Source organism: Vipera berus, assembly GCF_964194415.1.
Source record: "Vipera berus genome assembly, chromosome: 3".
Classification (NCBI taxonomy): Eukaryota; Metazoa; Chordata; class Lepidosauria; order Squamata; family Viperidae; genus Vipera; species Vipera berus.
Window position 1 is genome coordinate 49,524,832 of NC_138204.1, and position 72,089 is coordinate 49,596,920.

At 38.7% G+C, this 72,089-nt stretch overlaps 1 protein-coding gene across 3 annotated transcripts; it reads left to right on the forward strand.

Annotated features, from left to right (window-relative positions):
- The first annotated feature begins 203 nt into the window (after positions 1 to 203).
- On the forward strand, positions 204 to 53,543 carry ILRUN (inflammation and lipid regulator with UBA-like and NBR1-like domains). Of its 3 annotated transcripts, none has more exons than XM_081324520.1 (5): positions 204 to 838; positions 24,123 to 24,277; positions 30,061 to 30,258; positions 37,341 to 37,669; positions 49,252 to 53,543. In XM_081324520.1, exons 1-5 carry the CDS (start codon positions 681 to 683, stop codon positions 49,285 to 49,287), a joined length of 876 nt encoding a protein of 291 aa, XP_081180646.1. In that variant the 5' UTR covers positions 204 to 680; the 3' UTR covers positions 49,288 to 53,543. The 3 variants fall into 3 exon arrangements, with proteins under 3 accessions (XP_081180646.1, XP_081180647.1, XP_081180645.1); XM_081324521.1 differs by lacking the exon at positions 49,252 to 53,543 and adding an exon at positions 40,183 to 42,019; XM_081324519.1 differs by lacking the exon at positions 49,252 to 53,543 and having other exon boundaries at positions 37,341 to 37,835.
- The last annotated feature ends 18,546 nt before the right edge of the window (positions 53,544 to 72,089 follow it).

A 72,089-nucleotide genomic window follows, 5' to 3' on the forward strand; every position in this document is an offset into this window, starting at 1 on the left:
GGAACTCAAATGTTTTGTAAATAAAGTGTTTTTTGAGCAGAACTCGGCTTCTTTGCGAACTTGATTCTCTGGTCTTCTGAGGCAGTGAAAGGGAGTTTACCGTTGTCCCTTTCCTCGAGGAATCGTTTGAACTTTTTCCGTCGAGTCTCCGGCCCTGCCTAAAACCCAGCTTTCGAGCCCATTCAGCTTCAGCCAGGGATTGTCACCAGCTGAGACCCGGCGTGAAGAAGAAAAAAAATCGCTCTAAAATCAGCTCGTTTAGCGTTTTACAACAGGGGTCTTCAAACTTGGCCCTTTTATGACTTGTGGACTTCAACTCCCAGAATTCCTCAGCCAGCGAAGCTGGCTGAGGAATTCTGGGAGTTGAAGTCCACAAGTCATAAAAGGGCCAAGTTTGAAGACCCCTGGTTTACAAACTTTACAATGTTTACGTTCAGAGGTTTGCGTTTTGAGCCTCCCAAGTGTGACGTCATCACGTTTGTGAAATCAGGGTACGTGCGGACGTTACGCCACGGCCGCGGCGTGCTTTGCGTGCTGTTCGCTCACTCGCTCGCCCGCTCGTTCTCCCTCCCCCCCCCCTCCCCCATGCAGCTTTGAGCAAGCGGCAGTGGCGGCTCAGGGGCAGCCCGGGGCCTAGTGGAAGGGGCCGGGCTGGCGCGGGAAGAAGGGGTCGCGCCGCCATGGAGGGGATGGACGTGGATCTGGACGCCGAGTTGATGCAGAAGTTCAGCTGTCTGGGAACCACCGACAAGGACGTACTGATTGGCGAATTTCAGCGGCTCCTTGGCTTTCAGCTCAGCCCGGCTGGCTGCGCCTTCTTCCTGGAAATGACGAACTGGTACAACCGCCGGGAGGAATGGGACGGGATGGGACCAGCGACGGGTCGTTGGAGAAGTGGGGAGGGCGATTGCCCCGTTGTGCTTTTCTCGGGAGGGCTGAGCGGGAGAGGTGGGGAACTCACTTTGCCAGGCCCAGCTTGTTCTTCGGAACCCCCTCAGTCCGACTTAGGGAAGTTATCCCGCTTAGTGGAGCGCGGTCGAGAATTTGTCCACGGACTGACTTACCCCCTGTGGGCGAGGAGTACTGTCAGGTGGATCAGCTCCGTCAGATGTAAACAACCCTGATGTGACGCTTCTTCACTTGCAGGACAAGTCGTACAGGTGCAGTCACCTTATCTGTACAAGGCAGGCGTCGTGTGAGGCCTTCTTCCTATACGGTCAGGCTTCCTATAGCAGGGGTCTTCAAACTTGGCCCTTTTACGACTTGTGGACTTCAACTCCCAGAATTCCTCAGCCAGGCATGCCTGGCTGAGGAATTCTGGGAGTTGAAGTCCACAAGTCGTAAAAGGGCCAAGTTTGAAGACCCCTGTCCTATAATAGTGTTCAAATCCCGGTTTTTCCTTTACCTGTCTCTCCTTTGTAACCGGTGCCATCACATTGCGGGTTTGTTTGTTTTTTTCCTCCGTGGTCTCTGTTATTTAACCCAAAGACACATTCTTCAGCGTTTTGAATTTTATTTTATTTTATTTTTTTAAAAAAAAATCTGTTCAGGCTTTAAAGGCATTTTGATGGTATAAAAAAAGCCAAATGTGATAACAATAATATAACAAGCTGTTCTGTGTGCCCCTTCCTCTAATGTGGCCTACTTCTTTTCCTTTAAATTTGAAGTTAGTCATATTTTGATTTCTTCTGCTTACGGAATTTTGTTTTTGCTTTCCCTTTATTGCCCCCAGCAGTATGGTGAGTCATTGAAGAAGTGAAGCTTGCACCCTGATTCAAACCTTTTTTGTTGTTGTTGTTAGTGAACTTGTCCTGTTGCTATTTCTGATAAACAAAATTGTCTACAATTTTGGCTGATTATATCTGTACAAGCCGCATTCTCAAAACTTTTATGCAGTTTTAATCACTGTCTGTTTATTGCAGAAGTTCTAGTCCACAGATTTGTAAACAGAAATTTTAAGCTGTGCACGCTGTCTGTGAGTGAATAAGACGTGGTACAAAGTTAAGGCATGTTTTCGGCATATGAGCTTTCACTTTTTGATCAAATTTCTATTGTGTCTCATATGTTTTTTGACTTTTATACAAATCACATATCTACAAACTTACGATCAGTGATTGATTTTGTTCCATCAGGTTTTATTGACTTAGAAATCACATACTGTAGATAGTTTCCAGAACAATCTGTCTCCAACCTAGTCTTTCAAGTGTTACATTGAAAAAAAATGTACTGGCATATTGAGCACAATATTTGGTGTCAAGTAGTGATCTTGATTCATCTCAAAGAGCTTCCAAACTTGGATGTTAAAACCTTAGTATTGTAATGGGAGTCTGCCAGGAGATCCTAGGGTTCTTTACTAGAATGGGAAATTGGAACAAATAATACCATTTGAAACGATAAACAAGTTCCATATTCTTATTGGAAAAACTACTTGCATGTAATGATGTAACCTCTGGCAGTTGAGTGCATGTCAAGCAAGTCTTCCCTTTATTTCATAAAAGACCTAGCACTCAAGCAGCATAATGAAATAAGTAGATAAAAATTGTTTGGACTCAGTTCAAGCTTCCTTAGGAATAGTTCAATTTGAAATTAAGGAGACTTATTTGTAAAGCTAGATGAATCAAAAGTTGGAATTAAGATTGCCGGAAGAAACATCAAAAACCTAAGATATGCAGATGATACCACTCTAATGGCAGAAAGTGAAGAAGAACTAAAGAGCCTCTTGTTGCGGGTGAAGAAGGAGAGTGCAAAAGTTGGGCTGAAACTAAACATTAAGAAAACCAAGATCATGGCATCCGGCCCTCTCAATTCCTGGCAAATAGATGGGGAAGAAATGGAGGTAGTGACAGATTTTATTTTCCTGGGCTCCAAGATCACTGCAGATGGGGACTGTAGCCAAGAAATTAAAAGACGCTTGCTCCTCGGGAGGAAAGCCATGACAAATCTAGACAGCACACTAAAAAGCAGAGACATCACCCTGTCAACAAAAGTGCGTATAGTCAAGGCTATGATCTTCCCAGTTGCAATGTATGGCAGTGAAAGCTGGACCATAAGAAAGGCTGAGCGCCAAAGAATTGAAGCCTTTGAACTATGGTGCTGGAGAAGACTCCTGCGAGTTCCTTGGACTGCAAGGCGATCAAACCAGTCAGTCCTAGAGGAGATCAACCCTGACTGCTCTTTAGAAGGCCAGATCCTGAAGCTAAAACTCAAATACTTTGGCCACCTAATGAGAAGGAAGGACTCACTGGAGAAGAGCCTAATGCTGGGAAAAATTGAGGGCAATAGAAGAAGGGGACGACAGAGAATGAGGTGGCTGGATGGAGTCATTGAAGCAGTAGGCGTGAGCTTAGATGGACTCCAGAAGATGGTAGAGGACAGGAAGGCCTGGAGGAACATTGTCCATAGGGTCGCGATGGGTCGGACACGACTTCGCAACTAACAACAACAACAACAAAATTTGTAAAGCAATATTATTATAACTAGGCTGTAAAAATGGTTTTGAATCCGATTAATAGCAGTTCCTTAGCGAATTTTATTATATAGTTGGTTTGGTGCTGATAATAAATATATTTGGTATGGTTAAACTGAAATTTGAGTTTATTTCTGTTATTTCTGATATATGACAGAAATGTAAGCATAACTGGACTGTACCATTTTAAACTACAGACTAGAACTCACATGTCTGCCTGGTCTTTTTTTTAAAAGTGGATTTCTACATATGAAGGAAGAAATTATACTAGAAATGTTTAATCTTAATATTTAAGCTACATTGTCATGTGACATCTCCCCAACTTGCACTCTTAATAGTACATTCCAGAAAGAAGGACACCATGTCATCTGTGTGATAGCCTTGTGCAAGATTATCCAATGCACTTTTGAGCCAAACAGAGTGTTGAATCTAGATTTCACAAGGACTTGTTGGCCCACATAGTTCAAAATTCAGAATCCAATAAACAAATGTCATAACATTGGTGATTCCATAGATCTATTGTACCAATATGTGGTAAATAGAGATTTGTTGCAGCATAATGCATGCTGTCCTTCAAACTCTGTTTCGGTATTTAAGCATGGATTCTATACTGGTATTCTGGTAATTACTGGATTCTGGTAATATGTGACTAATGATATATTGCAAAAATTCTGGTGACAGAATGATCTGTGAAGAAAAGTCTATAGTTTTAATGAATCAGATCCCTTTGTATGCATTAATAATGCACCCACAGAGGAGATATCAAAGTCTGTGGGCTTTTTATTTATTTAAACAATATAGCATAATATTCTCATGTACATTTCATTCCCATGGCTGTATTCTTCCATTTTTATCATTTCCCATCCCCCCCAGTGTATGGTGAGATATTAAAATATTTAATCAGTGAAGAGAAGCGTCCAATGTTGATATTTCTCTTACCAAATTTTGAACACATTTAACAGATGTTTGAATATGTCCAAAAATGTCTGTTCTTAGAGAAGGAATGGTGCATTATGCCATATAAGGCTCCTGTGGACCTTTTAAATAAATGATCCTAGTATACAAGAGTGAATGAACATGGCTTCCGTGTTGACTTCTGCATTTTACAAGTGGCATACTTACCTTCTCACTATGTTTATTATCATCTGTTCCAGGAGTTCCTTTAGTTGAAGGTATAATTAGTTGATAAAATAGAGATGTCAAAGCTTAGCTCTAATATTGTAACATATGTTTAAGTCCATGATCAGGTATGTTAACAACTGTCCTGTTTAGCAACCTTTCAATTTCAAGTAAAGTATATTGAAAAATATATTTTACAATATCCAGGAGTGCTCACAGAATTTCTGTACTCTTTCCTCAGTCTTGAATAAGTATAGCCTGGAATTGTGATGAGTGAATTAATTGTAGAAGAGATGCTTCTATTCATAATATAGTTTTGATAGTTTTTCTGCTAATTACCGGTAGATTCTGGAACTCGTCAGAAATTTCAGAAGAAACTTAAGAGGCCATAAAAGGCTGGGAAGAGACAGAACATTTTTATTTTGTTCTTAAAATCTTCCTAAATTGTTTAGCTTATCAACATAAACTTTGTGTTCAGGGGATTTTGTCTAGAGATAAGCAGAAAGACAACCACCTTAATTTAGGTAAAACTGATTGATATGCTGTCATAAAATCCATTTTTAATTCAACTAAGAACACTAACATTCTTATTTTAAACGGTTATATCTTCATTTGTATACATTTTTCCATGATAAAATTTAGATTTGAAATGCATAAGAGTGTAAATATATAAAAAAAATCTCCCTGTACAGTTGTATAACAGTTATTAGTATAATAGCCACCTGGAGCATCTGTCCAGTCTTGGTAAGGGCAAAAATGTGACAATACAGTAATTAAATATAAGATTTGATGGGACAACTTAAAATGTTCTGAATTACGAAAGTATACTTAAGCTAGCCGTATAAAAGAATGCTCATGCATATACAGTTGCAAGAAAAAGTATGTGAACCCTTTGGGATTACGTGGAATTTTGCATGAATTGGCCATAAAATGCGCTCTAAACGTCATGTAAGTCACAACAATAGAAAAACACAGTCTGCTTAAAATAATACTACACAAACTTTAGCTGTTGTCATGTTTTAATTGAACATAACTTGGAAACATTCACAGTGCAGGGTGGAAAAAGTATGTGAACCTTTGGACTTAATAACTGGTTGACCCTCCTTTGGCAGCAATAACCTCAACCAAACATATCCTGTAGTTGCAGATCAGTCCTGCACAACAATCTGGAGTAATTTTGGACCACTCCTCTTCACAAAACTGTTTCAGTGTAGCAATATTCTTGGGATGTCTGGTGTGAATCGCTCTCTTAAGGTCATGCCACAGCATTTCAATCGGGTTGAGGTCAGGACTCTGGGCCACTCCAGAAGACGTATTCTGTTCTGTTGAAGCCATTGTTTTGTTGAATTACTTGTATGCTTTGGGTCATTGACCTGTTGCATCACCCATCCTCTGCGGAGCTTCAGTTGGCGGACAGATGGTCGTACATTTTCCTGCAAAATGTCCTGATAAACTCTGGAATTCATTTTCCCATCAATGACAACAATCCGTCCAGGCCCTGAGGCAGCAAAGCAGCCCCAAACCACGATGCTCCCTCCGCCATGTTTTACAGTGGGGATGAGGTTTTGATGTTGGTGTGCTGTGCCTTTTTTTCTCCACACATAGTGTTGTGTGTTTTTCCCAAACAACTCAATTTTGGTTTCATCTGTCCACAGTATATTTTGCCAGTAGTGCTGTGGAACATCCAGGTGCTCTTTTGCAAACTTCAAACGTGCTGCAATATTTTTTTTGGACAGCAATGGCTTCCTCCGTGGTGTCCTCCCATGTACTCCATTCTTGTTTAATGTTTTCCTTATTGTAGATGTGTCAACAAAAATGTTAGCATGTGCCAGAGATTTCTGTAGGTCTTTAGCTGACACTCTAGGATTCTTTACCCCATTAAGCATTATGCGCTGTGCTCTTGCAGTCATTTTTACAGGACAACCACGCCTAGGGACAGTAGCAACAGTGCTAAGCTTTCTCCATTTGTAGACAGTCTGTCTTACCGTGGACACATGAACATCAAGGCTTTTGGAGATACTTTTGTAACCCTTTCCAGCTTCATGCAAGTCAACAATTCTTGATCGTAGGTCTTCTGAGAGCTCTTTTCTGGGAGGTATGGTTCACATCAGACAGTGCTTCTTGAGACCAGTAAACCCAAAACAGGTGTGTGTTTTTAAAGGACAGGACAGCTGTCAGCAACACATCCAATATCACCCTGATTGGAGTCAAGGTTGGCTCACTCCTGGCTCCAATTAGCTCTTGGAGAAGTCATTAGGCTAGGGGTTCACATACTTTTTCCACCCTGCACTGTGAATGTTTCCATCTTATGTTCAATTAAAACATGACAACAGCTAATGTTTGTGTAGTATTATTTTAAGCAGACTGTGTTTTTCTATTGTTGTGACTTACATGACGTTTAGAGCTCATTTTATGGCCAATTCATGCAAAACTCCACGTAATCCCAAAGGGTTCACATACTTTTTCTTGCAACTGTAATAGAGGGGCTTGAGCCTGCTACTCTTCTTAAATAGAAGCAACTCTGGAACTGCTATTTGGAAGGATGATATTCCTTTCTTGTGAGGAGACTTGCAGAGTACCTTTATTGTACCCTGCTGTCTGTATAGCAAGCCCTTGCACTAGGAGGGGAAAACAGCTTAGTCTCCTTAACTTCTAAGACTGGCAGAAGACAGTCAGGGTTATTGGACAGCACTGCCTCTGCCTGCAGCTGCTCAGACAGCAGTGTGCCCAGTAACTCTGGAACCGATTGCTTGCTATTGGTTTCCTTGTCAACTCTGAGCTGGCAATGATACATGGAGATTTACAATGAGACACAGCATCTAGGTTCCAAGCCATTTTAGGTTTACATTTTGAATTGTATTTGAATATATAAGCCAGTTTTAAAGAGCTCAATAGTGGCCTAGGGATTAATAAGATTTTTACCATGCAAGTTTCCAGAACTGGTTAATATTAGCCAGACGTCTTTGTTCAGGTGTAGTTGCAGCTAAAATATGATAAGTAGTCTTATAAGTAGTAGGTAAAATTATTCTAAGTCACAGATCTGGATCAATGACCCCCTTCCAAATGGTGATCTTAATTGTTCATAAATAGGAGACTATCAGGGGAAAAATGTTGAAATGGTAGCCAATGACCACAGTGGAATGAAGAGTTAGCTAATAGTTCAGCTCTTTGTAATTCAAACCATCTGTTCTGAGAACCTGTCCAGAATAATATAGTGGTCACTAGTATTGAAAGCCACTGAATGATCAAGAAGAATTAGCAGAGCTATACTCCTTCTTGTCTTTTCCTTACATAGATTACATGAAAGGCAGTGAACATGTTTTTGAGGCAAGAATCACATGTGCACCAAAGTTTTATAGCAATTTTCTTCAGCATTTTAAGGTTCACAAATAGTTACTACGGTGCAATGTCGTCGTAGTCAGATTCTTCTTGGAGTAGATGGGCTTTCTTGTAAGAAGAAACTTACTAACCTCTGAATCCAGATGCTGATTACAGGTAGTCTTCAGGTTATGACCACAGTTAGACCAGAATTTTGGTTGTGAAATGGTGTAGTCATTAAGTGAGTCATCGTATGATTGGACCAAATTTTATGACAGTTTTTACCATGGTCCTTAAGTGAATCACAGTGATCATTTAGTGACTTATATGGTAGTTATTTATTAACTCACTGTCATTCCAGGTGGTTTACACAAGCTAAAGAAATCACATGGTTGTTAAGCTAATCATGCTTCCCCAATTAACATTGCTTGTTGGAAACCTGCTGGGACAGTTGTAGTTTGCAATCATATGACCAGAGGACATGGCAGTCATAAATGCAAGGTAGTCGCCAAGCAATTGAATTGCAATCACATGATCATGGGGGTGGTGCATTTGTTCTAACTTCAAGGACAGATCATAAATAACTTTCCAAACTGTTTTATGAGTGGAGAGTTTGGAGAGGAAGGGATTATTACAAAAAAGTAAGCAGGCACACAATAGAGAATGCATACTGAAGGGAATGTGGTGGTATGGGGAGAAGTGAAACCACAAAAGTGTAAGCAGGCACATAATGTGATGGTTCTGGACGAGAAGGAGCCACAAGCATGCAAAGCAAATGGCCCAATGTATTCCCCGTTATGTGTCTGTTTACTCTCTTGTAATCCCTTCTTCTCCAGTGAATGTAAATACAAACATTAATTTCCTTCTTGTTAATTATCCCAGTAGTAGGGGAAGCAAAGAAAAGATTGAGGGAGTGGGGAAAAGGAAAGCACAGTTCCAGTCATGATTACCCGTTTAGGGACTGTTTCGCTGATTGAGAGAGCTGCTGGTCCCAAATATCCAATATCTCAGGGGCTGCCACAAAGAAGAGAGAGTCATGCTATTCTCCAAAGCACCTGAAGGCAGGACAAGAAGCAACAGATGGAAACTAATCAAGGAGAGAAGCAACCTAGAACTAAGGAGAAGCTTCCTGACAGTTAAAACAATTAACCAGTGGAACAACCTGTCTCCAGAAGCAGTGAGTGCTCTAACACTGGAAGTTTTTAAGAAGAGACTGGACAGCCATTTGTCTGAAATGGTATAGGGCAGGGGTAGGCAACCTCGGCTCTTTTATGACTCATGGACGTCAACTCCCAGCATAGCTGACTCAGGAATTCTGGGAGTTGACGTCCATGAGTCATAAAAAAGCTGAGGTTGCCTACCCCTGGTATAGGGTTTCCTGCCTGAGTGGGTGGGGTTGGACTAGATGACCTCCAAGGTCCCTTCCAACTTTATTATTATTATTATTATTATTAAATGTCATTAAAACTTATAGCAACTTTTTTTGATAAGGGAGAAATAAAACATTCTAATATATAATATATTCAATTTCAGATATGATAGACAAGGTAGATAAATCTTCATGCTAGTACTTTGCAGTAAGAGAGAAGGTGACCACTAGATTTGTGTCAGTCCTTTGAGGAAGTCCAGGTCAAGAAACAGATTCCCAAAGTTTGGGTTGGAACTATATTGACAGAAGCTACAGTAACAGATACTTGAAAGCTATATTTTCCCTCCTCTTGTGGTCACATGACTGCACTTTGAGTGCTCAGCAACAAGACTGCATTTATGGCCATCTGGAGTGTCCTGCGGTCATGTGACCATATTTTAGAACAGTTTTGCCAAAAACTGACATTTACTTCTGATTTTTGGCAAAACCTTGCCCATAGCAAGCTGTTGGTTTGCTTAATGGTTGCAATGTTTGCTTAATGACCCTAGATTCACTTAATGACTGTGATGGTTTGCTTAATGACTTTCACAAAAAGGTCATAAAATTGGATGACCAACAAAAATATTAAGCAAAATTCACTTAAATGATTTTTGCAAAAAGGTCATAAAACCTTGTGATCAACTTGTATTATGACTGTCATGAGTTACGACCGTGGTAGGCAAGCTTTATTACAATAATAACTCAAGGATTACTTGTACATATTCAGTTACTATTTTATGCTGTTGACATTATTATTCTGGAAGCTATTTGACTCTGGCATATTTTATAAGTAATTTATATAGAAAGACTTATTCTACTTTAGACACTTGTATAGAAACATTTGAACTTAGTATTATGAAAAAGCTCATGTTATACAGGTAATCCTCACTTAATAACCACATTATTGAATTGTGTTCAGTAACCAAAATTACAATGGTGCTGAATAAAGGGAGTTAAACCAATGCCCAAAATTATGAATGTTGCAGCACCCCACAGTCATGTATAGCAGTGTGGGCTGTTGGCAACCCTTTTGTGTTTACGATAGGATGCCAAGGTACCCACGGTTATGTGATCATCATTTGCAATCTTCCCTGTCAGTTTCCTCAGAAAGTCAACAAGGAAGCAGGCAAAGAAGGTCGCAAGCTGTTGTTGCAAGACTCCTCCTGGTTCCTGGGGGATGGCTGAAAATGGTCCATCAGGACCCATTTTGGAATGAATCTTTTTCAGCCAGTCTCTTTGAGAGAGTGCAAGGACTCTCTGCTAGATTGATTTTGCCTCATAAAGGGTGGAGTCCTTCCACCAAGCAGCCCTTCCGCTCTCAAAAATGCTGGGTGAAAAGTCTATGAGAAAAGCTAAGGAGGATTTTAGCACAGGGTGTGTGTTTGGAGCTAAGCTGGCTCCAAGCGCCCCATCCTAAAATCCCATTTAACTTTCGTCATGGACTTTTTCAGCCAGTGCCTTTGACAGTAGAAGCATTGCCTGCCAGCTTGATTTTGCCTGATGCAGGGCAGAGTCCTTCTCCCAAGCAACTTTGTCATTCTCAAAGGTGCTAGTGGGAAAAACCCTTTCGACCCTTCGGAAGAATAGCACATTAATTTTCTAGCCAGAAAGCTAGTGAATACAGTATTTCTAAAGGCTAGAACGGCCACAGAGTAGATGAGAACCATTATGCTGGGATGGAGAAAGGACGCTCAGATGCTTGGGATCACAACTGCCTTTCTCTGGCCCAGCAATGCTGATTCCTTCTACACACAGAGGGGACAGCCTGCAGTTGGCTGGAAAAAGGACTTGTTGAGTTCCAAGCTTCACTTCACATGACCCTTTTTGTGCATGAATGGGAGATGACTCCCCTCTTTTGGCAGGTAGCTCTTTTGTGTTGTCAACTTAGTGACCCATGCAGTCATTTAGCAACTGCACCTGGGAGGGCTGGAACTGTGGTTATTGAGCAAGGTGATCATGTGGGTGCTTTGCATAATGACCGCAATGTCCAAAATTTCAAGTCCAATTGTGGTCACAAGTCAAGGAATACTTCTATGTATTAAGTCCCTTGAAATAGAAGGAAAAATCTCAGTTTCCTCTTTCACAGTTCATAGTTCATTAATTTCATAAACCTCATTTTATAATTATCAGCTCCTTATTTTTCTCTAGAAGTTGTGAAAACGTCTTACAAACAAACTGCTTTGCACGTATTTATGAGATTATAAATATGTTCATAAAGACATACCATCTCAAGCTTACATCAATAAATCTTTTTCCAGGTTTTTTTTTTAGCAACATTTGCCATTTATATTTGATGGTAAGTATAATTCAGGGAGGAGAAGCATTTCTTCTTAGGTTATTATTTCCCAGAATTCAACATGCTATGATTTAAATATATACCTGGAAGACTTGGTGAAATAGACTGCAATTTCGACTTCTGATTTGTTACTGGTTCTTTAATTATCTCATAACTTAAAACATCTGTGTTTTGCTGTAGCTGTGGTTGGTGTTTTGTACAGCTTTGTGGCAAAGAGCACTTGTTCAGTTGAACTTCAGTTAAATATTTGCTTTGTCATCGTGACTCTGCTCATGTTTTTTTCATCCTCCTTGTTGTAATCTGTGATCTCTCCAGGTTGACATCAACTTTTTACTGAACAAATTGTATAATTTTTAAAAAAATGTTTTCACTGCAGTTTGGTTTAGGAAAATGCTTAGAAGTAAAGATAGTCTGCTTTTCAATTTGTTTCAGCCTCAGTTACATATTAGCTGGAACAAATACTGAAACCATTCCAAGTGGCAATGCTGGGTGATGAAATATGACACATGGAAGGGAAGAGAATTGGCAATCGGCCTTGATGCATAAATAGCCCTTTCCCCTTTGAAGTATATTTACAAGATTGAAAATAATGGCATAGCAAACTGTGTTTTTTTCTTTAATTTGAAGGAGCAATTAAAATACTTTTCTAATGTATATTGTGAGCTGTGATTTCTCTATAAATATGCAACTTTCTTACAGTATTCATGCAATTTGCATGAATTTTATAATACTTCTGGATTTTGAAGAAAGATACCAGAGCAAGATCTCATAGAAGTATTCTGAACCATAATCCTGTGTCCTTCATTGTTTTCACTTATCAATTTTGCCTTTTGTCAGAATTGGAGTAATATATTTAAATGAAGCAGATTAACTGACTGATTTTAACAGGTATTGCTTCATTCATCTGATTGTAAGTTAGTATAAATCTTACGTTATATATTGATTTATCTATTATCCCCTTAAACCATATTGTCAGAATCCATTTATATCACATAGGTGGGTCCTGACACATATAGTAAAGAGAAGCAACAAGCAACTGGTACTGTAAAATATTTATCGTCACTTAGTAGCTTTTGTCAACACGGATCTATCCCATAGCATTTGACTGAGCCAGCAGTTTAGAATATAATCCTCTCTTTCTCAAAAAATTCTTGATGCTTTATAGAAGTTTACTGCAGTTTACTGCCTTGATGATTGACTGATATGGCATCTAATTACCGTATATCATTTTGCAACCTAAAATAATATTTTTCACATCATGTTTTAAAAGAGATTAATGACAAGTATAATTCTAATGGTCTGGTTATATTTATTCACTGTTTGCATTCAGTACAGGGTTTGCTTGTAAAGATGTAAAAACAGAATAAAAGCAGAACTAGCCAGTCATCACTTTTACGAGCTGTAGAAAGAGCCATCCCCTTAACAACTCAAGGTGAAGATTGTAGTGCCTTAGTGAGAAGCAGGGATGTGGAAGCAATCATCATAAATAATATAATGGAGGGGGGATGGGAGATAATCTCCAGAATTTTGTGGTGAAAGAGTAGAACTATAGGTAGACTTCACTTACTGACTACCTTGTTCAGTGATGGTTTGAACTTACTATGGTGCTGATTTTACAACCAAGGCTCACATTTCTGACTTTTCACCATGTCACTTTATCCTGTGATTGCCACCAGTACTTGTTGTCTTGTGCATAACCTATTATTTTTCCTTTTTCCCCTCCCTTGCAGAGCAGGGAGATTGGAGGCAAAGAGATGTACAAGAGAGTATGCAGGCACACAATGGAGAATACATTGGACTATTTGCATAGTGCACTTGCAGCTCCCAGCATGCTCAGGGCTGCTGATGCTACCACCTTCCTTTCAGTGTGTGTTCCCCGTTATGTCCCTGATTATTTTTCTGTAAATGGGAGTTGGGGTTCAAGCTTAGGAGACCGGTTGGATTTTTCTCTTTTTTCTCTCCCATCCTCCCTTGCACAGCAATGAGATAGCTTAAGCCGGGGGGTGGGGGCGGAAATGATACCTATATTTGGTTAAAAACAAAGTTCTAAAGTGGAAGAGGGGCATTAAATGAATGTTCTCTGCTAGGTAATAGCCCATTGACTATTGCTTTATCCATCGAGGTTATTTAAATTATTCCTTGATTGCTATTCAAAGTTTTATAACATCAGAGATTAGAAATTGCCAATATAGTCTGACTATATTCTACACCTGAGGGACGCGGTGGCTCAGTGGGTTAGGACGCTGAGCTTGTCGATCAGAAGGTCGGCAGTTTGGCGGGTCGAATCCCGAGTGCCACGTAACAGAGTGAGCGCCTGTTACTCGTCCCAGCTTCTGCCAACCTAGCAGTTCAAAAGCACGTAAAAATGCAAGTAGAAAAATAGGGACCACTACGGTGGGAAGGCGTCTGTCTAGTCATGCCAGCCACATGACCACGGAGACGTCCTCGGACAAGCGTTGGCTCTTCGGCTTTGAAACGGAGATGAGCACCGGCCCCTAGAGTCGGAAACGACTAGCACGCACGTGCGGGGGAACCTTTACCTTTACCTTTATATATTCTACACCATAAAAGAAAGCCCTTGAGTTGAGGTATACACATGATGACTTCATGGACATGTCCATGCAAGTTCTTGAGCAACAGTACTGAGGAAGATAGCTGTTGTGTTCTCATAAGGTGTTCATTCATTTTCTTACAGCATTCCTTGAAAATCTTCCATTTTAAGTGCTTTCAAGTCTTCTATTCCTCAAGATATGTTTCTTTGTATATTCTTTCATTTATTAGATTTATAGATTATCTTCCGTAGATGACTTCAAGACAACATATATAGTACCTGGTATTTTTATTCATAGCAACAACAGTGAGATAGTTTGGGGTGATAAAGAATGACTGACCCAATGTTATCTAGTGACATTTTATCGCTAGTACAGTATTCTGGGGGGATGGATAGGGGAGAGAAGCAGGAGGGCACAGCAGCAACCCTGTGGTGAATGACCACGGGCCTGCTGTAACCGTTATAATTTTGAAATGGGTTCATAAGTAGCTCTCATGATTTTGACCCTTCGTTAAATGGCCTGTCGTACCTCAAGGATTACCTGTACTCACCTTTCTCCTGAGTAACAAAGATCTTTGATTTCTGCTAAATGGGAATTGGACAAGTTGTTGCCAAAACAGAATGTTAATGACATTGTACGAGGTTTGATATTGGGTAGGGGGGCAAAGTGTACAATTTGTTTATAAAGTGCAGCATTGAATCTTCAATTTGTGACAGACATGGGGAAAGATCAAATCAGTGTACTGAGTCTTATTTTGAATGGTGTTCTTCCAGTCCCTTTTTATTAAAAAATATACTGTAAGAAAGAAAATAAAAATGAATAGAAAGTAAGAAAAAAAGAAATCAAAGAGTTAAAAGTCCAAAAGCAAAGAAAGAAAATAGATACATAGTTTCTAATCTTTACAGAAGTTATAAATGCAGTTATAAACTTACCTTTTGCTTTATGGTTATACAGAAATCTTTTATCCCTATAATCTATTGTTTCTAATCATTACAACCACAAATTATATGTTCAAGTCTAAAGAGGTTTCCAGTCATCAATAAAGGTAGATATTTTCTCTGATCAAAGGAGTCAATTTGGCCATCTCAACAAGTTCCATATTTTTCATTAACCATTCTTCCATTGTGAGTAGTACTGAATCTTTCCATCTTTTCCCTCTTTTATTTTCCTGTCCCTTTAATACTTTAATTTGTAATGGCACTCTGAAATTACAGTCAGAATCACAATTCACATCTCCATAGTTACAGTCAACATCATAGTTTGGCTCACAGTATATATCGGGTCGGCAGCCTTAAACACCCAAAGAGCCACTTGAACCCGTTTCTCACAAAAAAGAAAACATTGGGAGCCACAAACCCCTTTTGTCATCTAAAATGAACACTGCATATATCCTTTTTTACCTTTATGCTATGTATAAAAAAACTATAGTGTGTTGCATTTATGAAATCAATGAACTGCTACAAAGAAAACAAATTTTTATGCCAGAGAAAGAGGGGGAGGGAACCTTTCTCCTTCATCCGAACAGGTGAAAACAATTTTAGTAGTTTATCTACCATCTTTAAATGCAGCATAATTATCCCCATACCTCATCTCTTAATTTAAAAAAAAATCAAAATATTTCATTAAATGTTCTTTACTAAAGGTCCAGTAAGGACAACATATATGCGCGCTCTCTCCCTCTCTCCCTCTCTCTCTCTCCCTCTTTCTCCTCTCTGTTTTTCTTTCTACCTCTCCCCCTCTCTCTTTTTCTCTCCCTCCCTCCCTCCCTTTCTCTTTCTCTTTCCTCTCCCTTTTTCTCTCCCCCTCTCTCCGATCTTCTGCTCACCTGGCCAGCTGGCCTCACACTGTTCTCCGACAAGCTGACAACCATTCTTATTGGGCTGGCTCTCTCCTGCCTGTGGTCTGCTAGTCCTCTTCCCCCACTAAGTAAGTAAAGGTTTGTGAGTGTTTGTGTGTGTCTGTGAGAGAGAGAGAAAGAGAGAGAGAGTAGCTGCTTTTTGCTTTCTGCTGCTTCCTGTGAAGACGCAGCAAGGGCAGGGAGCCCGCCCAATAAGCTTGTCAGCTTGTCGGAGAACAGCGTGAGGCCAGCTGGCCAGGTGAGCAGAAAATTGGAGAGGGAGAGAGAGAAGGGAAGTGCAAGTGCCTCTCTCTGTCTACGTCTCTCTCTGCAAATGGTGGAGGAGGACTGGGAGCCGCAGTAGAATGCTGAAAGAGCCACATGCGTGTTTTGTAAAATCCACGAATTGCCTGTACTGTTTGATAATAAAGAAAAAAATCCCTATGAAAGTCTGGAAGATTTGTTTCATTTGATTAATTTAATTCCAATTTATTCAAAAACACTTTCACTAAAAAATAACTGTCCCCATATCCATTTTAAACTTTCTTAACATCAGCTCCATGTTAAGCTTTTTGCTAAAAGTTCTTAAATCCTTAAAATCTTTTATCTTTATTGCTTTGTAATCCAGAAAAAAATATAACTCACCAAGTAGACTCTTATCCTGCTACTCTGAAAATCTCTTTCTCTTTATTTATTAGATTTTTATCCTGCCTTTATTACTTGAAAAATAATTCAAGGCAGCGAACATATATCATACTTCTTTCTCCTCCTTTTTTCCCTACAACAACAATCCTTTGAAGTCTATTGGACTAAGAGACAGTAACTAGCCCAAAGTTACCCTGCCAGCTTTTTTTGGTTGTAAATTAGTTATATCCAAAAGTGAATAAGAAATGAGTTATGACTGAACTTTTTGTTCATATAATTTACACTGTTGCTTGAGCTAGGGCAGGGGTTCCCAACCAGGAGGCTCACACCTCCTGGGGCACGAGATGATATTCCAGGGGGTACGAAAACCTGGGTTTTCAAAATTATAATGTATGTGCATAATTTGTTGCCGTTATTTTGAACTTTTGTAAAGGGTGCAAGCATATATCAGAAGCGTTCAAGGGGTGCGGGGTATAGAAAAGGTTGGGAGACGCTGAGCTAGAGGAATCCCTCAATTCCCGGCTGCTTGACTCATGAGCTGACTGCAAAAACTTCCACTTCTGCAGTTTACTCATGAGGAGCAGCTGTCTGGAATGCAACTTGGTAATTTCACAGTCTGTCTGGAGAAACCTCAGCAGGGTGACCAGGGCTCACCCTTTAGCCCCTGTTCTTCACCACAACGTCATCTAGTTCACCATAATTCACACTAGACGCTTCATATCATTCCAATTTCTAATCAACAAACAAAATTTATTTCGCAGAAAGGAGAATTAGTACAGTTATGGTAGAACCGTGCTACTAATTTTATTTGACCTTTTTCCCCCCAAGAAATTATGAAAGCAGGAAAGATTCCTGATAGTCCCAAAAAACTAACGTATTTGGCTATGTATTTAAGTAAATTTCTTTTCTCTGGAGAACTGTGTTTGAGACATTATATTCTGTGCAACATCATTGGCATCTTTCAGTCTCGAGAGACTATGGTATCGTGCTCTGGAAAGAGGTCCTAAAGCAGCATCTGGTGTGGCTAAAACGGCCAATTCGAGAGTGGCAGTCCCTTCCACACTGAGGTCAGATACAGTCTGTCCCCTGTCCAGCCCCCAGATTTTGCTGGTTCTGGGACTGCCTCTTTACCTCAGCCTGCCGCACAAGTGTCTCTTCGAATTGGAGAAGGCCATGCTGTGTCTTTAGCCTCCAAGCTGAGCAATCAGAGGTCAAGGTTTCCCAGATGTTAATGTCCATTCCCATTCCCAAGGCCTTTAGACCCCTCTTGCAGATATCCTTATATCGCAGCTCTGGTCTCCCTTTGGGGCGCTTTCCCTGCACTAGTTTTCCATACAGGAAATCTTTCGGGATCTGACCATCAGCCATTCTCACGACATGCCCAAGCCAGCGTAGACGTCACTGTTTCAGTAGTGTATACATGCTAGAAATTCCAGCACATTCCAGGACTGCGCTATTTGGGACTTTGTCATGCCAGGTGATGCCGAGAATACCTCAGAGACAGCGCATATGAAAGGTGTTTAACTTTCTCTCCTGCCGTGCTTAAAGGGTCCAAGACTCACTGCAGTACAAGAGTGTCCTCAGGACGCAGGCTGTATAGACCTGGATCTTTGTATGTTCTGTCAGCTTCTTATTAAGCCATACTCTCTTTGTAAGCCTGGAATGTGCAACATACTGTGCAGGATATATGTTTTGTGTCTTGGAAGCAGCTATTCATTTTTATGAATGCTGGATCGCATTGCAACATACACATTTCCCCCAAATTTTGCAATATGGATTGATAAATTTTATTTAATCCCATAAAGCATGTGTTATTATCTTAAATTTTTGCCATGGTGTAAGTAAATGCTGCTGTCTTTCTCCTTTACTTTCTCATCTGCCTTTTGAACTTTCTGCTTGTGTCATGAGAAATTCTGAAAACATTAACAAGATTAAACAAAGAGACGTTCAATATAATCTGCTCTATGCAGATAATGGGACGCGGTGGCTCAGTGGGTTAGGACGCTGAGCTTGTCGATCAGAAGGTCAGCAGTTTGGTGGGTCGAATCCCGAGTGCCGTGTAACAGAGTGAGTGCCTGTTACTCATCCCAGCTTCTGCCAACCTAGCAGTTCGAAAACACGTAAAAAATGCAAGTAGAAAAATAGGGACCACTACGGTGGAAAGGTAACAGCGTTCCGTGCGCCTTTGGCATCTAGTCATGCCGGCCACATGACCACGGAGACGTCCTCGGACAAGCGCTGGCTCTTTGGCTCTGAAACAGAGATGAGCACCGGCCCCTAGAGTTGGGAACGACTAGCACGCATGTGCGAGGGAACCTTTACCTTTACCTTTTTTATGCAGATAATATAATTTATTTTCTATGTCAGGCAAATTCATTTGTTATCTAATTTCAAAAGTATGTTGAGTTTGATATTCTGCTTGGTTACTTCATTATTTTTCTTCCATTTAATTATGTTCAATTGTGGAGACTGCCTAGGCAAATGCCTGCAGTTTTCTTGGCAAGGCTTTTCAGAAGTGGTTTGTCATTGCCTCTTTACTCGGCTGAAAAAAAGTGACTGGCCCAAGGCCACCCAGCTAGTTTTGTGCCTGAGGCAGGATTAGAACTCACAGTCTTCTGGTTTTTAGTTTGATGCCTTAACTGCTACATCAAACTGGTTCTGGTTACTTCATAACTTTGAGCAAATCAGAGTTGATCTGGTTTAGTAAACAATGAGCTGCCCAAATTTACAGATAGTAGTAAATTATATGGGTGCTAAAATTAGATGAAATTTGACGCAAATAGCAAACATACAGATTGAGAGATGTAAAGTGAGCCACACTGTGACAGAGACACATCATATCTCCAGTGATGGATTCTGAGTTGCCTATAAGTGTACAGGGAATAGATTTTGGGGTCACAGTGAGAATTTAGCAAGGATGTCAACTCATTGTGTGACAACTATGAAAAAAGCAATTATAAAACTGCCAGCATTGCAATGCCTTTATGCAAATTTATGATTTATCCACCTCTGGAATACTCTATCTCGTTTATTTACTAACTAGATTTATAGGGCTGCCCATCTCAAACAATGCAACTATGGGCAGTGTAAAATAAAATAAAATAACAAAATAAACAATAACCCCTCCCAGAGCCCACCAGCCACATAACATTAAAACATAATAATCTATATTCTATAGATCTATAGTCTATAATACAAAATATAAAAATGGCAACCAAGCACTATAACAAAACAATCAAAAGGAGACCCCAGTCAACTCCCCACTAATACCTGGGGAAACAGCCAAGTCTTAACAGCTTTTCTAAAGGGATTAGAGGCCTGGGTAGGGTAGTTCCTGAGAATAGGGTAACCACAGAAAAAGCATGCTTCTTAGGTCCTATAAGATGACATGATTTAAAAGAAGGAATCTGGAGTATACCCTCTTGGAATGGGTAGATGTTTTTGGGACAACACAGTCCCTCAAGTAACCCAGTCCTTTGCTGTGTAGCATTATAAAAGTGATGACCAATACTTTAATCACACACAGAAGCCTACTGGGAGCCAGCACAGCTCATGAAATAGCGGCATCATCACTCATAACTACCGGTACTACTGCATATTAGATCAACTGGAGCTTCCAGATAGTGTTCAAGGGTAATCCTGTGGAGAGTACATTGCAGTAGTTCAATTGGGAACTGTCTAAGGTATGATGACAGTGAGCAGGGCCTCCAGTCCAGGAACAGACATGTCAGGTGCCCAGTGTCTAGTTATGCAAAGGCCTCCCTGACCTCAAATGCTACCCCCTCTTTGAGCAGGACCTATGAGTCAAGAGAACCCCCAGATTTCACTCCAAGTCTGAACAGGGTAGTGCCATCTGATTCAGTACCAAAAATGGAAATCCTCCAACTCCTTGATCTAGTGCACACAAAATCCATAACCATTCAGTCTTGGTGAGGTTGACCTACATCCTATTCTTCCCCGTCTAAGACCCCCCCCCAAGAGGAACATAATGGAACTGGAAAAGGTGCAGAAGACTGCAGTTACAACAACCAAGGAATTCAAATATATTCCTTATGAGAGAAAGTTAGAATATTTAGGATTCTGTTTTGGAAAAAGGCAAAGGAATAGATACATAAGTGTATAAAATTGTGTATGGCATGGAGAAAGTGAATAGAGAGACATCCCCCCCCCCACAAAACATTAGGACAAGAGAGTATAAGTGGAATTTGATTGGAAGGAGAACAGAAAAAGAAAGCATTTCTTCATTTAGCATGTAATTCATAGAATTCATTACTGCAAGACATGGTGATTACCACAATTAGATGGCTTTAAAAGACAAATGGATAAATTCATGGTGGACAGGTCTGTTAATGACTGTGACATTGACAATTATATATGTGAATTTTAGAATAACCAGCTTGATTATTATGTTGTCAGCCAAATGAGGTCCTGCTAAAGAACATTACCATTTATTCCTTTGATCTTATAATGAACTTAATAAATACATTGCACATATTGCACATTAGGAATTTTATCCCCAGGAAAGAATGTTCTAAAGAATATTAAGTTAATTCCTCCAGACTGTGGCATTCCATATCACTACGATTTCAGCCATTTCATGCCTTTGGAACTTGTTATTCCTCATATAAATATTATCTATATGTCTGTTGTACAACATTTAAAACATTTAATAAGTATTCAGTTGCCTTATTGCTAAAGTAGTGGTTTAAAAAAATAACTTTTGTGAATATTAAAAATCATATGGCTACATATATAGATGGCATAATAGGAAAAATAAAGGATATTTCTGGTTATTTATTTATGAAAATATTTTTGAAGTCTATAGTTGCAAGAAAAAGTATGTGAACCCTTTGGGATTACGTGGAGTTTTGCATGAATTGGCCATAAAATGCGCTCTAAACGTCATGTAAGTCACAACAATAGAAAAGCACAGTCTGCTTAAAATAATACTACACAAACATTAGCTGTTGTCATGTTTTAATTGAACATAAGATGGAAACATTCACAGTGCAGGGTGGAAAAAGTATGTGAACCTTTGGACCTAATAACTGGTTGACCCTCCTTTGGCAGCAATAACCTCAACCAAACGTTTCCTGTAATTGCAGATCAGACCTGCACAACGATCTGGAGTAATTTTGGACCACTCCTCTTCACAAAACTGTTTCAGTGTAGCAATATTCTTGGGATGTCTGGTGTGAATCGCTCTCTTAAGGTCATGCCACACCATTTCAATCGGGTTGAGGTCAGGACTCTGACTGGGCCACTCCAGAAGGCGTATTCTGTTCTGTTGAAGCCATTGTTTTGTTGAATTACTTGTATGCTTTGGGTCATTGTCCTGTTGCATCACCCATCCTCTGCGGAGCTTCAGTTAGCGGACAGATGGTCGTACGTTTTCCTGCAAAATGTCCTGATAAATTCTGGAATTCATTTTCCCATCAATGACAACAATCCGTCCAGGCCCTGAGGCAGCAAAGCAGCCCCAAACCACGATGCTCCCTCCGCCATGTTTTACAGTGGGGATGAGGTTTTGATGTTGGTGTGCTGTGCCTTTTTTTCTCCACACATAGTGTTGTGTGTTTTTCCCAAACAACTCAATTTTGGTTTCATCTGTCCACAGTATATTTTGCCAGTAGTGCTGTGGAACATCCAGGTGCTCTTTTGCAAACTTCAAACGTGCTGCACTATTTTTTTTGGACAGCAATGGCTTCCTCCGTGGTGTCCTCCCATGTACTCCATTCTTGTTTAATGTTTTCCTTATTGTAGATGTGTCAACAAAAATGTTAGCATGTGCCAGAGATTTCTGTAGGTCTTTAGCTGACACTCTAGGATTCTTCTTTACCTCATTCAGCATTATGCGCTGTGCTCTTGCAGTCATTTTTACAGGATGACCACGCCTAGGGAGAGTAGCAACAGTGCTAAACTTTCTCCATTTGTAGACAGTCTGTCTTACCATGGACACATGAACATCAAGGCTTTTGGAGATACTTTTGTAACCCTTTCCAGCTTCATGCAAGTCAACAATTCTTGATCGTAGGTCTTCTGAGAGCTCTTTTCTGGGAGGCATGGTTCACATCAGACAGTGGTTTTTGAGACCAGTAAACCCAAAACAGGTGTGTGTTTTTAAAGGACAGGACAGCTGTCAGCAACACATCCAATATCATCACACTGATTGGAGTCAAGGGTGGCTCACTCCTGGCTCCAATTAGCTCTTGGAGAAGTCATTAGGCTAGGGGTTCACATACTTTTTCCACCCTGCACTGTGAATGTTTCCATCTTATGTTCAATTAAAACATGACAACAGCTAATGTTTGTGTAGTATTATTTTAAGCAGACTGTGTTTTTCTATTGTTGTGACTTACATGACGTTTAGAGCGCATTTTATGGCCAATTCATGCAAAACTCCCATGTAATCCCAAAGGGTTCACATACTTTTTCTTGCAACTGTATGTATTAATAATAATGTTATTCCTATTTAACTACCAGACACTTTGCTTCTAGTGACTTTAGTTGCAGAGAATCAACAGAAGAATTTCTTTTATGTTAGAACTTATGCTTCAAGTTCCTAAAATGCAGAAATGTAATTTAGTCATATATTTTGATAAAGCATGTTACAATTGTAAATAGTATTCAGCATGATGTATATAAGCATTATTAATAATAAAGCAGGCTCAGGCGTTTGAAGAGTAGTGCTAAATATGGCATTTTACCTGCTTTTACTTCAAAAGCAGTTTGTTTAAGAAGTATAAAATTTAGAAAATACAAACTGCATGTAGAGGAAGTCTTAACAAAATTACTCAGAATACCAGATTGCCACTCTATTCAGCCTATATCTTAATCAAGAGTACACTCTCATTGAATGTTCCTTGATTGGTGGCAAGTATAGGAACTGAGGTATGTTTTCTTCAAACATTCAAATCAAGTCTTTATCTAGAATGATTTGTTTTCAATGTTTTTCTGAACTATTCATAAACTCACAAATCACAACAGTTGCCTTTGTATGTTTTGCAATCTGTAATTTGTTTATAATAATCTTTGAATCTAAACAAAAAGACACAACTAATCCCGTTAACTTTGATTTAAAATATAGATTTAGTTTATAAAATGTTTTATCAGTCAATTTTGTACCCAGCACAATTTTACTGTGCTCTAGGAGAATAACTGACTTTTTTTTACATTTTGTGAAAACATATGAGTACATATGTAAAACCTAGAACAGCATGATGCCGGTTAGCTTGCATTTGATATTCATGCTATTTAGCCTCAGTATCTGCAAAATTGTAGATATGTTATATAGCAGATGCAGAAGAGCAAAAAGGATAGGATATACATTTGGTCATGGAAAACAACTTGCAAATAGGTATTAATTTCATACATAATTAAATAAGTAGCAATTCTACAATTTAAATTGGGTATTTAGGTATTGTGTTGAGGGCTTATCTCTTTACCATTCTGTGACTGAAAATCTTCTTTTGTTTTTATAGGAATCTACAGGCAGCCATTGGAGCATACTATGATTTTGAAAGTCCAAATATCAATGTGCCCTCCATGTCCTTTGTAGGAGATGTGACTATAGGAGAAGGAGAATCCATCCCTCCAGATACCCAGTTTACAAAAACATGGAGGATACAAAACACAGGTGGTTTCTGAAAGCCTCTTCTCTATGTTTGTGTTGATCTAGCTTTCTTATATATATTTTTCTAGAAATACAATATTTTAGGCCAGTGATGACGAACCTTTTAGAGACCGAGTGCCCAAACTACAACCCAAAACCTGCTTATGTATTGCTGGGTGGGCGTGGCCCATTGGGTGGGCGTGGCCCATTGGGTGGGCATGGCCCATTGGGTGGGCATGGCCCATTGGGTGGGCGTGGCTGTGGTGGGACTAAAAAGTTCAATCAATCAAATCCAACTTTGCGAGATCTTTTTTTTTTCCTACAAGAAGTTGAAATTGATTGATTGATTGAACCTTTTTTTTTTTGTACATGGCCATGGAGGCCTAAAGTGAAAAGCTTTTATAAAACCCAGCTGAAGGTCTAGGACTGGGGTTACGGCGCGCATGCCCACAGAGCGGGCTCTGCGTGCCACCTATGGCACGCCTGCCATAGGTTCACCACCACGTTTTTAGGCCGTTGGTTTTATATAATGTTTTACTTGCTACTTCTGGGCACTTGTATTTATGGCTAAGTTAGTGCCATCTTTTCTCAAAAGAGGATGGGGGAAGGGATTGGCTAAATAATTCTGTGTGGATTCTAATAAGATGAAGGTTTCATCTTATACTTGCAAATTTATTTATATTGTTATGTTATGTTGTGTTGTCTTATGCTGTGCTACACTGTACTATGTTACATTCCTGTGGTTTTCTTGGCAAGATTTCCAAAGTAGTTTGCCATTGCTTCCTGACCAGCTCAAAGTCAACCAATTGGTTTTTTTGCCTAAGATGGTACCAGAACTCATATTCTCCCAGTTTTTAGCTTGAGATCTTAGCACTACACTAAATTGGCTCTCAGTATTTGCAGATAGGCAGATATAAACAGACCTCATATTGTTGAAAGGGAGAACATGCTTTGATTTATTGGCTCTTTATCTTCGTTGGGAAGTTTTGTGTAGCAGAGATCACATTTTAAGTCATGTTTCTGCAGGAATATTGACAATTCAAAAGGCACACAAGCTTCAAAATACGCTTGAAAATGCACGCTTAAATTTATACATAAATTTAACATTCACCATGTTTATGAAATGGGTTTCTGTGGAGGAGTAAGGGACATCACATTATTATATTATGTAACTTGCATCATTGGCATAGTGATGTCATGAAATAAGACATCTGTGTGGATTCTAATAACGCCTATGTAGCAGATCTTTAGCATTGTTTGCATCCTTGAGTTTATATGTGTGGAAGATCGATTTAGAAGATTATATGGTTTTTTTCTTACCATCTGGTATTGAGTGGAGAATTCATTTCACTTTCCTCAGATTGCTTACACCAGGGCTTTTCAACCTTTTCACCCATTGTACCACTTTTAGGATATGGCAACATCCGAGTACCACCAGTTGCCTAGCAAGGTGTCAAAAACTTCATGACCAAAAAAAAAAAGGAAAAAAAGTGATGAAGTACAGGTAGTCCTCGACTTACAACAGTTGGCTTAGTGACTGTTTGAAGTTACAACGGCACTGAAAAAAGTGCCCCCCCAAGCCACAGCCGAGCAAGACACTTGCCTGCCTGCCCAGTAGCGCTGTTCCTCCTGTCCGAGGTTTTCATTGTTGTGAGCATTTCTGTTGAGAATTGGCAGTGGGGGTGGGGTGGGGGGTGTTTGGTTTTTATTCCCCCCATCTGCTGGGTGGTTGCAGCAGGTTTTGGTCACTTCACCCTGGGACCATCATAAATATGAATCAGTTGCCAAGCATCTGAATGTAAATCACGAGACCCTAGAGATGCTGCAACATTCTGGGCTCAGAAGCGCCAGGATCAGCGCCGAGCTCCAGTTGGAGCCTGGCACTGATCCTGGCGCTTCCACTCAGCCCTGACAGCCCTGCAGCTCCAGCCATCTCTCGCTCAGGCTTGTGCGGTGCTGCCACTGGTTCAGCTCATTCCCTTCCCCTGCTACCACTTTTCTAGGATGGTCACGTACCACCTGTCAGGTGCCAATGTACCACAGATGCTACCCGTACCACTGGTTGAAAAGTCCTGGCTTAGACTCACTATTACCAATCTGAGGAACCCTTTCAACATGGTAACTATTGATTCTCACTGTTATTTTGACTTCCTGAAGCTTAGTTTCTCTTTGTTATCTGTATTGAAAGTAGTCATGATTTGGTAATGCAGTAGGAAACTATAGAGAATGAGCCCAAACATATACTGTTATGTTGTACATGTGGCTTGGATTGCTAATGATTCAATATTCACACATTCTAATGTCTATTAATATCTATTTTGATCCTTTCATTCCCTTGATATTTATAATTTTTTTCAATTACAAAAATATTTGGTTCAGAATTTTTCCCGTCTTAAATTAAGTATAAATAAATATAGTTAATAGTTTTGGATTTTATTTTCCTGCTTTTTTTTACTTTATAATGGAGAAAACTCTGAAAATAGTCACAAACGGCTTTAAAACATTAAGCTGTAATAGCTTACACAACATAAAAAAAAATCCCTGGAGTTAACACTATGATGAAACTTTGGGAAGAGATTAAATGAGATGAGATGTACTAGTCTTTAGGGATATGATTATCTGAGAAAAATTAGATCTGATGCAAGAGAAATAACTTTGCTGACAAATATTGCAGTGACAGGATATAACTTGAACTGCTGAATCTATGAGCTTATTATATACATTGTGGAAGACAATTATATTACAAAATATATACAATTTTAAATAAAATACGTTATTCATATAAAACATTAACTTTATAGTTTCTAAAGTGAGAAACCCTCATGACTGGACCTGATTTTATAACCATTTTTTATCATGATCGTTAAATGAATCACATGGTGATAAATGCCAATCCATTCTTCTAAATGGGTGGTTTTCTTTTTGAGCAAAAACTGCTGGAAATTAACAAAGATCATTGCAAATTGGGGTCACGTGACCATGGGATGCTGCAATCAGTTGTAAATGTGACTGGTTGCCAAATGTCCAAAATTCAGTCATGGGATTGGGGGGGGGAGGGAGATGGTGTGACATTTTACAACAACCAGAAGTGCTTAACTTTCTGAGGCAATCATAACTCCAAATTGTTGTTACTGTAAATGACTGGTCATCAGTCAAGGACTATGTATTTTCTCCAAACTATGTAAGTTTTGTTCTTTTGATATTTATGTGTAAACTTAATAAATAAAAAAGGCTTATAGGAAAGCAGGTTCTGGGAAACTAGGGAGGTACTATGTTTCTCTTCATTAAATATGTTGTAACAGAAGGTTGGACTGCCATCTGACAGTCAACACTATTCTGCCGAGCATCCTTATTGAAAAGCTGACTGACTTGAATTTTCCCCCTCCATCTGCGATTGGATTAAAGACTTTCTGAGGGACCGGCTACAAACACTGAGGGTCGGGTCTGTTTCATCCACCCCCCTGAAGCTTTGCACAGGCTTGCCACAGGGCTGCGTGCTTAGCCCCTACCTGTACTCACTGTACACATACGATTGTGTATCATCCGACCCATCCACCACGATCATTAAGTTCACAGGTGATACCACCGTAGTGGGTCTTATTACAGGTGGAGATGAAACAGCGTACAGCGGGGAGGTACAAAAACTATCCTTATGGTGTTTAGAGAACAACTTGCACCTGAACATTGGCAAGACAAAGGAGATGGTGCTAGACTTTAGAAGGAAAAGAGAGGAACCTGTCCCACTTTACATTGGGGGGGCTGTGTGGGGAGAGTCTTCTCCTTTAAATTCTTGGGAGTCTACCTCTGTGAAGATCTTACCTGGAAAGTCAATACAACCCAGGTGGCCAGAAAGGCCCAACAGAGACTCCACTTCCTCAGGGTCTTGCAGAAGAACAGGGTAGAACAATGACTAATGACCTTCTTTTACCAGTCTACTATAGAGAGCATCCTCTTGCACTGTATTGTGGTTTGGTATGCTGGCCTGACAGCTGCGGATAGGAAGATATTACAGAGGGTGGTGAGCACAGCACAAGACATTGTGGGCTGTCCCCTGACACCACTGGATGACATCGCCAGGGCTCGTGGCCTTGGAAGACTGAGGAAAATTCTCAGGGACGACACACACCCTGAGTCATTCTTCAGGCTGAAGAACAGCTTCTATCCGTAGGCTGTCAGGCTCCTGAACGGGAAATAACTCTATGTATGATTGACTTGGAAGGCTGTGTTCTGTACCAGCCTACTACCGGCCCTGCAGACAAGGCAGGGACAACCCCTTTACAAGAAGGCAAGAGGCTGGAACTAAGCCTGCCAAATTTATGGACACAAAAGCAAACAGAGCAAAAACAAGACACGAACCATGAAACAGGAGCTATTCAAACGGTTGCCTTCAGCAAACCAGCCCTCCCACGCATTCCCCTTTTAAACAGTTCAGGGTGTGGCTTCTCTCTGCCTCCTTCCGAGGTGCCCCATTGCCTTCCTCTGTTTACTCCTGATTGACTGCCTCCTGCGTCGGGCGTCCTTGAACAGGGCCAGCTGTGGGTCATCTTCATCCACGCTGTCAGGCTCACACAGCTGGGTCTGCGTCGTAACCAGGTGGGAGGGACCTGGCTGAGGGCTCTCATCAGCAACCTCTCCAACACCCCCCTCCTCCTCCTCTGAATCGTCCGACCCAACTGCCGAACCCACAGGCTGATCCTGAATCACAACAGGCTGGTGTGTTGTACAGTTAGCTCACATGGTGTAACAAGATGGTGGGTTTGTTGTCACTGTGAGTTGTAGGGCGGGCACGAAGGGAGGCTCGGCCAATCTCACTGTAAACAAGTTGTACTTTGATAAAGATTCATTCATTTGATTCTTTAAACTGAATTCCTGTGCTGAGCAAAAGATGGGTTGAATGGCCCAAACAAAACCCTTGTAGATGTGTAGATTATTCAGGCAGTATTGAATGCTTCATGCATAGATCGAAGTACATACACTTCATGCTCATTTTGTAGGATTTTACTTAATATACATAGCTGAAAGTTCACATTGTTTTCCATCTCAGAAATTTCTATAACTCAGAATTAGCCTTATTTTTGTACCTAAATTATATTGCCAAAATAAGTTATTTGAAGATGTATTTTTCTACTAACCTAAGAAAGTTAGTATCTTGATATAGGATTCCTATATCTATCTTTTCTGTATTTTTAAATCTACCCTATTTATTTTGTATTATCAATAAATTGAAGACCATATGTTATTGTAACCGATGTTTATATATATTATGGATATTTTTACAGCTTTATCAAAACTATTCTTAATTTCAGTTTAAGAAATATTTTTAAGGTGATGAATGGGGTCAGATAGATATCATTGTAAGTTCAGTGGATGCTATTGGTGTATTCTTTATTTGTGAACTCGTCCCTTAAAAAGGATATTGAATAACAAGAATGTTGACCCAAAGTTTTGCAAACCTGGCCATTACATTAAGTACAGTATGCTACTTTTAATTAATTAACTGATTAAATTAATTTTAGTTGTGCACTTTTCATGTCAAAGAAGCCTTGTTTCTTGTATCAGCAGTATTCTTTTCAATATAATGGTATGTTTTTATTCAGTTTATAGTAAGAATGGGGATCAATTTTGTTTCAGACAGGTGCAATGGAACTGTGCAAAATAATCTGTCTTTTATCTGACAGTTACTAATCTTTCCTTGATTATATAATAAAACAATGCACGTAATGGGAAATGTATAATCAGATGCTTATAATATTTTTCATGATTGTAACAAATAACAAATGCTTTAATGCTACATTTGTTAAACTTAGGGCCAGAAGCATGGCCACCAGGAGTTTGTCTCAAGTATGTTGGGGGAGATCAGTTCGGCCATGTGAACATGGTGATGGTCCAGTCGTTGGAACCCCAGGAGATTACAGATGTCAGCGTTCAGATGTGCAGTCCCAGTACTGCAGGAATGTATCAAGGACAGTGGCGGATGTGCACTGCTACAGGACTTTATTATGGAGGTAAGTACTACTTTCTCATTTATGATTTTTATAAGCAGAGTTTGAAGAAATATTAGTGCTGCTAAGACTGTTCTGGTTTATGTCAAACTAATCTTTCTTATTTGCTACAGTCATGCTTAGTAAGAGATTGACATGTCAAAGTTAACATCCTTTTTTAACATATTGTGTCCTACTAAAATGGTCTACTTTTACTATGAAAATACAAGCAGCAACTACAATTGGGATGTTGAATGAAGCAATCATTAAGCAAAACACCCACATACTCACTTCGCTCAACAACTGCAATCCCACATCTCCCAGTTGTGGTCATCAAGTAACTGGATGGGATATTAAGTGAATGGAGCAAAAGAATTTCCTCCTGAAGGAGGGCAGGCAGTTCCCCTTCATGTGCAGAAGGTAACAGGAACAGAGCTCAGATGGTTTTATAATATGTTTTAATTGTTTGTTGTACGCAGTCTAGTGTCACCTTGTATAAGATGGGTGGCCATATAAATTTGATAAATAGAACCTATTAAAATGAATGAAGAAAGCAGTTTGAAGGCCAACAATTTAAGAGGAACTGTTTACAGAATTATATTCTACACGAACTGTTTTGTTTTTTGGCAAAAGCGACACCAAAAAGTATTCTGCGCACAATATTGTTTTCTTTAAGAGATTGTGATACCTACCGGTACTTCAAAGATAATCTACAGATTCTCTTTTGGCAACTGCTTTTCCAACAATAGGGAAAATATATGATCTTTACAATAAAAGTATTTCCCCCCCCCCCCCATGGAAATGCTGTTGTTTTGGAGAAAACTTTATTTCTTATTAAGTCATTGTTTCTTTTAAATATCTATTGAATAACATTCCTCCAGGCCTTCCTGTCCTCTACCATCTTCTGGAGTCCATTTAAGCTCATGCCTACTGCTTCAGTGACTCCATCCAGCCACCTCATTCTCTGTCGTCCCTTTCTTCTATTGCCCTCAATCTTTCCCAGCATTAGGCTATTCTCCAGTAAGTCCTTCCTTCTCATTAGGTGGCCAAAGTATTTAAGTTTCAACTTCAGGATCTGGCCTTCTAAAGAGCAGTCAGGGTTGATCTCCTCTAGGACTGACTGGTTTGATCGCCTTGCAGTCCAAGGGACTCGCAGGAGTCTTCTCCAGCACCAGAGTTCAAAGGCCTCAATTCTTTGGTGCTCAGCCTTTCTTATGGTCCAACTATCACTGCCATACACTGCAACTGGGAAGACCATAGCCTTGACTATACGCACTTTTGTTGACAGGGTGATGTCTCTGCTTTTTAGTGTGCTGTCTAGATTTGCCATGGCTTTCCTCCCCAGGAGCAAGCGTCTTTTAATTTCTTGGCTACAGTCCCCATCTGCAGTGATCTTGGAGCCCAGGAAAATAAAATCTGTTACTACCTCCATTTCTTCCCCATCTATTTGCCAGGAATTGAGAGGGCCAGATGCCATGATCTTGGTTTTCTTAATGTTAAGTTTCAAGCCAACTTTTGCACTCTCCTTCACCCGCAACAAGAGGCTTTTTAGTTCTTCTTCAATTTCTGCCATTAGAGTGATATCATCTGCATATCTTAGGTTGTTTATATTTCTCCCAGCAATCTTAATTCCAACTTTTGATTCATCTAGCCCTGCCTTTCTCATGATGTGCTCTGCATATAAGTTAAATAGGCAGGGCGACAGTATACAGCCTTGCTGGACTCCTTTCCCAATTTTGAACCTATCAGTGGTTCCGTGTCCAATTCTCACTGTTGCTTCTTGACCTGCATATAGGTTTCTCAAGAGACAAATAAGATGGTCTGGTACTCCCATCTCTTTAAGAACTTGCCACAGTTTGTTGTGATCCACACAATCAAAGGCTTTAGCATAGTCAATGAAGCAGAAGTAGATATTTTTCTGGAACTCTAGCTTTCTCCATGATCCAGTGTATTTGGCAATTTGATCTCTAGTTCCTCTGCCTCTTCGAAATCCTGCCTGTACTTCTGGTAGTTCTCGATCCACATACTGCTAGAGTCTAGCTTGTAGGATTTTAAGCATAACTTTACTAGCATGTGAAATGAGTGCAATGGTGCGATAGTTTTGAACATTCTTTGGCACTGCCTTTCTTTGGAATTGGAATATAAACTGATCTTTTCCAATCCTGTGGCCACTGTTGAGTTTTCCAAATTTGCTGGCAAATTGAGTGTAGCACTTTTACTGCATCGTCTTTTAAGATTTTGAATAGCTCAGCTGGAATACTGTCACCTCCACTAGCTTTGTTGTTACTCAGCTTTTCTAAGGCCCATTTCACTTCTCATTCTAGGATGTCTGGCTCAAGGTCAGTGACCACCTCATTGTGGTTATCAGGGATGTTAAGTTCGTTCTTGTATTGTTCTTCTGTGTAATTTTGCCACCTCTTCTTAATCTCTTCTGCCTCTGTTAGGTCCCTGCCATTTTGGTCCTTTATCATGCCCATTTTTGCATGAAACGTTCCCTTCATCTCTCCAATTTTCTTGAAAAGATCTCTGGTCCTCCCTATTCTGTTGTTTTCTTCTATTTCTTTGCATTGTTCATTTAAGAAGGCATTCTTATCTCTTCTAGCTATTCTTTGGAATTCTGCATTTAATTGGGCGTATCTTTCTTTTTCTCCCTTGCCTTTCGCTTCCCTCCTTTCCTCAGCTATTTGCAAAGCTTCCTCAGACAGCCATTTTGCTTTCTTGCATTTCTTTATCTTTGGGATGGTTTTGGTTGCTACCTGTTGTACAATGTTGCGAACCTCTGTCCATAGTTCTTCAGGCACTCTGTCTATCAAATCTAATTCCTTAAATCTATTTGTCACCTCTACTGTATATTCAACAGGGATATGATTTAATTCATACCTGCCTGGCCTAGCGCTTTTCCCTACTTTCTTTAATTTAAGCCTAAACTTTGCAACAAGAAGCTCATGGTCTGAGCCACAGTCAGCTCCTGGTCTTGTTTTTACTGACTGTATAGAGCTTCTCCATCTTTGGCTGCAGAGCATATAGTCAATCTGATTTCTGTGTTGACCTTCTGGTGATGTCCATGTGTAGAGCCGTCTCTTGGGTTGTTGGAAGAGTGTTTGCTATGACCATCATATTCTCTTGACAAAATTCTATCAGCCTGTGCTCTGCTTCATTTTGTACTCCAAGGCCAAACTTGCCTGTTACTCCAGTTATCTTTTGGCTTCCTACTTTAGCATTCCAATCCCCCATGATGATAAGGACATCATTTTTAGTGTTAGTTCTATAAGGTGCTATAGGGCTTCATAGAACTGGTCAATTTCATCCTCTTCAGCATTGGTGGTTGGGGCATAGACCTGGACTACTGTGATATTGAATGGTTTGCCTTGGATTCGAACTGAGATCATTCTGTCATTTTGAGAATTGTATCCCAGTATTGCTTTTCCTACTCTTTTATTGACTATGAAGGTTACTCCATTTCTTCTGAGGGATTCTTGCCCGCAGTAGTATACCTGATGGTCATCTGAATTAAATTCACCCATTCCTGTTCATTTTACTTCGCTGATTCCTAAGATGTCAATGTTCAGTCTTGTCATCTCTTGTTTGACCACGTCCAGCTTTCCTTGATTCATGGATCTTACATTCCAGGTTCCTGTGGAGAAAAAAATCTTTACAGCATCGGACTTTCCTTTCACCACCAGACACATCCACAGCTGAGCGTCCTTTCGGCTTTGGCCCAGTCGCTTCATTCTTTCTAGTGCTACTAGTACTAGCCCTCTGCTCTTCCCCAGTAGCATATTGGACACCTTCTGATCTGAGGGGCTCATCTTCCAAAGTCATATCGTTTTGCCTTTTGGTACTGTCCATAGGGTTTTCATGGCAAAGATACTGGAGTGGGTTGCCATTTCCTTCTCCAGTGGATCACGTTTTGTCAGAACTCTCTGCTATGACCTGTCCGTCTTGGGTGGCCCTGCACGGCATAGCTCATAGCTTCATTGAATTACGCAAACCCTTTCGCCATGACAAGGCAGTAATCCATGAAGGGGACATGCCCCTTATCTTCCTATTTTTTTTTTGCCATTATTTTCTCCCATACCAGCTTGTGAAATAGGATGGCTTGAGAGTGTATGCTTGACCCAAATCTACCACTTTGTTTGCTAAAAGTTGCAGTACATCTTAACCATTACAATATATTACCTCCCTTTATGTACATAAAATTTGCAGAACAAAAACAACTATTTGTTGAGTCCTAGATAACTTTGTGATAATAGTTCATCCTGTAGCAATATGAATACTCCTAACAGAGTTTCTGAAAATTGTAAGGAAAGAAATAAAATGTACATGTAGTTTCTTGACTATATTCAGATCTGCTTTGGAGTCTTAATTAATTCTTTGTGGATGTTGAATGTCTCAGTAACAGGGATTGGATCCATATGGCATCTCTCTTAATATTTCACCTTTTAGATTATTATTTTTGTGTGTGTTGAATTGTTTCTAATTCTTGGAGACTGCCTAGACATGTCTGCAGTTTTTTTGACAAGTTTCTTTCAGAAACTTTGGCTTGCCATTGCCTGACTTTCCTAAGGCTGAGAGAAAGTGACTAGCCCAAGATCACACAACTGGCTTCATGCCTAAGAACTCAGTGTCTCCCTGTTTTTACTCTGATGCCTTAATCCAAGGTGTCAAACTGCTGGCCCGTGGGCCGGATGCGTCATGCTGAAACTGCGCCCAGCCCAGCTCCGGCAATGGGGAAAAAGTCATGATACGTCACGACACGTCACATGATGTTGCGAGTTTGGCACCCCTGCCTTACTCCATCAAACTGGCTGTCAGTGTAATAAAGAATGTTTTTTTCTGCAAAATATATATTTAGATTAATAATATGACAGCATGCAATTTTTGTTTACTGTTATTAAAAATTAACATTTTTACTAAATTGGCTTTTCTTTGGGAGGTTACTAATACACATAGCGCAGGCTGACCTTTGAAGGAAAAATATGGAAAACTCATGTAGAAGGAAATGAAGATATTTTGAAAACTACTGAGTTAAGAGCACTTCACACTGTTGTGTTTTTTTGCAAGCTCAATTCGTAAAACTGACCTCTCATTTTATTTGTATTGCTTATTGATATAAAATTAATAATATTTGTTCCCAGATTTTGCTGTTCCAAATGAAATAGGAGAACAACATTATATTACCGTATATACTTGAGTATAAGCCGAATTTTTCAGCCCACTTTTTGGGCTGAAAAATTCCACTTCGGCTTATACTCCAGTCAACAAAAAAACTTACCGAGGACTTGTGCGTGGCCGAGGCTTTGGTGCTTCCGGGATCGCGCGCACCTCTCCCAAGCCACCGCCATCCGGAGACCTGCCGAAGTTTGGGGAGGTTTGGGGAGGTGCGCGCGCACCTCCCCAAACCTCCCCAAACGTCGGCAGGTCTCCGGACCTCCGCGCCTTGCCTGCCTGCTTCTTTCCGCAGCGGAAAGAAGCAGGCAGGCAAGGCACGGAGATCCGGAGACTTGGGGAGGTTTGGGGAGGTGCCCAAACCTCCCCAAACGTCAGCAGGTCTCCAGATCTCCGTGCCTTGCCTGCCTGCTTCTTTCCGCAGCGGAAAGAAGCAGGCAGGCAAGGCAGGGAGATCCGGAGACCTGCCGACGTTTGGGGAGGTTTGGGGAGGTGCCCAAACCTCCCCAAACGTCAGCAGGTCTCCGGATCTCCTCCCCAAACCTCCCCAAATGTCGGCAGGTCTCCGGATCTCCGTGCCTTCCCTGCCTGCTTCTTTCCGCTGCGGAAAGAAGCAGGCAGGCAAGGCACGGAGATCCGGAGACTTGGGGAGGTTTGGGGAGGTGCCCAAACCTCCCCAAACGTCAGCAGGTCTCCGGATCTCCTCCCCAAACCTCCCCAAACGGCAGGTCTCCGGATCTCCGTGCCTTGCCTGCCTGCTTCTTTCCGCTGCGGAAAGAAGCAGGCAGGCAAGGCACGGAGATCCGGAGACCTGCCGACGTTTGGGGAGGTGCCCAAACCTCCCCAAACGTCAGCAGGTCTCCGGATCTCCTCCCCAAACCTCCCCAAACGTCGGCAGGTCTCCGGATCTCCGTGCCTTGCCTGCCTGCTTCTTTCCGCTGCGGAAAGAAGCAGGCAGGCAAGGCACGGAGATCCGGAGACCTGCCGACGTTTGGGGAGGTTTGGGGAGGTGCCCAAACCTCCCCAAACGTCAGCAGGTCTCCGGATCTCCTCCCCAAACCTCCCCAAACGTCGGCAGGTCTCCGGATCTCCGTGCCTTGCCTGCCTGCTTCTTTCCGCAGCGGAAAGAAGCAGGCAGGCAGGGCACGGAGATCCGGAGACCTGCTGACGTTTGGGGAGGTGCCCGCGCACCTCCCCAAATCTCCCCAAACTTCGGCAGGTCTCCGGACGGCGGCGGCTTGGGAGAGGTGCGCGCGATCCTGGAAGCACCGAAGCCTCGGCCGCGCGCAAGTCCTCGGTAAGCTCCGGGCGGTCACTTGCTTCGCGTCTCCTGAGGGAAGGGGGGGCGACTGGAGCGGGCGTGTTTCCTCGCCTGCTGGGCGCCGCGATTTGCCCGGGGAACGCGCGGGCCCCGAATGGCAGCGTGGAGCGAGGAAGCGGACAGCCAGGGCTTCCCCGAGAGCCGCGGCCACACAGGGTATTCCTGTGTATTCAGGCTTGCAAAATGGCGGATCGAGCCTCTGCTGGCGGCGGAGGCTTGCAGAACGGCGGATCGGCTTATACTCGAGTCACGAACTTTTTCCAGTTTTTGGGGGTGAAAATGGGGGTCTCGGCTTATACTCGAGTCGGCTTATACTCAAGTATACACGGTAATAGATGTTACAATGTGTGTATATTAGGACTGCACTTGGGTAAATATTACACTTACCAGTAGGTGTCAGTGTATAACTCAAGTCTCGGAATGTTAAAAAAAATGTGTCTTTTGTAATGGCTTCAGTGTGTGGGGAATTGAGTCCTGATTGGTTTTCCTCAGAGAGACTATGCTTGTTCTTTTTATTACATATGCTTAGTCATAAGCAACATGCTAACTTGAAAAACAATGAGATAAAGCGATACATAAGCTATAACATGTACTTATCCAAGATCTTTTTTCTTAGACATCATCTGGGTGATCCTTAGTGTGGAAGTTGGAGGACTTTTAGGAGTAACGCAGCAGCTATCATCTTTTGAAACAGAGTTCAACACGCAACCACATCGTAAGGTAGAAGGAAACTTTAACCCGTTCGCCTCTCCACAGAAGAACAGGCAACCAGATGAAAACAACTTAAAAGACCCTGGGGGTTCCGAGCTAGACACAATCAGCAAAAACACGTGGGGGCCTGCTCCTGACCAAATTGAACAAGATCAGACTGAACTGTCACAAAACTCTGTAAATCTCTCCCCCAGCAGTCACTCAAACAACTTATCAGTAGTGACATACAGTAAGGTAGGTGCCCTGGGGATACAAGAGATGGGAAGGCAATGAGTCAATGCCCTGTATTATGTCAGCCCTTCCTTCAGACAGTAGCTGCTCCTTGTTACATCCAGTTGTATACCATTGTACTGAAACCTACTGTTCATATTGCAAGATCTGAATTAAAAGACAGATTTAAACACGATTTTGCTAAAATGCTTTAAACTTTAAAATATGGATGTGTGCATGCTGGATTTATCAGTTCAAAAACAAGAAAACTAATTTTTAAGACTACGCTTAAAATTAGAGATCTGTCAAATAATTAAAACAAAGTTTTGCAATTAAATTTGAAAAATAAGTGATAAGCGGATGCTTAATGCTTTTATGACAAGAACAACATGATTATCTTTGATTTTTATTGAACTTAATTTGTTATTTTATTTGTTTTTGCCAACCATAACACACACACACACCTAACTATATTGTCATATAGAAAGTTATAGAACTAATTGTTCAGCCCAGTGTAATATAGTCAACTTGCATGTACTGAATCTGTCATAGTCTAGTCTGTTGTATACCGCTTATGTTTAAAAAGAATCAAAACTTGGATAATTTACAGTCTTAGTGCTACATACAGTAGTTTTTTAAATTTCATGCTCATTGATAGCTTGCAATATTAAAAGAAGAAACTGTCAGAAAAGTTCTTGATGACATAGTGATGAAAGGAGGGGGGGATGTGTAGGGTTTGGGGTGGGTTTTTTTTGCTTCAGCTCTGCCTACCTCACCAATTAACATCTGATCCCTAGAGGAATGAAACCCTTCACACCTCCCCACCCCTTCTCTCCCCAGTGTGACTCATCTCTGGCAGAAATGGGCTTGAGTCTAAGCCTATTCAATATGCCTTTTATGTTATTCTTGGCAGGGGGATAAATGTCTGTTGGATTAAGTTTGAAAATAGGATGAGCAAAAATGGTTGGCTTGCTTAAGAAAGAGGAAAGGAATTTAAAGATATATTGCAGTAGTCATGTGATGGGGAAAGTGTACCTTGGAATTATGACAAGAACAACATCATTGTGCATTGAATCCGTTTATCAAATAATTAACAAGAGGAAAGGCAAAAAATTCATTTTAGGCCTTATAGTGTCAGAGAGGTTTGGAATGAGGAAAATATAAATTTCCTAAGAAACTTTAGAACAGTTCAATTTACTTTTAAAGAGGAAGTGGCTTAATTCAGGGTTAAATAAAATGTCATGCTATTATTTGTGATTTATTTTAATTTCCTTTTTTTCTCAAATGACTTATGGATTTTCAAACACTAAGTTCTGGCTATCTACCTTCTTAATTTTCTAAATTTTGCCTTTGGGTCTTATTTAAGATTCAGCTCTGGGTGGTTGAATTAATTTACTAGGGTGTGTAAACAGAGTGGATTGAGAACATTTGGAGATGATCCTAGATTATATTTGGTTCAAGATGAAAATAATTCAGTTAAATATATAGATAAATAAGTGAATATTGAATTCAAGGATGTAGATTGTATATTTTAGAGTGCAGACGCAACTATTGTTGTATATTTCGGATTCTTAAAGCTAAAAATACAGGTAGTTCTCGTCTTATGCCCACAATTGAGTCCAAAATTTCTGTTGTAAGTCAAGACATATGTTAAGTGAGTTTTGCCCCATTTTACGACCTTCCTTGCCACAGTTATTTGAATCACTGCAGGTGTTAAGTTAGTAATAGGGTTGTTAAGTGAATGTGGTTTTCCCATTGACTTTACTTGTCAGAAGGTCTCAAAAGATGATCACACGACTCTGATGCTACAACCATCCAGTTGCCAAACATCTGAATTTTGATCACATGATCACGAGGATGCTGCAACAGTTGTAAGTGTGAAAAATGGTCATAAGTCATCCCAGAGATGTTTTTTCATGAGGTAACTGGACTTTCTTGTTTTCCTTTGAAGACGTTTCACTTCTCATCCAAGAAGCTTCTTCAGCTCTGTATGGTGGAGAATGGAAGGATTTATACTCCTTGCAGACAGCTGGCAAGAAGTACAAATCGTTCCATTCCCCACCATCCAGTAGGAGTTGAAGAAGCTACTTGGATGAGAAGTGAAACAACTTCAAAGAAAACAAAGTCCAGTTGCCTCGTGAAAAAGCACCTTTGGGATGGCTTATGACCTGGATGACTGAGAATTTCCTTAGACATTGGTCATAATTCAGCTTTTCAGTGCCATTGTAATTTCGAACCGTCACTAAATGAACTATTATAAGTCAAGGACTACCTGTACTTCAAATTAAATAAGATAAAAATGTGAGTTAAAATACTTAAAGGCCCATTGAGTTCTGTTACTGTATCCTGAGCACGTGTCAGTATATTTCACATATGTCCTAGTTTTGGAGTAATGTCAACAGTAAGCTAGTGTGCAAGAATATTGTTTTGATTAGAGATCCTAATTTGCATAGAACATAGCAGGATCATGCATGTGATTATACTAGATTTGCCCCAAATTTTCCGGAATTTCCTGATATTATCCTTCCTATTTGCAGGAGATACTGATACAACTAAAGCTGGTATCCTAGTTTGTATATTCCCTATATTAACTGTAAAGTATTATGCGAAGGCCTTGATTGACTAAGTTATGATGAGCAACAGAAATATCTTGGGACCAAGAGGTAATACTACATCATATAGAAGACTACAATTTGTAAGAGGAATAAAAAGGCCAGCATGAATTTTAAAAGAACATGAATTAATAAAGGAAGGCTGTGAAACTAAGAAAAAGGAGAAGAAAGTAATACATCTGAATGAAGATAGTCTTTTTATGGGCAGAGGAGCTGATGAATATATACAAGGGAGTGGAGATAAAAAAATAACTATGAATTATGAATAAAATGTATATCAGAAAATATGAATTGTGTCATCTAAGTTGTATGTATGAAAGTCAGAATCTGTAGTTCGGTTATACAGTATATTTCAATAAATGGCAGTAATGGAAGAACAGAAGAATTGTATAATATTCTGAATTAAAATAATCTAGTGTTCATTTGTTACATGTTATAACGGAATGAGTGGAAACAAGATGAGACAGCCCAGAAAGTGCTTGTGCCATTCATACCTAACAATGAATGTGCACAATGATTAGTGATTATGACCAATAACGACAAATAGATAAATATACATTTAAAAGCATTAGGTTGAATGACTAATAACAAGGGAGACAAAATATTTTGAATGTTGGATACATCATTTCTTAATAGTGTCAAGAGTGGCTCTTGGAAAAAATGACAGAAGAAATGTAAAAATAAAACAAAAACAAAGTGGAAGTAGGATTACTACTAGATAAAAAGTATTAAAAGCTAGATTAACCTACCGTCAGAATGAATGAAAAGTGTGTGTAATGACAGGGAACATGTCAACAGATTGGAACAGAGCTGAATTATGGTTCATGTTGCCACAGAACTATGTGGAGTTTATGTTAATGGAAAATATGAAAAAGGTTCCTTGTTTAAACAGACTGTAATGGTGAGCAAAATCCAGAAGAAAATAAATATTACAAAAAATGAAGATGAGATAAAGATATAATATGTCAAGACAAAAAAGATTGATGACAAAAATGATTGAGAGTCAGAATAATGCAGAATAATTTTGATGCAAGTTAATGTTTCGGAAGAGGGCTAAACAAATCCTTTAGCAGACTGAATGGAATAAAAAATGAAAGTGATAATTTGAGATGAAACAGGTACGAGAGAATGCTGAAGAAAGTATTTTAGAGAACTATCTGAGAATAAAGAGTCAACATGAAATGAATGCAATAAACAATGCTCTAGAAAAAAATATGATGAAAATGAAATCAAATAGGCGAGGTTCAAAATGATAAGGTTGCAGGTATAGGAGAAATATTCAGTAGTGGTGTAGATTGATTATGAAATGACTGATTTATTTAATTTGTGCGTGAAGATAGCATTGGAGCTTAATTATTGGAAAATCCTGATAATGTTACCCTCTGTCGAAGGAAAGTGTGCCAAAGCTATAGGGAAATTATTTGCTGAGTGTGCCTCAAAAATGTTTGGCAGAATTGTGATTGTAATATTCTATACATTTTCAGTAAACAAAATGTAGGAGGTATATAGCCTTATATCAGCCAGGGACTGCACAGGTGAGATTCTTGCTGTTTATATCATGTCACTGAGAAATATACAAATGTGAGAAAGACAGTTTATTTGTCATTATTTTAGTGAAAATACTTCTAAAATGAATGGGTTGACTTATGGAATGCATAGCATGAGTGTATATAGTTGAAAAATGGTTGCTGAAAGCATTGTGTGGTATATAATGGAAGTCAAGCAATAAATGAATAATTTAAATACTAAATAATTAATAATTGTTCTAATCAATTGTCTCAGAGTACTGGAAGAAAAAGTCCATCAATACGCAAACTGAACACTGGAGCAAATTCCACATGATGGGATCTTCTCTGTGATTGATTTAGACTGAAAAACATAGAATATGTAAAAAATACAAATTTCATTGAGAGAAAGTATTTTTAAAAGTAAATCCTACAATCAATTAGCATTTTGACAAAGATGTGGCAAATACAGGTTTTGATTTCTTTTAATCATACAAATTGCTGGAAGATAGACTGTCATGAGCATACCTATTAGGTTAGTGCAGACATGTCAAACACAAGGCCCGGGGGCCGGATGCGGCCCGCAAAGTGGTTTCATGTGGCCCGCGAAGCCATCCTGGAAACAGTGAGGGAACGGCCCCCACTGCCTTGGCCCTGGCCCAGAGACCCTCCTTCTGCCAGAGACCCCCAGATCTGTCCCACTCCTGCCCAGGCCCCCATAGGCACCCTTGATGTGAACGATGTAGAGCTGGCCACGCCCACCCAGTAGGCCATACGCACTCTAGCCACACCTACCCAGTAGGCCACAACCACCCTGGCCATACCCACCCGGTCCCCTGAGGGCAACCGCAATGCTGATGCGGTCCTCAATGAAATTGAGTTTGACACCCCTGGGTTAGTGGATATTATGCTAACTATAATTTTAACAATAAAAAACCAAGATAAAATTTTTATAAATGTTAATACTAATGTTTTTAAAACAAAGCATTTCTAATAATTATATCTTGATAAAGAATAGGTAACTTTCTTTGCAACTAATTGAAAACAAAGTATAGGTGATAGGAGCAAAAATAGTTTGCATGTATAATGTATAAAGTGTCCCTTGAATCAAACTCAATTTCTGGTGACTCTTCAGACATATCCATACTGTTTTCTTGACCATAGTATAGAATTAGCTTGGCATTTTCTTCTGGAATGTTTTTCAGCTTTCTAGTCTTTATAGCCCTGGGATTTTCTTGTGGTCTACCAAATACTAGCCAAGGACAACCCTGTTTACATCTTTCATAGTTGGACAAGGTCAGTTAGGTGCTGCTACCTGCTGTGAGGAAATTTACACTTTTGTTCTTGCGTGCATGTGAGCCTTCAAATCACCCTTGACTCCTGGAGACTGCCTGGACTAGTCCCTGCAGTTTTCTTTGCAAGATTTTTAGAAGCAGTTTGTGGTTGCCTTCTTCCTAGGCTGAAAGAGAGTGAATTGCCCAAAGTTATCCAGCTGGCTTTATGCCTAAAAACTCATGGTCTCCCAGTTTCCAGCTAGGTGTCTTAAGCACAAAACCAAAATGTTTCTCATGTATCTATGATGGATGGACAACTCAGTTCTAATTCACTGAATCGTATGGGGCATTCGTCTACCCTGTATTCAAGTGTTTGGGGGGGAAAATGAGTCTTTTAATATTAACATGTGATAATAGGAATAGTTTATTTAAAAATTAAAGACAGATGCTTTATTAGTTTACAAATTATTTCTCAGCAATAATATCAGTACTAGTTTAAAAGTACTAGTTTGCTCATAAATTATAAATTCACTCAGTTGTATAATTAAGCCAATTGTGTCAGTTACAGTGCTTTCAGTTAATTAAATTCTTAGATAACGTCATTACTAAAAGTTGTGTTTATTCAAAGAACATTAAATTCACATTGCATTACTTTTGATCATCAAATTAAATGTTTTCCTATATGAATGGAAGATCTTAAGACTTGTGTGTGTGTGTGTGTGTGTACACATACATACTTATTATATAGTAAAAATAATAACATCTATGTGAAACAATTGGGCTAAAGAATGAGTCTACTTATGCAAGAGTAGAGGCACTAGCAAGTTTCCTTAAAAAAAACCATACACACAAAACACTAGGCCTCCCCCATATTTGTAGGATCTGGTTTTCCCAGTCATTTTCTTTTCTTTTTTTAAAGGAGCCTGTTACAGATAGTCCTTGCTTAAAAATTGGTCACTTAGTGGCCATTCAAAGATGCCACCCCTCAGGAGCTACTTACGACCCCTATTTCAAATTAATGGCCACTGAGTGCCCTCGAGTCATTTGCGTTTAGGACCAGTACAGTGTTGCTGCAGTGCCCCCCATCTTTCTCCCTCCAGTCCACCTTGCCAGATCCCCACAGGCCTTGGGCTTGCTCCCTTCCCCCATCACCCATTGCAGACTTTTGATAATTTCCAGACCTCATGCTGGGGAAGGAGGGCATGCCTCCTAGGCTGTGTGACTGTCATTTTCAGCATGACCACAATTCCTTTTGGTTGCACTGAAATGGCATCTGCTTCTGGGAGGCTCTCACATGGCCCAGTGATGAATAACATGTCTTGCTTCTATAACGTGGTCTGCATAGTGTGGCAGAAAGCTCCAGAGCTCTGGAGATCTTCAAAAAATAGGATATCCAAGCCCTGTGGGGACCCATGAGGTGGGGGTAGGCCTGCGGGGACCCAATATGAAGGGACCTGCAGTGTGGAGTGGGAAAGTAGGCCCAACAACTGTGGGGATCTTGAGGGATGGGAAGAGGACCACAGGGTGTCTCGGGAGTGGGGGAGACCTCCCAGAGCCTCCCCCCCTCCAAGGCACCTTATGCTCCACTTAACAACCCACACATTTGTTTTACAACTGCATCAGGGTGAGCAGAGAATGTGAGGGTCATTAGGTGAGACTGTCTCACTTAACAGCCATCACCACTTGAAACTGTAATGGACAGGGTCCTATGTTCATAACTCGAGGACTACCTGTATTTTAATAGATTTAGCTAATGTTAAATTTCTGAATGCACACATCCAAAAAATAAAAACAAAAATTATTAGATTTAGATTAGATTGTTAGATTTCAAGTTCTTTCTAAATAAGCTATCTCTTCTTTTATGGAATAAATAAATTATATTTCTGTTTATAAATATATTTTTAAAGTATCATGTCAAGCAAATGAAGACAACTACAATAAACATAATTGATTTTATTCCTGTACAAGTAGCATATATATTCATAATTCAAATAATTATATGTATATATTATTATTTAACATTTCCCCAAAGTTATTTTATGCACTAAGAATATTGCTGTATTTTTCCAGGGAGACATTTCAGCCGAAATGGCTTAGTATTATATAATTAGTTGTTTTGCTTGTCCAACCCCCAATTTTTCAGCAAGAATTTTGGGTTGTTAAGTTTGTGGTTTAAGAAAAGCCTGTTTAGCAAAGCTAGTGTAATATTTTTTAAAAATGTAACCTATTCTGTACAACAGGGCTGTCATGTGAAGGCTGCGCCCATCCCACCTCCGGCAATGCAAAAAAAAAGTCATGCTACCTCGCGACATGTCACATGACGTGGCAAGTTTTGACACCCATGCCCTACAACAAGAAATGTGTTTCATGTCATTTCAATATGGTTTGCATGAAAACTGAATATTAATAGAAAATGTTAATCTTAAGGAAGTTCATCTGAAGGCAACTAGTAGATTATTTTTATTTATTTCAAAGATAAATACTTCTATGGTAGTAACACATGCAGAAGAGGTTTTCCTCTTCTTTCTGTGTTCTGAAGAAGTACAAGCTAGGAGTGTGGTATCTTTTTTTAAAAGAAACATATAGAGAACAGTTCAAGCAAAATGAACCGATGAATTATAGGGAAGAGATTTGTGTTATTGCATTATATTTGCATAGTGTGTGTTGAACAAAATACAGTACAAAATGCTCTATTTGTGTTCAGTTTACATAAGTGATTCAGAAGAAAGGCCAAGGTAGTTTAGAGAAGCAATGACCAGGAACAGCCCAGGAAAGGATGACAAAAAGAAGGTGATTGAGTGGTATTATCTGAGGTTAGCATCACTGTAAGTTAGGATATTTTTGTTTTATTTTGCAGCCAAGCATTAAAAAAAACTATTCTTTTATTTATTCAAACTGTATGACAAACAAAAGCGAAACAGAGTCAATATAGTTCTCCAATGTTTTCTAAGTCTTAGTGTGGTAACTACATTTAAAAGGAGGCTAGATGGGATAAGAGAATCTAAAATGTTATTTCCCAGTTAATAGTATTACCAGTGATTGATGTGAGCTAAGAACTAGTTTCTATTGAAGATTTTGAAAAAGAAATATTAACTATTTCCTTGAATGAACTTGGAGAACAACATAGGACACCCTTTATGTTTTGTAAATCTTACGTGAAATGGAGATTACTTCAGAATCCTTTTATTCTTGTGCTCATCGTTAAAGGGAAAAATTAGGTTTGTTTTATTTGAATAATAATAATAATATCAAAATTAATGACTATTAAATAAAATGTAGTGTACAAATTTAGCATGTTAAGTTGGCTGACAAAAAGGCATTGCTGAATTGGTTTGGACAGCAGTCCTGATTTCTCAGCCAACATAACAAAATATCTGTACAGGATTATACAGCAAACACATCTAATCACTGAGTCAGTAAGAAAACTACTGGGATAATTATAAATCAGATTTTAAATATGAAAATGCTTTTGCATTATGAGTTGTATGCCACACAAAAATCGGGAAATAATGTTTTTTTTAAAATAGTATTTACGTCATTTGTTATCAGTGCAGTTGGATCTTCTTCAAGAAAGCTTTGAAGTTTTTTTCCTCCGTGTTTTTCTATAAATGGTTTTTCCCCCAGATCATCTGAAAATTGATTTTCCTTTTTTCCTTCCCCTCCCCTATTTTCCCATTATTTTCTTTTTTCTTTGTATTTCTATATTTTATATTTTGATAAACTAATAAAAAATTTGAAGCATCCCCTCCAAAAAAAAATGAAATTGATCTTATCCATTAGTTGTAGCAGAAACTGACCAACCACCTTGTTGCCCAAACCTGACATCATGACCTGAGATAGAGAATAACTGCTCCAGGTCACCCAGCCAGCTTTCAAATCTAAGGCAGTTCTAGAATTCACAATCACCTGGTTTCTAGCCTGGTGCCTTAACCATTAGACCAGGGGTGTCAAACTGCTGGCCTGTGGGCCGGATGCATCACAACGAAACCGCACCCACCCCATTGCCGGCAATGGGGAAAAAGCTCTGATATGTTGCGCGACGTCACATGACGGCACGACTTTGACATGTCTGTACTAGAGCATTTATTTACTACTCAGAATATATTCTATCCTTGATCAAGAAATTCAGTGAACGAATATTTTGCTTCATTTTATCCTTATCTTACAACGGATTGGGATGAAAGAGAGTACCAGTCCCTGTAGTTGCGAGTAGAATTGAACAGGAGTCTTCCCAATCTTATTCTAACACTTTAATCACCACAGTGCTCTGGATCACTTCCACCCTCCATAATCAGGTGGGCTGCAGATGCATCATGCTGAAGGTCTGCTGATTCAGTGTAAATAGACTCACTGAATCTTCATTTTCTATAATGAATGAATTTGCTTATTATTATGTTTTGGCAACCACTGTCTTGTTTATTCTGCTCTTTATGTTCTTTTACGGTGTATTAAAATGTGTTAATTATATTGTAAAATATAGAGAAAGTCAAACAATGGGCACATTTAGAATTTTGGGAGGACATTGCTGCTGAAGGGAGCAATTCACAGGTTATCATGAAAGATGTGGTCGTTTCCAAAAGAAGTGGTCAAGAGAAAAAATGGTGAAGTTGTTTCTGTCTAGCTGTCTGTCTATCCATCCACCCACCATCCTTCCAATTTCTAGGCTGCCCAACTCCCAAAATAGCTCTTGCTAGCTTTGCAAATTAAAAGCAGGGGGGGAAGCTACAATTGCCCAGAAAGAACATTTTTAAAAGCTGCCATACAACCCCCAACCTAAAGCGGGCCTGCTTAAAAGAAGACCTATGTCTTAAAAATATACTTGAAGGCAGGTAGAACAAGAGTTGAGTAAATCTCCTTTTGCCTTTAACAAACAAGAGATGCTTTCTTGCTCATCTTATTGCTTGTGAACAGGTATCCTACTTTGTTCAGCACCCTGTAGATACACAGGTGTTGCCATTAAAACAGATGTATGGCTCTCAACAATATGGACAGCAGACTGCCACTATTTTTGTTATAATTGTTATATATATATGTTATATTTTATTGCATTGTTCTAATATATGTTAGATATTATTTGAACATTTAAGCAATTAAAACACATTTCTTCAAAGAATTGAATTATAGCTAAAGAAAAGCCCTTTTTAAAAAAAGATTCAGTACTATTAGAATACTGTCAGGAGAGAGATACATTCTCAGCATTTGATCATTTGAAAGCTTTGAGGATTTGAAATATTCAGTATTATATGTCCCCGTAAATTGATCCTAAGACCTGGAAGATCAGGTTAAGGATAGATTGTTAAGGAGAAAATCTTATCAGTGTGGTTGCTAAGAGCCAACACTGATTTGTTGGCACATAAATAAAAATGGATTGTGGAACCAATAATTAAAAAGAATTTATTAATTTAGTTTTCAGCCAGAGTGAGCTAATCCCTAAATATATATTATTCTATTACAGAAAGTTAGTAAACAATTTTAGCATCATGATCTATCAGACTATTAATGGCTGATGATGAAAAGATCCTGGGTAGAAAATTGTGGCATACTGAGACTAATCTGCAATTTTACTCATGGCGTTTGTAGCTACTGGTCAGCCTAACGACATTTTGCAGGATTTATCATGCAGCAAATATTTTTCTTTTGACTTATATTAAAGGAAATTGGTTCATTGCAAATAAAACTAATGGGCATTGTATGCTGCTTTTGGAATAAAATCAAGTTTTTTATGCTAATATTACCAATATTTTAGTGCCATAAAACATAAATAATATTTAGGCGAGCAGCTTTGAAAAGTGTAAATGATTAAAAATTTAGACTTTTTGACATTATGAACACAAGCTTGATTTTCAGAAGCATGTAAATAGTAAACATTCCAAATATGAAGTGTGATGCAACAGATTTTTTGGCTATATCCGTGGACACTTACCAGATTATTATAATTAGAAAGGAAATGATAGCAATCAAATATTTTGGCAGTCTTAGGATTTGTTACTGAAATATGAATAAAATAACTAAGCAAGGGACATACATGCTGGGAGTTCTGGGAATTTTGGTCCTAACACATCTAGTTGCAGAAATCTGGATTAAACAATTGCATACAAATTTGAAAAGTAGTGAAAGACTTTTAAATGTTAAGATTTAATTTTTCAAACATAATAAAGTAGACTGCCTAATATATTCCCCAAACTAAAATTAATTTTTTTCTTGTTCTTTTTCAGGGTTTTCATGGTCCTTATCCCTTTGGACAGTCTTAAAAACAAAAACGGGTATCTTCAAGAAGAGAATTTGACAAAGAACAAACTTTGGAGGGAGGGGAAATTCTTGTGGCTCATAGAAGATACATCATGAACTTCCTTCTTGCTCTCCATATCCTGGGATAAGAAGAAAACAAACAATAACTTAAGACTAGTTGTTTCCAGAAAAAAAAACACCCTAAAGTATGCATGTGTGAATGCTGAAGTTCAGGAGTGCTGTTCAGTGCTATGAGAGAGAAAAATACACCAATGTTTTGTTTAGAAGTTACTGTCACAGTTAATTAGGTAGTCTAAAAGAATTTTTTTAAAAAGATTAAAATGGAGAAGCCATCTCTTTTTAAAAGAAGTTATTTTGCCTACAGAGCAGTTGTAGACTGAGCAAATGTTATTTTTTTCACAACTTTTAAAAGGGACAGCGTGCATTTTTATAGAGATGTGCTTGCTATGAAATAGATGTTTTGCTTAGCTTTTTCTTGGTTGGTGCAGCTGCTATTTGTATGTCAGGTGATATTAATTTCTAGGTGGATTCATAACCAGGTCCATGAATTGTAATGTTTTTTTAGTTGCTTTTTAATTTGCTGTTGGCACTATGCAATAGTCATCTGCTTGTTCTTTTCCATTTAATAAAGTTGTGCAAGTCCGGTTTCACCATTCACAGATAGATGAGAAAGTAGAAAGGATTATAATAACAGTGGAGATTTGAGTATGTACATGCTTATACTAGATTTTAAAAGTTTTTCCTAAATAGGTTAGAAAGTTGCCATATTCCCATTTTCTTAAATATGCCGTGACTGTTGTTGAAACATCTATATGTCTGTCCATTTTGTGCCAAGAAGAATTTTGATTTCTAGAATGTTAGAGCACATATTATTACTGTTTCCTGGCATGTTTAGATGTAGGAGTATCACATCTTCTCTTCTATAGACTGATAATTGATTTTTTTCCTTTCTTGAGAGCGACTGAGTAACTTAGAATATGTAGGAGAAGGAATCAGCAGCTGCCATTCGAGTAATTTATTTTATCAAATTTCTACTTTAAAACCTGGTTTTCTAGTTTGTATATGAAAAGCTAATGTTGTTTAAAGTCTACCTATGTGCAACCCATGGAGAATGATAGCCATATATAACTGAGACCAAGCTGTCCAGTTAACAGAGCATGGTCTCTTGAAATTCTTGAGGTTTGCAAGACTTTAAAAAGTGGGTGGGGAATCTGTGTAATTCAGAAACTTGAACCCAGCAGCCATCTGCCAAAGAGAGAAAAATATGCAATACCCCTTTCTTTGATTTCACTCAAAAGACCAAACTGCCTATTTTGTGTTTGAGGGAATGATGTAAAAACATATTCTAATGAGGATGTAATGGGAGACTATTGCTGGACCCAAAGTATTATCTTCTAAATTAACTTTTTTTCATAAGTTGGTGTAAAGAGCCGTTTAAATGTATGATACTCTTGACTACAATCTTGTTTCCTGCCAGAACATATAGATAGCTCCTGCAGAGTCTAACTGACTGAGATCTGAAGAAGCAGGTATTGAGAGATGCAGTTTCCTAGGACTGGTCAGCCATCAAAGACTGCTCTTTTGAGGGATATGTATATATTTTTTCTTGTCACCTAATTTTATTTATCAGCCATAAACACCGGGAGATATCAATGCAAAAACACAAAAGCCCTTACCTTGAAAAGGTAAAGGATGGAGTATGGGTTTTCCATTAATCCTCAGCCATTTTTCTAACATGGATCTCTAAATATTTATCTTAATCACTTCAAGCAATATATTTTCCAAATTCAAAAAAGGATAAACTGATTATGTACAGCATTACTCCTGTTTTGTTTTAATTTCTCCCTTGTTGTAGGCAAGCACCTTTCTAGATAGGCCAGCAAAGGACTGAGTGACCAGATGGAATATATTTGTGTGTATGTTAATGAGTGTGTGTGTGTGTTCTTTGGCAGCAATGAGGGAAATCTTAAAATAAGTAGTAGCTAATCAAATCCAAACATTTTTAGCTTTTTGTTTAAAACAGGTACCCACATATTTCACCCACATAAACATCCAGCTTTTATTGTAAAGATTGTGTGCCGTTTTTAACACTGTGCAGAAGGAAAATTGATAATGATCAGCCAGCTTACTTGTTGGCTGCCCTTTCCCTTTGGTAATTTCAAATATTTTCTCTTTTCTCAAGTGCTAGTGACATATGAATTGAACAAATCTCTAATATAAAAAAGGCAAAAGACAGCAATAGTGTTGAGTTACAGTATACACTACTTTTGAGTTTCCAAAATTGTTTTCAGGCATGAACTCCCTTCAGCTATGAAATTAAATCTGTGAGTATTTTGTATAAGGGGACGGCCCTTTCAGGGATGGCAATGGGAAGATGTTTAAATTGTTTACTATTCTTCCTTAGATTTCCCTGTCTGATTTATCAAATAGTAAGATCTTAGGGCTCAGAGTATACTTCCTGAGTTATAAAGCCCCTTATGATGATATTGGGCTTATGACAAAATCATGTTGATTAGGTTAGAGGCAGACTTTCATGTTTAAACTGTTAAGGATATATATCTATCTTGACATCAAGGCTTATTTTCAGAACCGTGTAATATTTATATCCCTGAACCAACAAGGAAATTTATGCTGTGTGTTGCATTTTTCCATTCTCAGTGAATGAAAGGGCTGTAGCTTTTAACAGTTGCATGTCAACAGGAACTAAAAAGGTTCAGCTTGACAAAGCATTATAATTCAGTAACATAAGAAAGCTGTTCTTCTAGAATTGCTGCATGATATGCAATAAAGGCAGAGATCTCTTATCAGAAAAATGTGATAGTGTTAGGATTGAAGTTTTTCATGTCGACCTCACTTCATGTCGACCTCACTCCAGACACTGCTCTTGTACAGTTTTCCGTTTATCTCTGCACACTGTCAAATTTGAAATTGGCATGAGTGTTTAGAATGCAATCCGTATACATTTGAAAGTTGTAATGACTCTCAGAATGTTGTTAACTAAAGCAAAGCAAACACTCCCATCATCTTCAAATGTTACAGTGTACACGCATCTCCTTATTTCCTATAGCATCTGTAGGAGAATGTTCATGAAATAGTTGTTAATGCCGTTCTACTGAAGTGATAATAGTATTTGGTCATGATGGAAGCTTGAACCTGCTTGATCCGTGTCTGTGTTCACTTGCACTTCATTTCTCTTGTGTGATTAGAAGAAATTATGATGGATTCCTGCAAAGAATAAATGCCAGTAATTATAATATAGTAAGTTGTTTTCAACATTTAATTTTTTTTTAAATGCAAGCTTAACTATAGCCCAAACTATTGAATTTGAATATGTTGATAACCAACTTTTGTACCTGGAAATATGACTCCAGCCTGGAATGGAAAATACCCAGACTCTTCACTGGAAAATTGGACACGTTTCAAACCCTCTGATTGAAAATAAGCTGTGTCCTCTGGGTGGGTATCAAGCAAGTACCAGCAGACTGGCCTAGGTTATTGCCATTATATGGAGAAAATAAGTGCAAAGTAAGGTGGATCCAGAGATTTGGAAGTGTGTACTACTTATCCTTCCCTGTTGCAAATGAACCCCGTCTTGAAACTTTCTAGGGGCAAAAATAGCTGACGTTCACTGGGATAAGAAATGCACGCTGTCCCATGTCCAGGTTTCCATTTTTTTTCTCTTGTGTGAATGATTGATACTGCAGCCTGTCTTTATTCTCTCTGGGGGGAGTGCATGTGTAGAGCAGGATGGTGTGTTGCTTTATTGAGTCTGGGAAGAATCCTGTAATAGCACATTGTGGGAAAAACAAAAAATGCTTTTTCCTTAATGTATAAATGAATATTTGTATGATTAAATTAACACAAAACAATTGTATAGTTGTTGAGTTTTTATTGGTGGTGAAGTTGCTGCTGTAGCATCTGTTCATTATTTAAGTGATTACTTTTCGTTCTTATTTTCATTTCTTGAGTTACAGACAAACCAGAACTAACTTGAAAATTCATTGTTCTTATAGAAAATTGTAGTGCAGATTTGTATCAATATGCTTCAGGATATTCGCTTTGCACCCACTAGCCTTTTTTAAAAATCAAATTGTAAATAATAAAATGATAACTAGCATGCTACAAAGCAAAACCCATTATTTTAGCATAGCCTTATTTTTATGAATGTCTTTCGCCCCAGAGATTTTAGAAAATAAAACTAGTATGTAATCACATCACTGTGTTTTATTGGAAATATACTCATCTGCCTGGACAAAAGGGGGAGAAATGTGGGAAAGGAGAGTGGAGTAGTAGAAAATTTCCTGGGATAGCTAAGTTGACAAGGAGCAACTTCTTTGAATTATGAATGGCCACACCTTCCATAACAGCCTGCCTCCCCTATGTAGGTAGTAATGGAGTTCAATAGATCTTGTGTGCTATAAAATGTCACCTGTTGTTTAAACTGCAGTATAATTTCCATCTGAGTAAACTACTTAAGCATCTGTACAAATTTTCTGCAGCATCAGCCATCCTGACTGGATTTCATAGGTCAGGTGGGATAGACTTTGTGAATGAGCTATTTGCAATATTAGAACAGATCTAGGCAATTTTTTTTAAAAAAAAGAACATGGTAAATTCAATTGACTGCAGCCCACTTCTCTTCTTGAATGTATGTAGATCTTTTCTGAATGTATGTATGTATATGCTTGCTATTCAAATTTTTAAAAGAAATAATGTGGGTTTTTTCCCCCCTCCTAACCATTTCTGTGGCCAAGAAATACGAAATTTTACTGACTGAACAGCCTTAAAGCTGTGCCTATTCTGATGAATAAAACTAACTGTTTTACTTCAAAGAGGATTATGTCTCACAGTATTCCATTTAGTGCTATGGAGTGCTTTTATTTAAAAAATGTTGGAAGTGATTTTATCATACACTACATTCTAAGTACCTAAACATTGTAAAAGCCCTGTTAGCAAATACATGTTATGAAGCTATAGTAGCAGAGCATCAATTCATTTTTTTAAGTTACATTAGTTTGTGGATATTTGGATAAAGATAAGATTAGCCTGGAATCCTGTTTTCATGAGGCTGTACGGGAAATTAAATATGATTTTTCCAAATCCTCAGTGGAAAAAAGAGATCTGAATTCTCAGGATTGTTGTTTCATTATAGAAGCCCACTCCAGCAGACTGATTAACTAGGTTAACACCATTATTAAAAGTTGAAAGATATGTATGTTTGAGATTTTTGTTCCAGTCTTGTTGAGTTTGGCTTTTGGCTTCTGTATTTATAATAAAAATAATGGATGTTACACTATTTAAACCAGTGAAATGGGACAATATAGCAGTAAAACCACTGAGTTTGATTATTCTTGGCAAGAATGCATAAACTACACTGGATTATTTATATACTGGATATTTCCAATATTTCTAATAACTTGTACAACACAATAAATGTATAGTTTCTGGATTTTTCTGGCTCCTGATAGAGATTCAGAATCTAGTACGCTGACCTACAATCAATGACCAGGTTTTAATACTGTAAGCTCTATGAGCTCAGTAATTGCATTAAGTAATTGGTCTACTTATTTATCATATTAAACTTTATTTGCCACAAACCAGAGATGATAATTTATTTTGGAAGAGATACAAAGCAAGTTAAACTATACAAAGCAAGATAAACTATCACTTTTCTTTTCTCATTGGTACAATTTCTTGTCCTACATTTCTGTATTCTGTTTATTATGATTTCTCACTGGTTCAACTATTCTTTCTTATGTCTTGAATAGTATCTTCAGGACTGACTAACTAATGGCAATTAGCAAGAGCAGCACACCTAAGGTCTAACCAGCTGCAGGGCAGAAATCAATCTTTGTACTGTTGAATATGAAAGTTATTAAATAATATGTATTTATTGCCACTTGCACAATTCAGTAGAGTCAGTATCAACTGCACATACATGCCTGTGTGACAATATTTGAAAGCCCATTTGCTGCATTCCATATGTTACACATTTGTAAGTAAACATTGCATGTACTCTTACAAAATCATCCTTTAAACGTTTAGAGAAAAGACCCCAGTATCTTTAAAACATTCCTATTTCCTGCTATATGCTAGATATATTGCTTAACTTCCACAGAGCAGCTAAGCTGATTTATGTTTCATTTCTCCAGAGATGGCTCATGCCATTTTCCAATTTACCTTTTGGGGTGTTTTTTTCCTGACTTGTGAATATGCTTGCTCTCCAGATATTTGCAGTACTGCAAATTTCCTCCATACACATAATGCACATTCTCATATGGGAGAGACAAGTAAAAGATGTTCTTTGTACATATACAGAAAGTCCAATGTTCCAGCCTCTCTCTTGACTGGAAAAAAAATAAGAGTTTGCTGGACTGAAGCTGTAAAAGAATGAGGTTTAAGATTGGTTCCCACAATTCCAGATTAAAATTTGGGAATTCCAGGAAGCTGGAATAATGTAGGCAACTGAAGCAAGAAAAACAACTATTTCAAAAGTCCTGTCTTAATAGGTAAAAACAGTTGTGAATTGTGCTAGATTTAATTTCTGTTTCTCTATGTAGTGCTACTTTATTTTTTATGCATAAGCTAGAGGATTGTGTGTGATTTCAGCATTTACTCATTTTTTAAGAATGGAGACACTACAATATAATAATACTGTAGACTGGCATTAAATTACAACTTTTCCCATTTGACAAGAATGCCATTTGTAGCAAGACCAGCACTACTTTATGGCCTGCCTAGAGCACTGTATTTTCTTTTGAAAATTTCCTTTCAATTTGTTAGCCTTATAATTTATCTTTGCCAGTACTATTTGCTTTTTACTGTTTAAAATTAAAAAGGGGTTTTACAGTACATGTTTTCTTTGTAATTACGAGATTGGTCTGTATTTCAAAAGGGGTAAAAAGGATTGACTAAAAATTGACTAAAATTGGACTAGAAGACCTCCAAGGTTCCTTTCAACTATATTATTATTATTATAATTAGTCATACATCTCTGCAATACATGATCAAGAAGTTTTATTATTTTGCATTTTCTTACCTTAATTGCAGCACAATTTTCATGACAACTCTTTCTCTCCTACTGGGATGATGGAAAATATACTAGGTGAGGTGCTACCTGGAAGATAGGTAGCATCAATATGAACTACTAAGCTACTCCTGCAAAACAGGAGTAGGGCCAGTGTGTAGGGCTTCTGAAAGCTTAAGGCCCCAAACCTTCCATCTCTGGTCTCTGTTGATTAGCTTCCATTTTCATATTGTAAATAAAAGATTCACCTCTCACATCAAAATTAAAGGTTGAATTTCCAGAAGAGTGATCAATTTTCTTGTTAACCCTTTTCTTTAAAAAATCAGCCTTCAGTTATATTACTATATGTTTTCCTGCTTGTAGAGTGCTTTACAGATTTTAACATTGATGGTACACTAGCCAAACACATCCCTCTTGTATTAGCATAATTTTTTAGAATAGTTGTCCTGCTCAGCATATATTTAAAATCAACAGTTTTAAAGTATGAATATGAATGTTGATGATCGAGACTACCTACAAATGTGAACTCTGATCAGAACAAGATGAATTTGTGGTGAAGGAAAAGATTCGTCTCATTTTTTTCATTGTCTACTCTTAATTCAATTTCAAATTTTGCACAAAGGCAGATAGATTCTGTAGTGTATATTGGATATAATGAAACACAATGGACTGATCTTGAGTCTTGGGTAGGTCCAGGAATTAGAAGAGGGCACGAATTTGTTTTTAAAATACTACAAGAAGTTGACATTTTTTTAAAAAAATTTAAAAGTAGGGTAATGCCAACTTATGGGTTTATCCTGCATAGGACGTTTAAATGTTTCTTAATACAAGTAGTCCTCGACTTAACAACTATGCATTTAACAATGATTCAGAGTTGCAATGGCTGTAGAAAAAGTTATTTACAACCCATGCTCTAAGTTACAATCGTCACTCTACCCCCTCAGTCATATGATTGCAGTTTGGCCATTTGGCAACTGTCTTGTAGTTATGACTGTCTTGAATATACAGACCCAGATCCATGTACAGGGAATTGGGATCAGAATTTCAATCCCTAAGTAATCTGGGTCTGTACATTCAACCTTATTTGTTGTTCATTAAATTTCCACTTCATTTCCCTAACAGGTGTTTCATCTCTAACAACTACATGGCAGGCAAGTACAAGATGAATTGTTTCATAAAGAAAATAACTGTGCCTAAAAACTCAGATAGGTGAGAATTTTATATGGTTTGCATATTTCTCTATAAATCGAATGAAAACTCCTGTTTAAAAATTAAAAGGTTGACAAAAGAGAACTCATAGTTCATGGATATCTTATTGGAAATACTTGCTTTTGTATTTTATCAGAACAAGTATAGCTTTAGAGAACACAAAATTCCTAGCTGTGCTTTAAAATGTGTGGTGAATGGATTATGTGACATTTTCCTTTTCTCTTCTTCACATTTACTTGTTTGCTTTCAAAATTGTTTGCATTTAGGGTTGCAACCTGTCAGGAGTTCAAAGCCAGGCAATCAAAGCACACCTTCATTATCATACAGTCTTTCGATCAGGCAAATAAATTGTGCTATCATTATGATTCTCTTGTTTTAAATGAAGCAATGGCCATGACTTTTACATAGTTTGTATCATGGGTGTGGTGCAGCAGGAAAAAGCTAAAACAAATAACTACCAAGTAGAACAGTGCAAAGAACTGAATTTAAATATGAAAAAAATCATTTAGTTTTCCACTGTAGGCAATGTAATGATTAATGCCACCCACAGAGAGGAAAATTTTTCTTATAGTTTAGTTACATTTTTTTCTGATGTGCAAGAGCCCAGATCATGAAGTTACTAATAACACCATCCTTCTCCAACTCCTATAATAAATGTTTATTACTTTACAAAAGCTAGTTTGTCATAAGTTTTATTAAAAAGTGCAGTGCATATTGTTTGCAGGAGAAACAAGAAACTAAATTCCTGTTTCCACTCAAATGGCAACTTTTCCTGCTCGGAGAACTATATATCAGGGTCTTTCCCAATTGCTAATGCCTAGAGCCCCTGTTCTGTAAGCCAGATAAAAGGAAACTTGAATCATAAAAAAAACAAACACCATTCTTCTGAATGACTTTGTTTCAGAAGACAACTTAGATTTTCTGAAAATATAAGGTATATTGTTGTGTTATTTCAGGATATATAGATAGGTGAAGATGATGCATATTAGATGTTCCACATCACTTTCAGGTATATGAAATATGTACATAGAAAATCCTTACATTTGGGGAAAAACTTTGTATTGTTTGTATTTGTATTATTCATATAAGAGCATTCAGATCATGAACATATATTGGGAATAATCTTTCCTTCTATCTTTTCGGGCATTAGAGCATTTTCCATATAATATGTCCAAAGTAGAATTTCAGCCTGGTCATTTGTACCTCAAGTGAACTCTGGGTTGATTTATTCAGTGATTCATTGGTTTGTTTTCTTGGTTGTCCACAATATTCCCAGGAGTCTTCTCCAACGTCATAGTTCAAAGGTGTCAATATTCTTCCTATCCTGTGTCTTTTGCTTCCATAGCATAGAGTATCATATAGAATACCATTGCTTGTGCTATTCCAGGGGTGTCAAACTCAATTTCATTGAGGGCCACATCAGCATTGCGGTTGCCCTCAGGGGGCCGGGTGGGTATGGCCAGGGTGGGCGTGGCCTACTGAGTGGGCGTGGCTAAAGTGCATATGGCCTACTGGGTGGGCATGGCCAGCTCTACATTGTTCGCATCAAGGGTGCCTATGGGGGCCTGGGCAGGAGTGGGACAGATCTGAGGGTCTCTGGCAGAAGGAGGGTCTCTGGGCCAGGGCCAAGGCAGTGGGGGCCGTTCCCTCACTGTTTCCAGGATGGCTTCGCGGGCCACATGAAACCACTTCGCGGGCCGGATCTGGCCCCCGGGCCTTGTGTTTGACATGTCTGTGCTATTCTGATCTTTGTAGGCATAGATATATCACAGCATTTAAATATTTTTTCCAAAGCCTTCATGGCTGCTTTACCACATGCAATTGGGATATTTTCTAGGATTTAGGATTAGATCTAGGATCTAGGATTTCTAGGCTCCTGTGACAAAGGATAAATGAACAGCAATCAGAAACATTCCTGAGTAGAGCAATTTAATGATTTCAGATGTGTCCTGAAATGCTTTAATGCAAAAACTACATATAACCACAGCATTCAAATACTCTATGGCTTTTCAATCCTTACTTTTGGGTTACAACACACAAATATGCCAGGGTGATGTGCAAAATGATTTGCAGTGGCACGGTGCATGTACTAAATCCAAGGTAATTCACAAGTGGTTTATTTTGGGCTGAAGTGTGATATTAAATCTTTTTTTCTAAGTCAGAAAAATGTATGGTCATTTGGGACAAGAACTATACAGGTAGTCCTTGGCTTGCAACCATTCATTTAGTGGCCATTCAGAGTTACAATGGCACTGAAAAAGACCATTTCCCACAGTTAACAACCATTGCAGCATCCCCATGGTCACGTGATCAAACATTTGGCCACTGGCAGGTATTTGTGTCGCTTACAGTCTCTTAGGGACACGGGATCACCTTCCCTGACCTTCTGCCAAGCAAAGTCAATGAGGAAGGCAGATTCGCTTAATAACTGTGTTACTAACTTGACACCTGCAGTGATTCATTTAACAACTGTGGCAAGAAAGAACGTAAAGTGGGGCAAAACTCAGTGACTGTCTTGCTTAGCAATGTAAATGTTGAGCTCAGTGGTGATCGTGCATCAAGGACTACCAGTAGTTTGAAACCATAATTCGTTCATTTGAAAATTCATTCAATTCATTCAGTTATGGCTATATCTGAATGCAGAGTCTTGTTTTAGCGCTGGTTTATGTTCCATTCATTCTAGGCATTGGCAGCAATGAAAAGAACAATCTATGAGCAAGTCAGGATCACTTTTTTCTTCTCTTGATCCTGACTTGTTTTTTGATTAAGGCAAATCTTGACATTATACTATTTGATATGTGCCATTTCTGATCTATTAAATAAGCTAGTCTGAAATAGAGTGTCTTGTCTGTTTACTTAACATTATGTCCAAGTAAGAATTCAAATTGCCTCCAATCTGAAAGCATTCTTCTGTATGGAAAATGTTACGCTTGCTAGCTTTATGCATTGTACTAATAAATTGTACTAATAGTCTTCCAAAACATCGTAATGATGATTATTATATCTTGTATTGTGTAGGCTTTATTTTTTCCATAATTGATCCAAGCACAATAAGCAAAAGTCAGAACTAAACCATTAAGTCAACCATCAAGGTTGACTCAGCCTTCCATCCTTCTGAGGTAGGTAAAATGAGGACCCAGATTGTTGGGGGCAATTAAGCTGACTTTGTAATAATGCCGCTTGGGGTGTGTGTGAAAGCCCTAATAAGCAGGCATATACATAGAATGAAGGCTACTGCTAAGCTTGTAAGCCGCCCTGAGTCTTCGGAGAAGGGCGGGATATAAATGGAATTAAAATAAAAAATAAAATAAAATAAAAAGTTAAGTTGGTCATGAAATCCAAAAGTATGCATATTCATAATGTTAAGAGTTTCTATATAATTAGTTTATATTAAAAGGCATCATTCCAAGAAAAGAAACAGAGTACCAGGAGAAAAAAAAACACCATTGCCTCATCCATTAAAACTATTCAAAATATCATAATTCTAAAAGTTTATATACTTTATAGATCATAACTGACCTAGACCAGCAAAATCTTCCCCATTATATTAAATAGTTCTTTGGATTCTAGCCTTGCTTAATTTATGTATCAGGCCATTCTTCCATTTGAGAAATACTATAGCAAGACATGTATAACATAGTGCTGTTTTTGTTTGTTTATGAACACTAGGAGTACAGCCAATTGTCCTCTTAGTCCTTAAATCAGCAGAAATATATGTCACACTGTATATGTTATCTTGGTGCTCTAACAGCCTATTGTAGCAGGTGATTCTGTCCTTGCAGGTTTAATATGGGACAAGTGAAGGAAAGAACTGTAGGCAGATAATCTTAAAGGAAAGTTTAGCTACCTGTTAAGTTGACCAACTAACAAGTTACAGGTGTGGAAGTATGGAATGAAATGACCTTCTTCCATGGTTATGATGAATCAACTGGGCTACTTTTGAATATGAATGTAACCCTCTTTCCAAAGAATGGCAGACCCATTTTTATATATAGATTGACCACAGCCTTAAATAGAGACCAATTTCATGTCTTCAACCGTATCGTCAGTGAATCATGCTAGATTTTGTTTAGAGCAAAAATAATGTTGACAGGATAAAGAAAATGCTCCCTTAAGACTAAAAATGTTAACTATTGCATTTAGCGATGGACTGAAAAAGAAACGTATGCAATATTGTAAAAATATATCACATAAAAATGGTTCCTAGGGCACACTCCTACTGCAATATAGGAATGTGAAGGTGAGTCCAACAGCATTTTCAGTTCACGCCCAGGACCAGAAATAACCAAAGTCCCACTGGAGTGAGCTTGCCTATAAGGGTTTTGGGTTTTGTCATAAAAAACTTACTTCTTCAAAAATCTCAGATTAACCATTTCTTCTGAACTGTCTCTTTTTGCAAATGTGAATCGCTTTGTTCTCAAAGATCTTTATCTTCGGTGCACTTTCATTTTTACTGTTAGCTTTTGTTTGTTGGATCATTCTAAGCAAACATTACATTGCTTCTCAAGCCCACCTATGGCTGTTATACAGAAATCCTATCAAACCTGCAGTTGCCAGCCTGCTTTATGAAAGTTAGCATACTATGAGGTTTGTAGGAAAAACAGGCTTTTCTATGCAACAGAATTATCATGATGCATGCTTTCATAAGCACAGCTGGTAGACACCAAATGAAACAGAAGCCTAGTCTTGCTTGCATCTGTAACAATTGTAAATCTGATTTTAAAAATCTAGTAAAAAGTATATTTTTGTATATTGTGGAAGAGAAAATGATGGTGCAAAAAGGTAAGCCGTAGAGGGTTGCTTAGGAGATCCAGTATAAGGATAGCATGCATATATAATTCATATGTAGATGACTGAATGTCTGATCTGTTTGTTGAATCCCAATAAGGAGTTATTATCTAGCCTTATTCTCCTCTTTGTTACTCCTACAATGGTATAATTTCCATTGTTAATATTTTTGTCAAAAGCTGACCCCAATTAAAAACCAAACTTTATGGCTCTATTAAAGTCTACCTTTCTGATCTATGACTGATCATTGTTAAACACTATAGATATAAAAAAATGACTATGAAGGTGCCATGTCTACTACTTAAAAAACATCTTGGCTATCAGATATATTGTGTACTTGCATACATGTATATTGGTGCTTAAATGTTTGTGAATCCTTTAGCATTTTAAATATTTCTGCATATGACCTAAAAGGTGATCTGTTCTGCAGCCTAAAAGTAGATAAAGACACCAATTAAGCAAATAAACCAAAAACATTATACTTGTTCATTGATTTATTAAGGAAAATGATCCAAAGCTACATAGATTTTGTGGAGAACTGTATATGAATCTTTAGGAAAGCAGTCCCCAACCTTTTTGGCACCAGGGGCCAGTTTTGTAGAAGACAATTTTTCCATGGATGGGAAGGGCAGGAGGAGGAGCGTGCAACCTAGATTCCTTGCATGCTCAGTAGGGGTCACACTCCTATGAGAATTTAATGCCTGATCATCAGAGGTGGAGCTGAGGGGATGATGCTAGTGCTGGCGAGTAGCTGCAAATAGAGATGTTTATTGGACTTATATACCGCCCTTCTCCCGTAGGACTCAGGGCGGTTCACAAGGTATTTAAAATAACAATACAAATTACAAAAGTTAAGAACAATTAAAATAATTAAATTTAGTCCTTGAATAAAGTATAAAACCCCTGTTAAACTCCAATTAAAACCCAATTAAAATAAAATTAAAATTCTCAGTCCTGGCCGGAAAGCTCAAAGAGCCAGGTCTTCAGGTCCCGGCAGAATGAACGAAGGTCAGGAGCAGTCCTGAGCTCTACGGGCAGCTGCTTCCAAAGGGCAGGTGCACCCACAGAGAAGGCCCTCCTCCTGGGTGTTACCCGCCGGCAATCTTTTGCCAGCGGCACCCTGAGAAGGCCCTCCCTGTGGGAGCGCACAGGACGAAGGGAGCTTGATGCCGGCAGCAGGTGTTCCCTCAAATATCCCAGACCCAAGCCATTTAGTGCTTTATAGGTCATTATATCTTTATCTCATCTTCATTTTTTTGTAATATTTATTTTCTTCTGGATTTTGCTCACCATTACAGTCTGTTTAAACAAGGAACCTTTTTCATATTTTCCATTAACATAAACTCCACATAGTTCTGTGGCAACATGAACCATAATTCAACTCTGTTCCCATCTGTTGACATGTTCCCTGTCGTTACATACACTTTTCATTCATTCTGACGGTAGGTTAATCTAGCTTTTAATACTTTTTATCTAGTAGTAATCCTACTCCTTTGTTTTTGTTTTATTTTTACATTTCTTCTGTCATTTTTTCCAAGAGCCACTTTTGACACTATTAAGAAATGATCTATTCAACATTCAAAATATTTTCTCTCCCTTGTTATTAGTCATTCAACCTAATGCTTTTAAATGTATATTTATCTATTTGTCGTTATTGGTCATCATCACTAATCATTGTTCACATTCATTGTTAGGTATGAATGGCACAAGCACTTTCTGGGCTGTCTCATCTTGTTTCCACTCATCCCGTTATAACATGTAACAAATGAACACTAGATTATTTTAATTCAGAATATTATACAATTCTTCTCTGTTCTTCCATTATTGCCATTTATTGACATATACTGTATAACCAAACTACAGATTCTGACTTTCATACATACAACTTAAATGACACAATTCATATTTTCTGATATACATTTTATTCATAATTCATAGTTATTTTTTTATCTTCACTCCCTTGTATATATTCATCAGCTCCTCTGCCCATAAACAGACTATCTTCATTCAGATGTATTACTTTCTTCTCCTTTTTCTTAGCTTCACTCACTTGCCCGCTGCTCACCTCCAACTGTGAGGCCTAATTCCTAACAGGCCATGGACTGGTACCGATCCATGGCGCAGGGGTTGGAGGTCCCTGCTCTAGGATTATCAGTTCATTTCAACAGGAAATTAGACTTAGGTGTTTCAGTCAATGGGTTGAAAATAATGAGTATTCACAATCAAGTCTGATCTTCACAACACAAGTGTGTGGAGTTGTGGCATACCTCAAACAAGGATTTCTGTTGATGTTTACCAGGCTGAAAAATAGTTACAAAACTATGTCCAAAGAGTTTGAATTCCACCCATTCACTGTCAGGCAGATTGTGTACAAATGGAGGCAATTCAACACTACTCTTACCTTTCCCAGGAGTAGTCAAACAACCAATATCACACCAAGAGCAAGGCCTGTAATAATGAACAGCTGAACAACAACTGAACAATAAGACCGTGCATGGCAGGGTTGCAAGGAGAAAGTTACTGCTTTCTAAAAAGAACACTTCTGCCTGTCTACATTTTGTGATAATCCAGAAAGATATTGAAAGAATGTTCTCTGGATAGATGGGAATCAAATATAACTTTTTAGCTTGAGTGAAAAGTGTCAGGTTTGGCAAAAGGCAAACACTGCATTCCAGAAGCAGAACCTTATCCCATCTGTGAAGCATGGTGGCGGCAGAATCATAGTTTCCGCTTCTAGACTAGGATGGCTTGCATCACTGATGGATAGATGAATTCTGTATTGTACCAGCAAATTTTACAACAAAATGTCAGACTATCTGTCCATGAACTGAAGATCAAGAGAGAGTGCATCATGCAGAAAGAGAATGATCGAAAATATAGAAGTTGTACAACCAAAAATAGAAAATGGTTAATTCAGAAGAAAGGTAAAGTTTTGGATGTCCAAGTCAAAGTCCCTGACCTTAATCTTACAGAACTGAAGTGAGCAGTTCACACAAAAAGCCCACTAACATTCGCTCAGTTGAAGCTATATTGTAAGACGGAACAGGTTAAAATGCCTCCTAGCCAACGTAGACAGGGCTTTTCAACCAGTGGTACGGATACCACCTGTGGCACCTGGCAGGTGTTACGCGACCATCCTAGAAAAGTGGTAGTGGGGGAGGGGAATGAGCTGAACCAGTGGCAGCACCGCACAAGCCTGAGCGAGAGATGGCTGGAGCTGCAGGGCTGTCAGGGCTCAGTGGAAGCGCCATGATGAGCGCCAGGCTCCAGCTGGAGCTTGGCACTGATCCTGGCGCTTCCGAGCCCAGAAGGCAGGTGTCTTGCTCGGCTGTGGCTTGGGGGGCACTTTTTTCAGTCACTAAGCAAACTGTTGTAAGTCGAGGACTACCTGTACTTCATCACTTTTTTCCTTTTTTGTTGGTCATCAAGTTTTTGACACCTTGCTAGGAGACTGGAGGTATTCGAATGTTGCCATATCCTAAAAGTGGTACAATGGTTGAAAAGGTTGAAAAGCCCTGATGTAGAGGACCAATCAGCATTTATGGGAAACATTTACTGTAGTTACCCAAGAGGGGCACACCAGCTACTGAAAGCAAAGGTTTATATACTTTTTTTCCACACAAATATATAGCTTTGGATCATTTTCCTCAATAAATCAATGGACAAGTGTAATGTTTATGATTTGTTTCTTTAATTGGGTTCTCTTCGTCTAGTTTTAAGACTTGTTTGGAGAACATATCACATTTTTGGTCATGTTTATGGAAAATTTTTGAAAATTCAAAAGTGTTTAACAACTTGTAAGCACCACTGTATGTAATTCAAATGCACAGACATGACAGTAATTTTAGTTACTGTTGACTGTGACTGAAGGAAAAACTTTCAGTTTTAAAAGATTGAGGAAGGTAAAGGAGGCATGCCTCTACAAACAGATATTAATATAGCCACTAGAGGGAGACATATTCATTTTGAAGAGCAATGGTTATGGAATGGTGATCTCCCCAAGGAAAGAAATACAGTGGTAGAATTAAAAAAAATCTAAATAGAAATAGACATCATCTTAATTCAGCATATTTCATATTGAATTGGAAAAAAAACACCAGTTCTTTTATTACAAGAAAATTGGCCAGGTATTCTATTGCCCAAAGATATAAATTATTACATATTTAATGCATATTCTACAATAATTCTAAGTCATTAGTTTCTGCATTTTCTAATCCTGTGATCATCCTTTTTCTTCTTGATTCCTGCTTCACTTTGATAGAATTTGTAAAGCATGAGTCCCAAAACATAAAACCTGAAGTGGAATCTGACCAATATAGAATAAAATGGAACAATTACCCTATAATATTTGAACTATAATTGATGCAACCTAAAATTACGCTCGTCTTTTGATCATTCATGGGATTATTGAGGAAGCAACTACCAATCAGAATTAATACTATGCACAATTAATATGCGAAAATACCCTTACTGTATAAGCAATTACTTCAACTGCTTGGTCCTCTTATTTGATGACCATGATCATTCATAGATGCCTTCATCTGGATATAGTTCAGGATTACTGATTATGCCTTTCACTATTCATCTTCATAATTCTGGACAGCCTTTTGGTTTCAGCTAATATATGTCTCCTCCCCTAACTATCTACAGCTAATGTTTATCTGTGAGATACTTTAATGCTAGGTACCATTTTGATACAAGATACATTGTTGTAAAAGTTCTGTGATTATAACTAGGGTGACTAGCTGGCCTGACCAGGGATGAGGATGGAAAAACCAAACTAAGTAAGTATTAGCAGTGCTAGGATTTTACATTCATATTTTCTCTGAAGGTGTAATTGTAACTGATCTGGCTGTTTGAATTTCTGATGAAAGAAAGTGGATTCCTTTTCAACATTCAACAGATTTTTCTAAGGCAAGAGAGGTCCCTGGATCTGTCTGGCCATATCTTCCCTATGCTGTTCAACTGAAGGAAAACATGAGTAGAGGATGCTACTTCTTATCCTGAACCAACTGTGCTTCAGTAACTGCAGATATCTACTGAATGCAATTTCTTGTTGGTCTACCTTTGGCTAGTGATTGGTTGCATTTTCCAAATGATTCTGCACCATTATAGCAACTAAGGCTAGCTGTTGTATAACACCAATTTTCCAGTAATGCAAATGAAGTAACACTGCTTGAAAATTTCATTTCTCTTGAAGCTTTCTTTGCTGCCATCAGCATGAAAATGAGGAACCATTTTGAAAAAATTTTCTGACACTGTAGAATATCAATAATGTGACCCACCCATTTCTTTGAAATGTCAACCGTGAAAAGGTTTTATAAAACCCAGCTGAAGGCCTAAGACTGGGGCGATGGCATGCATGCCCACAGACAGGGCTCTGCGTGCCACCTGTGGCACGTGTGCCATAGGTTCGCCACCATGGCTATAGAACACAGAGCTTTAGTGCATCAGCACTGGCATTGGTGACTTATGCTTGAAGGCATTACTTCATTACTTTTCCATCAACCCCCTTGTATAAATAGTCTCTCTCTTCCAAAAGTTATAGACAATTGAAACATTTCTATAAATCTACTTGCAACTATATATGGATTAATCCTTGGTATTTTTTAATTCAATATTAATAGAATTTAGCACCATGACATTGCCAAGACAGTTCTGGCTATCTTCCACAATGTGTTGGGAACCTGGTGTACTTATATCATTTGGTTGTTTCCCCCCCCCCTCTCATACATCTCTCATAAAGGTTTGAATTGATGATAGCGTTTTAGAAACTAATCCCACATTACATTGACTTGCCAAATCAAGCTTTCAGTTGCTTGGCCAGTTAAGCAACAAATGCTTGTACTTTGATTCCAGTTTGCAGCAGTTGCCAGCAATTCCATTTCTCGCATAGGGTATCTATTGTGGGCAATGGATGTACTAAAAGCTGCAAATGAAATTTGCCTGTTACAATAAAAATAAAACTGATGCAGCACATGTTGCTTTTTATTTGCATCAGCTAGTGAAAAGATTGTAAACAAAGTCCTTCAGTTACCTCAACTGATCAAAAGTCTGTGGAAATTGAGGTTTGCATGATTTGAAGTGGAGAAATATTACCTTCCCCAGGAGTGGTCAACCAGCCCTGATCACATCCAGAGGAAGATGTGAGGTCTGAAAGAAGCTCTCTGAGCTTCTCAAAGGCCTCTCTTGCATCGGTGAATGTCATGACTTTCCAAAAAAGAAAGCTGCTGCCCATCTCCAGTTTGCAAAAGACTATTAAGATAAGCCAGAAGGCTATTGGAAGAATGTACTGCAGATGGATGAGACCAAAATAGAATATAATAGCATTATATTTGGCAGAAGGGAATCATCGTATTCCAGCCTAAGACCCTTATCCCATCTGTGAAACACGATGGTTTGGGCCTGCTTTTGTGCCTCTGGACCAGGATGGCTTGCATCATTGATGGATCTATGAATTTTGAATTGCACCAGCAAATTCTACCGCAAAATGCCTGTCTGTGAACTGAAGCTCCAGTTATACTGTATAGTAAGACAATGAGCCCAAACAAAATAAAAAGAGTACAACCAAAAAATGGATCCATCAACATCGCAGAGTTGAAGACATTCAATAAGGAAGGATGGGCTAAAATGCCTCCAACCGATGTGCGGGACTGTTCAACAGTTCCTGGAAATCTTTAGTTGAAGTTATTGCTCCCCAAGGAGATACATGAGATTTTGAAATTGAGGGTTCACATACGTTTGCCACACACAAATATATAGCTTTGAATCATTTTTGAATCATTTTTGTCAGTAAATCAATGAACAAGTTAATGTTTTTGACTCATTCGTTTAATTGTTTTTGCTTTATCTAATTTTAGGACATGTGGGGAACAGATAATATTTTTAGTCATATTTATGGAGAAATACTGAAAATTCAAAAAGGTTCACAATTTTTTTAAGTACTGCTGTATATAGCAAGGAATTCCCTGGGTTAAAAAAATAAACACATTTCCTCCCCCTTGCTGCATCTGAAATGCAAGATTTGGCCTATAAGAACTACATTTCTCCTTCCCTGCCCAGAAAACGTGTAGGTGTAATGCTTCTTCAAGTGCAGCAATAAAACATTTCCTGGCTATCTAATCAGCACTATTTCCTATGGTGTTTATTATGGCATGATTTCCTCAATAATCTCAACAGCTGCAGGCTGGGCTGTGACGTCAGTCTTAAAATAATTAAGTTCAAGCTGACTTCCAATGAAAGCTAATCAGCTGCTTGTCACAATTTATAATTCAATTCAAATATGAAACAAATATGCAAGATTTCTTTCAGCAATTCTTATGAAGAAGGCCTCCATACAAAAGACTTTCACATGTTTGTCATTTTAACTTCCATTAAAAATATGTTCTAATCAATTATTTATATTTTCTTACAATAGCCAAGATATGTCAATATTGGTTAATTTGACCCTGTCGCATTTGAATCCTGACTTTCTCCTTCTCTTATAATACTGGTAATGTGCTTTTCTATTTTCCTGCAACCCCGCTGCCTTCCTCAGCTTCTTTCTGCATGAACAGCACAATACAACAGTAAATTTTATTGATTAGTTGTGTGACCATATAAAAAAACTATTAAACCAGGTCAGAGAAAACAGCAAGACATATTCATAATTAAATAGTTCTGCAGTCAGCCTCAATCCGTTCTAGCTACTCTATACTCTTCAAAATGGCCTTTGATATAAAAATTGCAATCTTGTTAGCGATGGGCTGATGCATTCCCTGCTCTTTCTGCATGAATTTATACCTTTTCCTCTTTATTTTTCTCCTTTTTTTCCATTGTATATTCTTCTCCCTTCCTCTCTTGCTGATCTTCCTTCATCTTATTAATATATTCTTCTTATACCTCCTCATACCTTTCTGGTGTGATCAACTTTTTCTGAAGCGGCATATGAGTTAACTATCCATTATCTTATTGCTTCTCTAGCTATCTCTTGGTTATTAATCCATTCCTATTTTGGATCAGCTCTAACGATGGTTGTTTGCAGGACTTTTTCTAGGGATTGAATGAGCAGAAAAGTGCATACTATGATGCAATGTTAGGTCACCATTTGTAGTAAATGTGGTGAGCTTAGATAAGGATCAATGAATCTGTGGTCTATCCCTGTGGGGATAAATCTCAAAGGATTTAATCCCTTAAATGCAGATATGCTCTTGTTGGTTGAAAGGCAACCTGGATTTAGAGGGGGCTATGTTTACTTGAAGGCTGAGAATCATAGTTTAGGCATATTCCTGGATTCATTTCTGAACCTAGATGTCAAGTTTCAGTAGTTGTCTGTGGCTAAGGCTATTGTATAAGTTCTCCCATTCCAAATTGGATCATATTGTTGTCAGAATTGGGTCTAGGACAACTCGATGCAGCCAACTCATCGTGGCCAACTCGCCACAGGACAACTTACAGTGGGACATAAACACTGCATTAATCATTTCATTCACTTACTTTTATTATTGATGATCACATTTTCATCAAAATTATTATAACTCTTGTATTTCTGAATTGACTTTATTTTATTGTTGGCCATAGGTCTGTTGAAATTAATTTAACTTTTGTACTTGTTGAATTGTCTTACAGTGAGTTGGCCACACTGAGTTGTCCCATTCCACAGTGACATGCAGCTTAGTTACATATTCTTTGGATTAGTGAAGTTTACTCCACTGCCAAAAAGAATTCAGAAACAGCAGCTGACTCCAGTCCATAATAATGTCACCAACCTCTGATCATGTTTAATGAAATGAAATTCTGTCTCCCTTATTGTAACTATTTCATGGGGTATTATTTGTTTCTGAGCAAACTTCCAAGAGTTTTTAATAATAATATACAGTCATGAATAAAGTGGAAGTGAACTTGTAAAAGACCTCATTCTTCCATGTGAAACTATCTGAGCTTTAAGAGAGGTCCTTTACTGATTCTTGCCATTCTCAGAAGTACTGAGGAACAGTCCATCCTCAGTGGTGGAGAGCTCTACCATGAAAGGTCAGTTACTTGCTGCTCTAATGCCCTTCTATGGGAAGGGAACATTTAGAAAGAGTTTCAGTATTTAAATGGATAGGTCAGCTTAGGTAGTCTTGATTGGGTTATATGCTTTTCTTTGTCTGTTGTTAGCTGCCTCAGCACTATGTTTGGCTAAAAAGGGGAATGTAATTCTCTTAGCTTCTCTTCAACTCCAAGATCTATATTAATAGAAGGAAATCCAACACAAGATGGCCTATAGCCATATTTACGATTTTATAGTCATACAATAAAGGGACGTGGTGGCTCAGTGGGTTAGGATGCTGAGCTTGTCGATCAGAAGGTCGGCAGTTTGGCGGGTCGAATCCTGAGTGCCGCGTAACAGAGTGAGCGCCTGTTACTCGTCCCAGCTTCTGCCAACCTAGCAGTTTGAAAGCACGTAAAAATGCAAGTAGAAAAATAGGGACCACTATGGTGGGAAGGTAACAGCATTCTGTGCGCCTTTGGCGTCTATTCATGCCGGCCACATGACCATGGAGACGTCCTCGGACAAGCGCTGGCTCTTCGGCTTTGAAACGGAGATGAGCACCGGCCCCTAGAGTTGGAAACGACTAGCACGCATGTGCGAGGGAACCTTTACCTTTACTTAGTCATACAATATATACACTTCCTATCTTTAAAAGATTGCAATATTTTTGTAATCACCTTAAAACCCTTAAACCAACTAAGAAGATTATAGCAGAGGTTTTGTGAGAGTTTTACTCTCAAAGGATAGAAAACTAGTTTTATATGCTC

Excerpts from the sequence above, each read along its gene's own strand:
- ILRUN (XM_081324519.1), top strand. The coding sequence starts at position 681 with ATGGAGGGGATGGACGTGGATCTGGACGCCGAGTTGATGCAGAAGTTC. Across the intron at positions 839-24,122 it reads TTCCTGGAAATGACGAACTG|GAATCTACAGGCAGCCATTG; the intron begins GTACAACCGCCG and ends TTGTTTTTATAG. Across the intron at positions 24,278-30,060 it reads ATGGAGGATACAAAACACAG|GGCCAGAAGCATGGCCACCA; the intron begins GTGGTTTCTGAA and ends TGTTAAACTTAG.